At 34.8% G+C, this 72089-nt stretch overlaps 1 pseudogene; it reads right to left on the bottom strand.

Annotated features, from left to right (window-relative positions):
• Positions 1–52462: 52462 nt before the first annotated feature.
• On the bottom strand, positions 52463–53116 carry LOC103254891 (annotated as a pseudogene).
• Between the last annotated feature and the right edge of the window lie 18973 nt (positions 53117–72089).

Here is a 72089-nt window from a genome sequence, read left to right as displayed (position 1 = left end):
AAATCAACTATCAGATTTCTCAAAAAATTAGTGCAGGCAGACTGTGTAGGAAAATAAAAATGTGTGCAACTGTGAGAGAATGAGTTACCTGTGTTTTCTTACTTATTTTTTTCCTTCTCATTTTAAACTTCTTCTTTTAGACTATTGTATCTCCCAAATGACAAACAGAAATGGACAGAAAAAATCACCAAGGAAAACACTCTGCAATACTTGATTTTGTTTTTTTATTGCTAAGAAGAGCTACTGAAAAGATTGTAATATTGCAGTTCAGAAGAAATAACAGAGATAAGTAATCAAGAAGATACCTTCTCTTGAAATGAATATAGCAGTAGAAATAGATAATATAGAAAGGATTGAGAATTATTTAATACAAGAGCTTACAGACCTCTCACATGATAAAGAGGGTAATGTCAGAGTACTTGGAAATTATCAGGGAGTTGACAGTAAACAGAAATATGCAAGCTGAATTGACCATAAAAGCAGTGTGGTGATTCCTAAAAGCCCTAAACATCAACCTCCCATATGACCCTGCAATCCCCCTACTGGGAATATACCCTGAAGAACTCAAATCACTCTATAAAAAAGATACCTGCACACGTATATTTATCGCAGCATTGTTCACAATAGCAAGAACCTGAAAGCAACCGTGCTGCCCATCAAAAGAGGACTGGATTTAAAAAATGTGGTACATATACACGATGGAATACTAATCAGCCATAAAAAAGAACAAAATCATGAATTTTGCAGCAACCTGGATGGAACTGGAGTCTATAATACTAAGTGACCTCTCACAGAAACAAAGATCCAAGTATCACACGTTCTCATTCATATAATGGACCTTGAACATCCAATGTAATACTATAAGAAAATGACTGACGGTACTGGGAAACTATGGGGTGGGAGGGAGATGGAATTAGCAGTAGCAAATATCTGTCTGGGGACAGGGAAACACCTCTTATCAACAGGGTGCCTGAATGAAACGTAATTGTATACCTAACCCTTAACTGTACCCCACAACATGATAATAAAAAAATATTTTTAAAAAATCAAATTATTGAAGTAAATGTAAAACAAGACAAATACAGAATGCAGAGGAAGGGGTAAAAGAACTCAAGATAAGAAAGAAGAAGATGGAGGACAAGTCCAAGAGATATAACCTATACATAGTAGGAATATCTGAAACAGAGGACAAAGGAAATGGAACTAAAATAATAATTAAATAACTAATCGGAGAAAATTTTCCAGATTTGAAAAATTAACTAGATTTGCAATGGGTAAAACTCACAGGGTACCTTTAAAATTTAATAAAAAGAAGCAAGACATATATTGGTGACTTTTTGAATCTCAAGAATAAAGATAAAAATTTACAAGTATCCGGGCAGAGAAAGAATGTTACCTATAACGGGCAAAAATCAACCTGACCTCAGATTTTTCTTTTACAGCCCTAAATGCCAGAAGACACTGGAGCAGTATCTACAGAGTTTTAAGGGAAAAAATTTGGGGCCCAAAATTATATAAACTGCCATGTTATTATCTCTGTATAAAGGCAACTAAAATATATTCTCAAATATACAGGGGTTAAGAAAGTATATAGTAAACAAGAACCTTCCATAAACATTTTTTCTATAGAGAATCTAACTAAAATAACTCAAATGTAGGGAGGAAAATGTATTTAAAAAATGGCAAGCAACAAAGCTAATTAAAGAGCATTAAGTTTAAAGTATTATCAATAAAATATTGAAACTAAATACAAAAATAGAAATGTTAACTGAGTCTAAGATTCCAGTTAGATAGTTTTAAATTGTGAAAAGAATGCCAAATGTTCAACATGTTGGGCAAATAAATATTGTCTTACTTTTAGCATGTACTATTGTAGATAAAGATAATTATGTTCTTAAGCTAAACATGAGTAAAATAAAAGGGCTTTGTCACAGTAGACAGAAAGCAGAAAGAAATTCTAAATATTAGTCTGACAAAAATGGAAAAAAAAATCAGTACAGTTTTGTTTCCCTTATTTATAACTGTAGGGTGAACAAGTAGCAAGTCTGTCCATAATGTTAATACTGATTGTGTAAAAAGAAAACTTTCAAATCACTAATTGGGGAGGATAACTGATTAAACATTGTTTTAATGTAAACGTTGCATGGGGAAAAACAGTAGTTACTGCATAATATAATAGTCCATATTGAAATAAATGTTAAAGATAAAAACATAGAATATATACATTACATTTTTTTGATTGGAAAAGTAGCAAAAAAAGCTATGAAAATGTAACAAACAAAAAAAGCAAGGAATCATTATCATGAGATAGATCAACATAGAAAAAAATGAGTTATCATACTCATAAACTGGTTAAAAATTATTACTAAAAAGATTGAAATTTGGTCAAAAATCGGTCTCTAATCAGGTATACTAACATTTTTTAAAAGTTTTTATTTTAAAGATGTAGGATATAATTTGGGGTTAAGTGTACAAATGGTCATTCTACAGGAAAAGTTTGGGCCACACTTTGGTCCCCACTTCACCTGGTTTGAGATAAGGTATGCTTATTGAAGAAGTGTCCTCGCCCCCCCCACCTGGCAGTTTCTCACTACTGACAATCTCTTTCTTGTGGTGTTATGATAATTGTTCAGGACCTGCTTACAAATGAGAACATGTGGTACTCAGTTCTTTGTTTCTGTGATAGATCACTGAATATTATAGACTCAAAATCCATCAAAATAACTGTGAAACTCATAATTTTGTCTTTCTTTAAGACTGCGTAATATTCCATCATATATATATATACATATATACACTACAACTTTTTTTCAGTTGGATTCTCACTCTGTTGTCCAGTTGGAGTGCAGTGTCATGCTCACAGCCACCACAGACTCAACCTGCTGGACTCAGGCAATCCTTTCCCTTCAACCTTCCAAGTATCTGAAACTACTGGCACAAACCACTACGTCTGGTTAATTTTTTTGTTGTTTTATTATGGAGTTGAGGTATCACCAAATTGTCCAGGCTGACCTCGAACCTCTGGTCTCAGTCAATCTTCTCACCTCGGCCTCCCAAAGTGCTGAGATTACAGACTTGAGCCACCATGCCCAGTCTACCACATTTAAAAAAATCCAGTCCACTTTTGAAGGGCAGCATAGTTGGTTCCATGTTTTTGCTATCGCGAATAATGCTGCAATAAACATGTGTGTGCAGGTATCTTTTTCATAAAGTGATATGAGTTCCTCTGAATATATTTCCAGAAGGGAGATAACTGGGTTGTATGAAAGATCAATTTTTAGGTCTTTTAGGAATCACCACTCTGTTTTCCACAGAGGTTGTATTAGTTTGCACTTCCATCAACGGTGCAGAAGTGTTCCCTTTTGCCCACATCCTCTCCAGTGTCTGTTGTTTTTTGAGTTATTGTTGATGGCCATCCTGACTGGAGTTAGGTGGTATCTTAAGGGTAGTCTTAATTTGCATTTCTTTGATGATTAGAAGGGATGAGCATTTTTTCATGTATCTGATGGCTGCTTGTATGTCATCTTTTGAGAAGTGTCTATTCATATCTGTTATCCACTTTTTAATAGGCCTTTTTTTTAATTTTCAGTATGTCTGAATATCTTGTAGATCCTAGATGTTAGACCTTAGTCAAATATACAGTTGGCAATTTTTTTTTTCCTTTCTGTGAATTGTCTTCCCACTCTCTTGTTTCTTTTGCTTTGCAGAAGTTTGTCAGTTTAATAAGATCCCACTTGTTTATGGCATGGGCATTTGGAGTTTTGATCAGGAATTGGCTACCAGTTCCAATATCCATAAGTGTGTCTCCTGCATATTCTAAGGTTCTTATAGTATGTGGTTTTACATTTAGGTATTTGATTCATTTAGAGTTGATTTTCGTGAATGGTGATAGGTAGGAGTCTTGTTTTAATCTTTTGCATACGGTCATCCAGTTTTCCCAGCACCATTTACTGAATAAGTTCTCCTCTCTCCTATGGTTGTTGTTGGAAGCTTTGTCAAAGATGAGTTGGTTGAGAAACTGAGGTTTTGCTTCCAGAATCTTTATCTTGATCAATTGCTCTATCTGTCTGTTTTTATACCAATACCAGGCTGTTTTGATTATTGTAGACTTATAATAAAGTTTAATGTATGGAGTGTGATACCTCTCACTTTGTTTCTTTTGCTGAGTATTGTTTTAGCTATTCATGGTTGTTTATGTTTCCATAAAATTTCTATATTGTTGTTTCCAGGTCAGAGAGAATGATGCTGGTAATTTAATAGGCATTGTGTTAAATCTATAGATTGCTTTGGATAGGTTGGACATCTTAGCAATATTGATTCTTCCAATCCATGAACATGGAATATTGTTTGTGTCATCTTTGCTTACTTTGAGCAGTGTTTTTAGTTTTCTTTTTTTTTTTTTTTTTTTTGAGTTGGAGTCTCACTCCGTCGCCCAGACTGAAGTGCAGTGGCCGCTTCCAGCCATCGCAGCCTTGACCTGCTGGGCTCCAGCGATCCTTCCACCTCAGCCTTCCAAGTAACATAACTACAGGCGCACACTATCACACATGGCTAGTTTTTGATTTATTGTAGAGATGAGGTCTCTCCAAGTTGCCCAGGTGGGTCTCGAACCCGCGGGCTCAGGCAATCCACTCACCTCAGCCTCCCAAATTGCGGGATTACAGGCTGAGCCACGGAGCCTGGCTTGTAGTTTTCATTGTAAAGGTCTTTCACTTCTCTGGTTAGGTAGATTCCAAGGTATTTCATTTTTTTTCATTTCTATGGTGAATGGAATTGTGCTTTTTTAATGTGTTCTCTACCTGCTTGTTGTGGGTGTATAAAAACGCAAGTGTCTTTTTCATGTTGATTTTGTACCCTGAGACTTTGCCAAGGTTCTTTATCAGTGCAAGGTTTGTTTGTTTTTTTTTAACAGATTCTCTTGGATTTCCAAAATATAGAATCATATTGTCAGCAAAGCAGGATAACTTGATTTCCTCTTTTCCTATTTGGATACCCCTGATTTCCTTTTCCTGTCTGATTGTTCTAGCTAGGACCTCCAACACTATGTTGAACAGGAAGGGTGAATATGGGCAGCCTTGTCTTGTTCTGGTTTTCAGGGGAAATGCTTCCAATTTTTGCCTGTTTAACAATATGTAGGCTGTGGGTTTATCGTAGATGGCTCTATGATATTTTGAGGTATGCTACCTCTATGCGTAGATATTCTAAGGTTTTTATCAAGAAGGAATGCTGGATTTTATCTAAAATATTTTCTGTGTCTATTTTAAAAAATTTTTAATTTTAAAGATGTGGGGTACAATTCAGTGTTAGGTATACAAATATTCAATATGCAGCTACACTTGCTGATGAGGTTTGCCCTCCTTCCCTTGCAGTTTCCCTCAACTACCAATCCCACCACCACTCTTCTGTCAGTTTCCCACTACTGCCAATCCCTTTCTTATAGCTTTATGATAATTATTCACAGTCCACTTATGAATGAGAACCTATGGTATTCTGTTCTTTGTTTCTATGATAGATCACTGAGTATGATCAACTCCAAATCCATCCAAGTTGCAGCAAAGTTGGATGGATTATGTTTGTCCTTTGTTATGGCTCCATAATATTCCATTGTGTATATGTACCACATTTTTTTTATCCAGTCCAGTTTTGATGGGCAGCACAGTTGGTTCCATGTTTTTGCTATTATGAATAGAGCTGCAATAAATATGCATGGGCAGATATCCTTTCTGTAGAATGATTTGAGTTCCTTCGAGTATATTCCCAACAGGGGAAATGATGAGTCATATGGAAGGTCAATTTGGAGTTCTTTCAGAAATTGACAAACAGTTTTCCAAAGAGGTTGCACTAGTTTGCATTCCCACCAGCAGTGTAGAAGCATTCCCTTTTCTCCACATCTTTGCCAGCATCTGTTGTTGTTTGTTTTATTAATGAAGGCCATTCTTCCTGGGGTTAGGTGGTATCTCAGTGTGGTTTTTATTTGCATTTCTCTGATGATGAGCGAGGCTGAGCACTTTTTCATGTGTCTGTTGACTGGCTATATATCTTATTTTGAAAGGTGTCTATTCATGTCTTTTGCCCACCTTTTAATGGGGTTGTTTATTTATTTATTTATTTATTTATTTATTTATTTATTTATTTATTTTGAGTTGGAGTCTCACTCTGTTGCCCAGACTGGAGTGCAGTGGCCGCTCCCGGCCACTGCAACCTCGACCTGCTGGGCTCCGCTATCACGCCCGGCTGATTTTTTTTTAATTTATTGTAGAGATGAGGTCTTGCTGCCCAGGTGGGTCTCGAACCCGTGGGCTCAGGCAATCCACTCACCTCAGCCTTCCAAAGGCACGGGATTACAGGCTGAGCCACCGAACCTGGCTGTTTATTTTTTTTTACATTCAGCATGCTTGGGTTCCATGTAGACCCTTGATGTTAGGCCTTTGTCAGAAATACAGTTGGCAAATATTTTTCTTATTCTATGGGCTGTCTCCCTGCTCTTTTTATGTGTTTTTTTTTTCTTTTCAGAAGCTTGTCAGTTTGATGAGGTACCATTTGTCTATCTTATCTCTTGTGGCATGGTCGCTTGGGGCTTTGATCAGGAATTGGTTGTCAGTTCCAATTTCCACTAGGGTGTCTTCTGCATTTTCTAAGATTCTTATAGTTTGAGGTTTTACATTTAGTCCTTTGATCCATTCAGAGTTAATTTTTATGTATGGTGATAGGCAGGGGTTTTGTTTGAATCTTCTGCATGCGATCAGTCACTTTTTCCAGTACCATTTCCTGAATAGGTAATGTTCTCACCAGTGGTTGTTGTTGGAGGCTTTGTCAAAGATGAGTTGGTTGAGAAATTAAACGTCTTTGCTTCTGGAATCTCTAACCTTCTCCATTGGTTTGTATGCCTGTAGGCTGTTTTGATTATTGTAGCTATAAGGTCTGGAAGTGATACCTCTTGCTTTGTTTCTTTTGTTAAGGATTGTTTTGTCTATTTATGATAGTTTATGTTTTCATATAAATTTCTGTAATGTCATTTCCAGGTCTGAGAAGAATGATGTTGGTAATTTAATGGGTATTGCATTGAATCTGTAGATTGCCTTTGGGAGGATGGATATTTTAACAATGTTGATTCTTCCTATCAATGAGCAGGGAATATTTTCCCATTTGTTTGTGTCTTCTTGGATTTCTTTGAGCAGTGTTTTGTAGTTCTCATTGTAAAGGTCTTTCACTTCTCTGGTTAGGACAATGCCAAGGTATTTCATTTTTGGGGGTGTTTGTGTGGCTATTGTTAATGGGATTGTGCTTTTTAATTGGTTCTCCACCTGCTCGTTGTTGGTATATAAGAATGCAACTGTCTTTTGCACATTTATTTTGTACTCTGAGAATTTGCCAAAGTCCTTTATCAGTGCAAGCAGGTTTCTGACAGATTCTCTTGGATTTTCGAGATATAGCATCATATCATCAGGAAAGAGGGATAACTTAACTTCCTCTTTTCCTATCTGGCTGCCCCTGATTTCCTTCTCTTGCCTATTTGCTCTAGCTAAGATTTCCAACACAATGCTGAACAAAAGGGGTGAGAGTGGGCAGCCATGTCTTGTTCCAGTTTTCAGTGGAAATATTTCCTTTTCTGTCCATTTATCAATATGATAACTGTGAGTTTATCATAGATGGCACTTACTACTTTGAGGTATGTTCCTTCTATACCTAGATGCTTGAGGGTTTTTATCAAGCATCTAGGTATAGAAGGATTTTATCGAGAGCTTTTTCTGCATTTTATGATATGATCATATGGTTCTTGTTTTTACATCTGTTGATGTATTTAATTACATTTATGATCCTGGAGATATTGAACCAGTTCTGTATCCTGGGGGTGAAGCCTACTTCATCATGGTAATTAATTTTTAGATGTGGTGTTGGATCCAGTTTGCTAGAATCTTGGTGAGGATTTTTGCTTCCATTTTCTCTTTTTTTTCTTTTTCTTTATATTCATTTTTTAAAATCTTTACCTGGTTTGGGTATAAGTGTGATGCTAGCTTTGTAAAATGATTTGAGGAGTACTCCAGCTTTCTCAATTGTTTGGAATGCTTTCATTAGAATTGGTATTACCTCCTTCTTGTACGTTTTCAAGAATTCTGTTGGAAAGCTGCCTGGTCCAGAGCTTTGATTTGTAGGTAGTTTTCTTATTACACAGTCAAATTCCTGTGTTTTTATTCATCTATTTAGTGTCTCACTGTCTTCTTGTTTCAACCTCGGTAGGCTGTGTTATGTCAGAAATTCCTCCATTTCATTTAGGTTATCAAGTTTCCATACAGGTGTGCATAGTAATCACTGATAACCTGTATTTCTTTGGAGTCAGTTGTGATTTGATCTTTTGTATTTCTGATTGTATTTATTTGGACTTTCTTTTTCTCTTTTTCTTTGTCATTCTGGTTATGGGTTCATATATTTTGTTAATTATTTCCAATAACTGTTTTTTTGTTTGTTTTGTTGATATTTTCTATGGTATTTTTGTCTTTTGTGTCCCGTATTAGGTTCTTTCTTTGGTGATCAGGATTCTTCTGGTAAAGTTAGGGTTTTAGTGGTCTTTCTTGCTCTCTTAGGTGATTTCTTAGACTCTCAACTGGCCATCTTTCCATTTTCTTGATGTGTGTTTGTAGAGATATAAATTCACCTCTTATAGCTGATTTCATGGCATCTCAGAGGTTTTGGTAAGATGTTCTTTTTCATTTTAATTTGTTTCCAGGAATCCTTTAATTTCTATTTTTATTTCAGTGTTGACCCAGGAGTTTCTCACCATCATGTTGTTTAGTATCTATGATTTTGTGGGCTTTGGGGAAATTTTGTTGGTGTTGTTATTAATTTTTATTTCACTGTGGTCTGAGAAAGTCCATGGCAATATTTTAACCTTATGAAATTTGTTTATGCTTGATTTATGGCCAAGGATGTGACTGATCTTGGCATACATTCCATGTGGTGATGAGTAGAATGTTTATTCTGTGGCTGTTGGGTGGATTATTCTTTAGGTATCTTTTAAGTCCATTTGGTCAAGTATCAAGTTTTAGGTTTTGAATCTCTTTGTTGATTTTTTTGCCTCAATGATCTATCGAAGGTTGTCAGTGGGGTATTCAAGTTCTCTACTATAATAGTGCTAAAGTCAATATCTTTTTTAGTTTACCTAGGATTTGCTTTATAAATGCTGATGTTCCTGTGTTGGATGCATATATGTTTAGGATAGATATTTCTTGTTGATAGATTGAACCTTTTATCATTATGTAATATACTTTTGCATCTTTTTAATTTTTTGATAACTTAAAAGTTGTCTTGTCTGATATTAAGATCATGACTCCTGCCTTCTTTTGTGATTTATTTGCCTGAAAACTTGTTTTCTATAACCTAACTTTGAGTCTTTGTGCATCCCTTGTGATGAGATGAGTTTCCTAGATGCAGCAAATAATTGGATCATGTTTTCTTATCCAGTTTGCTATTCTGTTTCTTTTCAGTGGTGCATTTAGTCCATTCAGATTCAGACTGATTATTGAAATGTGATTGTTTATCCTCATTGAAGTTCTTATAAAGTTTTTCTTTGCTTGCTTGTTTTCTTTTAGCTTTCTGGTTGATATGTGTGTGTCTTTTCAAGTTTGCTGTTGTGATATATTCTATGTTGATTCTGTGCTCTACTGTTCTCTTTGAAAGTGTGTGGTCATTTCTTTTTTTCTTTTTTCTTTTTCCTTTCTTTCTTGTGTGCTTAATATGTTTTTATGCATCTCCTGTAGAGGTGATCTGGAAGCTGACTAATCTCTCAGGGATTGGATGTCTGAGAAAGATTTTAATTCTCCATCACTGTTGAAGCTGAGCTTGTCTGGGTAGAAAATTCTTGGTTGAAATTGTTTCTTTGAGGGCTTTGAATATTGGACTCTAATTCCTTCTTGCTTGTAGTGTTTCTGCCAATAGGTCTGCTGCTATTCTGATTGGCTTTTCTTGCTAGGTAGTCTGACCTTTCTCTCTTGCTGCCTATAGGATTTTTCTTTTGTGCCTCCTTTGTTTAGGCAAATTACTATGTGTATAGGGGTTTGTCTTTTCATTTCATGTCCTGTGAGGGTTCTCTGTGTCTCTTGTGTTTGGCTGGTCACATCTCTTAAGAGCTGGGGAGAATTTTTTTGACTAATCTCCTGGAATAATTGTTCCAAGGTATTCTTCATTTCCCTTTCTTCTTCTGGAATATTAATCAGGCATAGGTTCAGCCTCTTAATGCAATTGCCCATCTCTTATAAGTTTTGTTCTTTCTTTCTATGTTTTCTTTCTGTGCTTTTTACAGATCGGGTTAATTTATTTTCTGGTCTTCAAGTTCTGAGATTCTTTCTTCTACTTTATTAATTTTGCTTTCCATGCTTGTCATCTTGTTATTTATTTCCTGGATTAAGTGTTTTTGCAGTCAAAATGTCTGTTACAAGTTCTTTCAGTGTTGTATCTTGTCTTTCTTGAATCTTTTTCACTCTTTCCATCCATTCCCTAATCCCTGTCATAATCTGGGGTCAGTCATTGGTGACTTCCATTATTTGACTGACTTGCTAATTTCCTTTCTCTGTGTCTTTTGATATAATCATCTGATTCCTGTCTTTACATCTGTTGATGTATTTATTTGCATTTATGGTCTTGTGGATGTTAAACCAGTCCTGTGTCCCAGGGACAAAGCCTACTTAGTCATGGTGGATAATTTTGTAGATGTGTTGTTGGATCTGGTTGACTAGAAACTTGTTGAGCATTTTTGCATCTATTTCCACTAGGAATATTGGCCTGTAGCTCTTTCTTTTTTGGATCTTTATCCAGATTGGGTATCAGTGTGATGTTAACTCATAAAATGATTTTAGGAGAGTGTTGTTTTTCTCAATTGCTTGGAATATTTTCAGTAATATTGGTATCAACTCCTCCTTGTATCTTTTGTAGAACTTCCCTAGAAAACAGTCTGGTCCAGGACTTTTTTGTGGGAAGTTTACATATGACAGAGTTTATTTCCTGGGTTGTTATTGGTCTATTTAGTGTCTCTATCTCTTCTATTTCTTCTTGTTTCCACCTGGAGAGAGTGTGTGATGTCAGAAAGTCCTCCATCTCATTTAGGTTTTTGAGTTTGTGTCCATAAGGTGCGCATAATAATTTCTGATAATCTTTTTTTCATTTCCTAAGGTCCATTTTGATTTGAACTTTTGCATTTTTGACTGTGTTTAATTGGGCTTTTTTTCTCTTTTTCTTGGTCAGTCCTGACTAGGAATCTGTCAATCTTGTTTATCATTTTGAAGAACGAGCTTTTTGTTTCATTGATTTTTTTCCTATGATAATTTTGTCTTCTATGTCTTTTATTTGGGCTTTTACTTTGATGATCTGGATCATTCTACTGAAGGTAGGGTTTTGAAAACCTTGTCTTTCCAGCTGCCTTAAGTAATTTGTTAGTCTGTTAAATTGATACTCACATTTTTATAAAACAAAGTTCAAGAAGGTTTAAAGATAAGGGATACTATGATGGAGAAATAGAAATCAAAATTTTTAGTAGATGGAATCATGCATATAAAAATACATTTATATAAAACATACAATACACAATGTAACATTAAATAGATTCTATGCAGTAGATAAAATGATGTTCAAATGTAAAATTAACATTCCACATGTTAAAGAAGACAAAACAAAACATTGTCTCTAGTCAAAAGACTATGAAGGATGCTCCATGTGAGAGGTGTTTCTGTGTTTTGTTTTTGTTTTACCACTCCAGATCAATCTCAAGGGAATTCCAGTAATGAAGGTATAGTGCCAGTGAGGTGGCAGCGGGAGTGACAGCACTAGAGATTTGATCACTTGCTGCTGTTTCCACAAATGTACATATTTCTAGAAAATGTGTGACAGCTGAGAGAGGATAAGCTGTGGCATTTTGATCAGATAATAAAACAATAGTATCCTTGAGAACTGGATAGTATGAGAAAAATCATTGAGAAAAAGGAATAAGAGAGAGATTTTAAATATGTGTATGATCCCAAGATTGTTTTCTTAGTTTTAGAATTGTGGGGTACATGTGACAATTTTCTACATAAGTAAATTGTGTACAGGTGAGACTTAGGCTTCTAACAGGCCCTCCTTCCTCATGATAGTAGAACTGGTACACAGTGTATTGTTTGTGCCCCCATCCCTCCTCCTTCCCTCCCACTTTTATTAATGTCCAGTGTTTGCAGTTCCCATATTTGTGCTCACATGACCAGTGATCAGGGCCCACTTCTGAGTGGAAACATGCAGTGCTCAATTTTTGGTTTCTGTGAAAGTTTCTTTTGTATGATGGTCTCCTTCCGCATCCATGTTACCAAAAAGGACACAACTTTATTCTTCTTTATGGCTATGTAATACCCCTTATGTATAAAAATGGAAAGAAGATCAAGATAACAGAATGGACTGCCACTTAATAGACTTAGTGAACTTGAAGACAGATCCATAGAAATTATTCACGATAAAAAACCAAGAGAAAATAAGATTAATTTAAAAGAAATATGAACAGAGAGACTCAAAGAAAGATAACTGACATGAGGCAACTAGAGAAGAACTGGGCCAGCAGCATGCCCCATGACTTTCAAAAAAAGTGTTTGGTGGTTCAACTTGTAATCCCAGTACTTTGGGAGGCTGAGGAGAGTGGATTGCCTAAGCCTGCAGGTTTGAGACCAGCCTGCACAACTTGGTGAGACTTGGTGAGTAAAAAATTAGCCAGCCATGGTAGCACATGCCTATAGTTCCAGCTACTTGGAAGGCTGAGATAAAAGGATCACCGGAGATTAGCAAGCTGATGCTGGGGTGGCCATGAGTGTGCTTGCCACCACACTCCAGCATGGGTGACGGAATGAAACTCCAACCAAAAATAAAAATAAAGTGATATTAAACACATACTGCAGAGAATATAAAAATCTATCAACTTGGGGTGGAACTACCTAGATTCTCACCTGAACTACTGCAAATGACTGGCAATTTCCAGATGCTGTGGCAAAGGTAAGTGAGGGGAATTCAGAAGTTCTGTGCTTCTGCTGTGGTCTTGAAGGGCTCTCTACACCTGCAAGACTCCATTCCCACACAAGAAACTGCTTTACCCACAACTGTACTCTGCTGAAACTCAGAGTGGTGTAGCACCAACTGTTGCCATAGCCCAGGAAATAAACCCTTGTGTATATCCTTTTTAGCTACCCTTGGAGAGGTGGGGTTAAAAGGACAAATTTCACAGGAGATCTGTTCTCCTGCTGTGAACTTGGGGGGCCTTCTGAGCCTTACACTGTTGGGAACCAACATGTATAGCTACATGGCTGAGGCCTGTAAAGGCCCATCTGGAAGATCGCCTCTGACATAGGATATCAGTTATACCTATAATATTGGCATGTGATTAGTGACCAGTGTGCATACATGGCAGTAAAACTTATAAGTAAATATCAATATGCCTGATGGAAAGTTGCACAGCAGAATTATTTTATATGACCTTGTCCCTTCTAAGTCATACTTCTTTCTAGATATTTTAAAACTTCTATTTCCTGGTAGACTGGTTAGTCAGCTCTTGTTCCCGTAGGCAGTTTCCCCTAGGGCTAAGATTAGAAACTAAATTACCATAATAGTTTTATCGCCCTGCCTCTAGCCAGGCAGAAAGTTTTTTTTTTTTTGTTACTTACTGAAACTCTGTTTGCTTCAGCCCATGGCCACCATCATGACGGCCATGCATTTCCTTGTTCAAGAGTGTGACAGCTACTATTTGATTTTTAGAGTAGACTTGTTAGGATAAAATATATACATATACACTTATAGTTGCGTAAATTTATGCTTGCTGTTTTGTTTCCTTTTGCTGCATTATTCAAATATAATAGTTACTATACGATTTATAAAAGAATTAATGATGAGGTATTAGCTTAATAAGATATAGCATAGTATTAAAGTCCAATCACTAGATCATATAAGAATTAAAGTTTAAACATATGAAATCCATATGAATTATAGTAAAATTTGGTAGTTTAAGAATAAGTTTTAACTGAGTTATAAGGCATTATGCTAAATCATAATAGGTTAATAGTATAACTAACAGTTAAGTCATTTAAGTAAACTTATAGATTGTAGTATAGTGTTAAGTTGATAATATTAATTGTTAAAAAATATTAGGAGTCAATGAACTTGGATTGAACCTAGAGTTAACTTAGAAAGTTTTTGTATTGATCAGGGTTTAGAAGAAAGAGTATAATATGAATGATTTATTGAACATTATGGAAAACACTTTGAACGATCTGTATTGAAATTGTGCACCTGTGACCTTAATGTGGGTTTTGTGAAGCACGACAGGCATCATGGAATTTGAATTGTTTGCTTGGAACTTGCAAATCTCGTGGTGGTCTTGTGATGCATAGTTTGTAAAGCGCAATATGCATGGAATCTGTACGCCCCCAGCAAGTGATTATCACACTGCTGGAGGGTACAGAAAATGGTATATAAGTTGGAGAAGGTCTGAATAAAATTTGACTTCAGTCCTGATCAGACTGTTCCCAGAAGAACTGCCTCCGAGTGGTATCTTCTTGCCATCCAGATTCTCTGGTACGGGTCCTAACCCACCCTCGGTCAGAGCGAGTCTCCGACATTACACAATCCCAGTCCCTTGCAGGAAACTTCCTTATCCACATCCATGTTCTGCTGAAGCCCATGTGGAGTGGTGCTGGAAAAAAGAAAGCTCCAAGCAGTTCCAATCAACATAACTCAGGAATACAACCCTTGCTGATGTCTTCTTTTTAGCCTGTCTGGGAAGTGAGGGGCCCCAAGGGCCAACCCAAAGAAGTTCTGTGATCCTTTCAAGGACCTAGAGGGTCTCCTGAACCTTGAAGGACTCCAGTCTCTCAAGGGAAATTGGCTTGTTCACACCCATGCTTCACTGAAATCAACATGGAAGGGTGCAGTACCACCTGCCATACCCCAGGAACTCAGCCCTTGTATGGCTTTCTAGCCAGCCTGGGAGGGGACAGGGCCCCAGGGCAAACTCTATGCAGTAGTCAGTTTCTGGCTGGAAGCAGGCTATATGAGACACCTGAGCCCCTGAAACCAGGTGTATGTTGACATTTGCATCATAAACTGCTTGAGGACTTGCTGCCACAGTAACCTTTGATTCCCCATGTAAATTCTTCTGTGTCTGCCTTGCATGACAGTGTTGTCTTAGTAACCTAGGAATCCCTCCTAGTCTCCATTTGGGTAGCCAGAAGCATGCACTTGTGGGATGCTTTGGCCCCTTTCCCCCTGCACTTCCCTCAAAGGCTTAAAACAGACAGAGAATTTGGTAAATTCTAGAGCCTCACCATCTGTCTAGGTTAGCTGGTCATTTCCTTGGAGCAACACACACCAAGGAGACACCTTGCAGCCACCAGAGTAGCTGACTTTCTCTAGTATTTGCCACCTCCTTACTGAAGGTCAGACCCCAGCGCATACTATTTTCTAAGCCATTCCAGCCACTCAGGACATAATGAGCTAGTGCAGGTACCCAGCACAGGACTATCACAGCTACCAATTAAGAAACTCACCACAACAAGGCAATATATCACCAAGAGAACCCTACGGTGCCTAAGTCACCCCCCTACCATCCTCAAATAAGAATAATTAGTCTACCAAAATGAGAAGGAAACAAGAAAGTAATTCTGACAATAAGGAAAAATTAATTCTTCAACATTCACAAAAGACCACACTAAATCTTCAGCAATGAACCACAACAAAAATGAAATATTTGAAATTCCAGACATAGAATTTAAAAAGTTGATTATAAAATTGTTCAATCAGTTTCAGGAATGAGTTGAAAACCAATATAAAATAAATAAACTATTCAAGGTATGACTATAAAATCCTCCGAAGAGATAGACACTTACAAAAACACCAAAAAACTGAAACTCTGGAAGTGAAAATCATTCAACAAATTACAAAATACAGTGGAAAGTTTCAACAATAGACTAGAACAAGTAGAAAAAATAATCACAGAACTTGAAGACAAGTCTTTTGAATTAGCTCAAGCAGATATCAATAAAGAAAAAATAATCAAGAGAATAGAGCCAAATCTCCAAGAAATCTGGGATTATGTATAATGTCCAAACCTAAGAAACATAGGTGTTCCTGAGGAAGAGAAAGCAACAGGTTTGAAAAACCTGTTTGAGAGAATAATAGAGGGAAACTTCTCAGGCCTTTCCAGAGGTTGACATCCGGATACAAGAAGCCCAAAGAACCCCAGAAGATTAACTGTTTAATAGTCACCCTCAAAGCACATAATCATCTGGCTTTACAAAATTAATCTGAAGAAAAGGATTTTATGAGTAATGAGACAAGCTGGGTTTGTGGCTCAGCCTGTAATCTCATGCTTTGGGAGGCTGAGGTGAGTGGATTCCCTGAGCTTGCAGATTTGAGGCCCACCTGGGCAACTTGGCTAGACCTCATCTCTACAATACATCAAAAAATTAGCCGGGTGTGGTAGTGCGCATCTATAGTTCCAGCTACTTGGAAGGCTGAGGTAGAAGGATCACCAGAGCCCAGCAGGTCAAGGCTGTAGTGGCCAGGAGCAGCCATTGCACTCCAGTCTGGGCAACAGAGTAAGATTCCAACTCAAAAAAAAAAAAAAAGAGTAATGAGACAAATGACTCAAATAACTTGCAAAGGTAAACCCATCAGACTAACAGTGAACTTCTCAAAAGAAACTCTATAAGTCAGAAGGGATTGAGGCCCCATCTTCAATATCCCCAAACAGAATAACAGTCAAGGATTTTGTATCCTGCAGAACTAAGTTTTATATATAAAGGAGAAAAGAGGTCTTTGTCAGACAAGCAAAACTGAAAAAATTTACTAGTCTGGCTCTACAACAACTACTCAAATGAGTTCTAAATACTGAAATGAAAGGTTGAAATGCAGCAATAGAAGAGCACTGGAAATAATGAATCTCACAGGTCTCATGGAACACCAACACAATAGAGAAAATAAATGAATAAGTAAAACAACCTGCTAAAAGCCAGTATTATGCATAAAATAGTACCGTACATATCATTATTAACTCTGAACATAGATGGTCTCAATGCCCCTTTAAAAAGATGTAGACTGACAGAATGGATAATTTAAAAAATCTGCATTAAATCTAAATATCTGCTGCCTCCAAAAGACTCACTTAAGACAAAAAGACTTCTGTAGACTCAAGATAAAACGTGAGGAAGATATGTCATGCAAATGGAAAGCAAACAGGAGCAGAAATAACCCTTCTCATATCAGATGAAACAGATTTTAAATTAACATAAGCACAAAAAACACAAATATGGTTATTATATACTGATAAAGGGATCAAGCAATGTGAAGAAACAGCATATATTTGCCTAACACCAGAGCTCCAAGTTTCATAAAACAAATTCTACTAGACCAAAAAGAGAGAGAGAGAGAGAGAGAGAGAGAGAGATAGAAATATAATAAGAGTGGGAGACTTAAATACTTCACTGAAAGGAATAGATCATCAAGGCAGAAAGTCAGCAAAGAAACATTAGAAATACACATCATAAGAGACAACTATGAAAAATTATACACCACCACAGTGTACAGCCTAGAAGTAATGAACAAATTTCTAGATACGTAAACCTACCAAGACCATGACAACCTAATAGTAAGAAAAGAGACAACCTATTTGTTTAAATGTAAAAGAATAGACATTTTAAAAAAGAAGATATACAAATGACCAACAGATATATGAAAAAAAAGTCTAATATCACTAATCGCTAGGAAAATGCAAAGTAAAGACACAATGAGTTACCACCTCACATCTGTGAGAATGGCTATTAATAACGTGTCGGCAAAAATGCAGGAAAAAAGGAAACTGTTGCTGAAAATATAAATTGGTAAAGTTATGTAAAACAGTATGGAGTTTTCTTTAAAACAATTAAAAATAGGACTATTATATGATTCAACAATTCCACCTCTGAGTATTTGTCTAAAGAAAATAATACTATCTCAAAGCAATATCTGCTTATTACAGCATTATGCACAATGCCTAAGGTGTGGAATCAGCCTAAGTGCACATCAATGGATGAATAAATAAAGATAATGTGGTATATATGCATAATGGAATTCTATCAACCTTCAGAAAGAAATCTTGTCATTTGTGAAAACACAGATGAATCCAGCAAACATTTTAAGTAAAATAAGCCAGGCAGAGAAAAAGAAACTTGTATTATCTCAATTATATGTAGAAACTAAAAAAATCAAATTCATATCAACTGAGTAAAACAGTGCTTACCAGAGGATGGAGGGTAAAGTGATTGAAAAGATATTCGTCAAAAGACAAAAAATTTGACTTAGGATAAAGATTTGTAAGTTCAAGAAATCTATTGTATAGCATGGTAACTATAGTTACTACTAATATAATGTATACTCAAAAATTTATTAGAGAGTATATATTGTGTTCTCACATGCCAAAAGTGATAAGTATGTAATATATTACCTATGTTAGTTAGCTTGATTTACCCACTCTATAATGTATACATATATCAAAACATCATGTTGTATATCACAAATATATAAAACTTTGCATCAATTAAAAAGTAAGTTTAAAATTGTTTTTCAGACTTAAAGCAAAATAAAGTCATCCTCAGATGAAATAAAACTAAAAGACTTTGTTGAGAGTAGATCTGATTAAAATAAATGTTAATAGTAGTTCTTGTAATGAAATAATAACATAGGAGAAGAAAACCAGAAACTTAGAAAAGAAGCAATATCAATAACTTTGGTAAATATAATGTATTATTTTTACTTATGTTCTTTAAAATATGTATGGAAATTTAAAATAAAAAATATATTATTTTATGTTGAGTTGATCAATGTATGCAGATATAATGCCTAAGACAAATACGATATAAAGTTGGGAAGGTGAAGGGATCGTTAAGGTGGCAAGATTTCCAGAATTTATTTATATGGCAAAATACTAACTTTAAGTTGACTGAGAAATGTTTTACATATATATCTAAAATATAAAACCTTTACATATATATGATTGGTCTTCAAAAATTCATGGAAAATATGTATTAGAAAAAATGTGCATGGATTTCATTGTTTAGCACCAAAATAAATCCATTCAAATTTGTTATAATATGTCTGAACAGGGTTCTAGTTTGAGGAACTAATAAAAATAAGACATCAGTTTGGAAACAGCCCCTATAAGAGCAACATTAATTCTGCTAAAATTGAAGCCAGAACAGAAATGCTTGGGTGAAAAAATAGTGAAATAACTGATACAATACAAAAAGCTTATGGGAGAAATGCTCCAAAGAAATCAATAGTTTACAAATGTGCTACTCATTTTAAGAAGAGACAAAATGATGTTGAAGATGAAGCTTACAGCATAGATCATTCACATCAGTTTGCCAAAATAAAAAGTAATAATAAAATAAAAATTTTATCTTGTTTGCACCCTAATTGGAGGAAATCAATGATTAACAGCAGAAACAATAGTCAACAGCATAGGTGAGCAAACTTTCTACTCAATGGTTACCAAAACTATTGTGTTCAGATCATCTGCAGACAAGAGCAGAGCTTTCAGTACAAATTTTAAATAAGTGGGATCAACATTCTGAAGCATTTCTTCAAGGAATTATAACAGAAGATGAGACATAGCTTTACCAATATTATCCTGAAGACAATGTAGAATCAAAGCAATGGCTACCAGTGGGTAGAAGCAGTCCAGTCAAAGTAAAAGTGGACAGGTTGAACAAAACTCACAGCAATACATTTTTTTTAATGCTCAGAGCATTTTGCTTGTTGAATTTCTAGAGGGCCAAAGAATGATCACACCTGCTTATTATGAGAGTGCTTTGAGAAAGCTAGCCAAAGCTTTAGCAGAAAAATGCCTAAGAAAGCTTTACCAGAGAGTCCTTCTCCACCACAATACTCCTGCTCATTTTTCTCATCAAACTAGGGAAATTTTGCAAGAGTTTCAAAGGGATATCATTAGAGATCCACATTTCAGTTCCAATTTGGCTCTTTGACTTCTTTTTGTTTTCTAATCTTAAAAATATATATATTTAAAGAGCACTTATTTTCTTTATTTAATAATGTAAAAAAACATTGACATGGCTAAATTTCCAGAACCCTCAGTTCTTTAAGGATGAATAAAATGACTGGTATCATTGCTTTCAAAAGTATCTTGAAATTGATAGAGTTTATATTCATACATAAAGGTTGCATTTTATTTTTATCTTTTAATTCCATTTTCTACAATTTTTTGAAATCCTTTCATATGTATGTTTACATACTCATATGTGTATATATGGATCCTGGAGCAACTACTAAACAAAATATGCAAAGATATAAAATCACAAAGCCAATTGATAACTAATCTAAAATATGGAAGGAAAGAAGAAACAGGGAAACAGAAAGTGAAATATTAAAGTAAATAATATAACCAGAAACATAAGTACAAACATATTGATAATTACATGAAATGTAAGTAATCTAAGATCACCATTTGAAAGACAGAGATTATGAGGATTAGATTTTAAAAAAAAATATTAACTATGTACTACCTGAAGAAAATTAACATGAAATACAATGAATTAGATATAGAAAATTAAAAGGATGAAAAAATATATACTATGCAAACACTAATTATAACTATAACTTGAGGCAGCTATGTTAATAACAAGCAAGGTAGAATTCAGCACAAATAATATTACTAAAAATGGGATACTATTCATTAATAAAAGCATTGTACTCAGATATATCCATCCTTTACATATATATGATTGGTCTTCAAAAATTCATGGAAAATATGTTTTAGAAAAAATATGCATGGATTTCATTGTTTAGCACCAAAATAAATGCATTCAAATTTGTTATAATATGTCTCAACAGTGTTCTAGTTTGAGGCACTAATAAAAATAAGACATCAGTTTGGAAACAGCACCAAAATGTGTTTGCACCTAACAGTAGAGTTTCAAAATCCATGACGTGAAAACTGATAGAACCAAAGGAGAATAGACAAATATAAAATTAGGAAATTTAACAATCACTTCTTAGTAATCACACAGACAGAAAATCTACCGGTAGATAGACTATCAACAAGGGTATATAATGCCTGGACAACATTACCAGCCAGCATTGCCTAATTGACGTTTGTGGAGCACTCTGCTCAAAAGGAACAGAATATCTTCTTTTCAAGTTCATATAGAACATACACAAAGATAGACTATACTTTGAGTCACAGAACAAAACTTATAAAATTTAAAAGAATTAAAATCACACCTAATGTATTTCCTAAACACAGTGGAGTCGATTCAGAAATAAATTTTTAAAAATTGTTATTTGGAGAATACACATTTGCAGATTAGACACAACAATTCTAAATGAACTAATCCATTGCTCAAAATGTAAATCTTTTAATGAGTACAGTATTTTATTTTGGAGTAATAAAAATATTTTGAAATAAGACAATCAATAGTTGCACTTTACTGTGATAGTAATAAATACCACTGATAGGTTCATTTTAAAATTGTTAATTTTATATTATTTTTCACTTTAAATTTTAAGTTTATTAATTTAAATAGAATTCAAAATATTGGAAGACATTTTCAAATGAATTAAAATATAAATGAAAGTAGCATTTATTGCTAATAATAGAAAATGATAAAGATCTCAAATCAACAGTTTAAAATTTCAACCTTAACAAATGAGAAAAAGAAGAGTAAACTGTGTCCAAGCTAAGAAGAAAGAAGAAGATAATAAACATAAGATTGGAACTCAATGGAATTCAAAAGAGAAGAGCAATAGAGAAAAAACCAATAAAACAAAAGTTGATTCTTTTGAAACATCCATAAAAATAAAAATCTCTATCAAGAGTAACTTAAAAGAAAAATAATGTAATTAATTATGAATAAAAATGAAATGTAACAACAGAACCCCACATATATTAAAATAATAAGGAATACTATGACTAACATTGTCAACAAATTATAAAATTTATGAGAAGAAAAAAAAAATTGTTGAATCACACAAACTACCAAAGCACATGCAAGGAGAAATAAAATATATGATAGTCAATCTACTGACGAAATAAATTCATTCTTAAAAACTTTTAGAACATTAATCTTCAGGCCCAGATTGTCTCCCTGACAAATTCTACCAACTCTTTTGGAAAGAAACAGCATGAATTCTACACAGTCTTTTCTGGAAAACAAGAGAGTAAATACTTCCCAACTCATTTTAAGAAACAATAATTACATTTATTGCATATCCTGATTAAAAAAAACGTTACAATTAAATAAAATACAAATGAATAAACCTCATGAACACAAGCACAAAAGTTTTCAAAAGACAGAAAGTCAAATTCAGGAAAATATGAAGAAAACAACACAACAAATCAAAGTGATATTTATCTCAGGAATGCAAGTCTTTTTCAATGTTTGACATTCAATCAATGTAATATCAACAAGCCAAATATGGAAAATTATGTAATTTTCTTAATTGATGCAGAAAAAGCATTTAGTAAAATGTAAGATTTATCCATGCTAAAAATGCAGCAAGTTAGGAATACAGTAAAGTGTCTTCAATGTCATTAAGACATCCTTATGTGAAAGACTGAATGCTTCCTAAGATTCAGAGTAAAGAAAGGATACCCACTCTCATAATTCCTATTCAACATAATTCCTATTCTAGCCACTGTAAGAAAACACCAAAGAGAAGCCAAAGGCTTACATCTTGAAAAAAAAGGAAGTAAAACTTTTCCTAATTTGCTCCTGCAACTAATATGTACATTTGGCAAGACCACAGAATACAAAGTCAATGTATGAAAATCAATTCTATTTCTCTATAGTAGCAACAAAAACTTAGATATCCAAATTTAAAACATGCTGCCATTTAACATCATGCCACACCAAAAAAAAAAATAAAAACAACCCACAGTCTTAGCTTTACAAAACATTCTAAATCTATATGAATAAAACTATAAAATGATAATAAAATAAATCAAATTATACCTAAATAAATTGACATATTCATGGAAAGGAATATTCAATATAGCTAAGGTATCAATTCTTCCCAAATTGATCTATAGATGTATCAGAATCTCACTCAAAATTCTAGAAGGCGATTTTGTAGATATAGATAAACTGATTCTAAAATTATATGGAAAGGCAAAGAAAATAGAATATGATTACAATGAAAAGTAAATCAGAAAAACAAATATTGGAGGACTCACAGTACGTGATTTAAGACTTACTATCAAATTACAGTAACCAAGATTGCTCTGTCTGGCCAAAAGTTAGAAATATGGATCAATGAAACAGAATAGAGAAACAAGAAATTAATTCACACAAATATGCTAAATTGAGCTTAGCAAAAGAGTAAAGGTAGGTTAATGAAACAACTGCATTATTTTTTAAAAAATGGTTCCAGAACAACTGGATGTCTAATTTACACCTTATAAAAATTATCTGACTGTAGACTTCAAAATATAAAATTATACAAGTGATAGAAGAAAACAGAAAAAATATTCTTGAACTTGAGACAGGCAAAAAGTTCTTAGATGTGACATTTAAAAATATAAACTATAAAAAAAATAATTTGAACCTAATAAAATTAAAATTTTTACTCTGCAAAAGACACTGTTAGGAGAATGAAAAGACAATTCACAGAATGGAAAAAGATATTTGCAAATCACATAGCCTTCCAAAAAACAAGAATATTTTTAAAACTCTCAATATGAAATCATAAAAACAAAAAACCTCAACTAAAATATAGGCAAAATATATAAGACATTTAACCAAAAAAAGAAAAAAAATACAAATGGCAAGTAAACACATGACAAGATTCTCAATGGCATAAATCATTAGAGAACTACAAATTAAACCCCTATGAGACACTACTACATGACTATTAAAATAGGCAAAATTAAAAAAACAAACAATAACAAGTGCTGACAAAAATACAAAGCAACAGGAATGTTTATACATTGCTGGTCAGAATGTAAAAGGATGCAGCCATTCTGATAGAGTTTGAAAATTTTCTATATATTCAAAAATGCACTTATCATATAATCAAGCAACCTCTCTTCTAAGTTTCTACCCTAGAAAAGTTAAAACTTATATGTACACAAATGTCTCTATATGAACGTTTGTAGCAGCATTTTTATAACTATTCCAAACTAGAAACAATCTAAATATTATATACACAAATGTATATTTGTATATGTATAGCAATTTTATTCATAACTCCTAAAAATTGATAATAGTAAGAAATCCTTGAACAGTTGAATTCATAAGCAAATTGGTATATTCATGAACTAGAATACTATTTAGTCATAAAAAAGAAATTATTGATACATTCAGTGACATGGAGGAACTATGCATTACAAATGAAATAAGCTCCTGTCAAAATTTTGCATAATTTATTATTTTATTTCTAGAATATTCTAGAAAAGATTTTAAAAATATAAAATTAGAAAACATGCCAGTGCTTGTTAGATGTTAGGGATGGGGGATGACTCTGGCAAAAGAGGGATAGCGTAAGCATATTTTTGTTTTAGGGTTGATGGAATTTTTCTGTATCATTTTTTATCAGCTATGATTATATGTATGTATGCAGATGCTAAAGCTCACAGAGCTTCACATAAAAATGTACAACTTATTGTATATAAATGTTTTTTAAAAATTGAAAAATATATGTGTAAAAAATCCACTATATACTGTATTTGCTCTATTGGTGTTGGCTGCCTAGGATATTTGGACAAACCATTCAACTGTGTACAACTAAAAATATTGTAGATAATATAAAAACTACCACTTAAAATCTGACAAGGCAGTGAGAAATTACAATGGGAAGATCTGGTAGAAGAAAACAGAAAAAGTGAAACAAGTTTCTAGAGCCTGTTAAATTTTCTTATTTTTTTCCCTATGAGAGTAACTACTGATTCTTATGAGACTGTAAAGAAACCAAAATGCTGACCAGTACTTTTAATAATTTCAACATTGATTTGGATTGGGAATCAGAAGAGCTATATTGTAAGAGAGGAGTGAACTGGAATTTTATTAGATATTTATGTAGCTAAAGCTCATCTGTGAATCTTTTTTTATCTCTAAAATTATATTAGAATACCCTGAATTGCTGGTGTCCCTAGTCTCTTGCATTAATTATAACCAGTCATATGAAAAGAGAAGATGGCATGGCCAAAAACTAAGTGAAATAGCAATTAATAGAAACAGTCTCAGAGGGAATCTAAGTAATAAAGTTATGAGACAATAACTTTAAAATGATTCTGTTCAATGTGCTAAAGGAAACTAAAAACAAACTTCAAATATTAGCAAAGAACTAGAATATATAAAAATAATTGGCTGAGCTCGGTGGCTCAACCTGTAAACCCGTGCCTTGGGAGGCCGAGGTTAGTGAATTGCCTGAGCCCGAGGGTTTAAGACCCCCTTGGGCAACTTGGTGAGACCTCATCTCTACAATAAAAATTAAAAAATTAGCCGGGTGTGGTAGCGTGCGCCTGTAGTTCCAGCTACTTGGAAGGCTGAGGCGAAAGGATCACTGGAGTCCAGCAGGTCGAGGCTGCGGTGGCCGGGAGTGGCCACTGCACTCCAGACTGGGTGACAGAGTGAGACTCCAACTCAACATAAATAAATAAATAAATAAATAAAGTAAAAATAAAAATAATTTTTTAAAAAAAACTAAAAACAAATATGTCTTCAAAGACTATCCCTCAAAAATAAAGTTTACAAGAGAAATTCTGTAAAATAAAAAAGGAAAGAATTTTTCATCTATAGATCTGAATGACAGAACATAATAAAAAAATATTCATGTTAATAAAGAGAAATAAATATTATTTCAGATGGGTACTCAGAAATGCATTGAGGACAAGTAGAAACCAAAAGACTACCACATGGCTAAATCTAGAGAAAAACTGTATAGAAAAATGATAATGCTATATGGGGTTTAAAATTGTACTTATTTAATTATTCTTTTTTTTTTAATTTCAGGAGGAGAGTACATGGATAATTCTAAGTTCTTATATTATTCAGAAAAAAGAAAGAACATCAGTTAGCATTAAACTTAACAAGCCTTTTTTGTGTTAAGATGCCTAGAGTAAACATTAAAATACTAAAAATATTGCTCAGTCACCAAGCTAATAGATGAAAAATGGAATAATAATAATAAAAATAATAATCTAAGAGAAGGCAAGAAATAAGAAATGAAAGCACATAAACTGGGCACGGTGATTTATGCCTGTAATACCAGCACTTTGGGTGGCAGAGGCAAGAGGATTGCCTGAATCTATGGGTTCAAGACTTCGGCTCTAGAATAAATAAAAAAATTAGCTTAGCATGGTGGCACAGGCCTGTAATTCTAGCTTCTTGGAAGGCCAAAGCAGAAGAACCTCCTGAGCCTAGCAGGTTGAAGCTGTGGTGGCTGTTAGTGTGCCACTGCACTCCAGCCAGACGACAGAATGCAACACCAACTCAAACAAAAGATAAATAAATAAATAAATAAATAAATAAATAAATAAATAAATAAATAAATAAATGGACATAAGTCACGCAGGGCAAATTGAAAGCAAAGTGTAAGATGTACTATACAGTACTCAATTGTGTTTATATTGTCTACGATTTCAGTTACCTAAGTCAACTGCAGCCCAAAACATTAAACAAAAATTTTCAGAAATAAAAAAGTTTTAAATAATGCACCATGCTAAATCTCATGTAGCTCTACTTTTTTACACTCAGGGAATAAATCATTCCTTTATTCAGCATACTCATGCTGTGTAAGCTACTAGCTATTAGTCACTTAGTAGCCATCTTCATTATCAGATCGACTGTTGCAGTAAGGCAGTGTTTATGTTCATGCAATAAGTATTGAACTTAATAATGGGCTCAAAGCATAAAAGTAATTATACTGGTAATTTGGATATACCAAAGAGAAAACATAAATTGCGTCTTTTAGGTGAAAAGATGAAAGTTCTTGATGTTGGAAATAAATAAATAAATAACATATGCCAAGGTTGCTAAGATTTACAGTAAGAATTAATTGCAAAGATGGAAAATTAAGTTGATGCTAGGTGTGCTGTTGCACCTCAAACTGCAAAAGTTACAGAAACAACGCTGAACAGAAGCATGCTCCAACTGACAGCAATCATGTTCAGCACCATTTGCACTTTTAGGCCACCCATTGGAGGTGTTGAAAAATATTCCCTGTGGATAAGGAGGGACCACTGTATGATAATTATTTCATTAAAGTACGATAAAATAAAAGAACAAATATTAGCCCGGCTCAGTGGCTCAACCTGTAATCCCGCGCCTTTGGGAGGCTGAGGTGAGTGGATTGCCTGAGCCCGCGGGTTCGAGACCCGCTTGGGCAGTGAGACCTCATCTCTACAATAAATCTAAAAATCAGCCGGGCGTGGTAGCACATGCCTGTAATTCTGGCTACTCGGAAGGCTGAGGCAGAAGGATCGCTGGAGCCCATCAGGTGAGGCTGCGATGGCCGGAAGCGGCCACTGCACTCCAGTCTGGGCGACCAGGTGAGACTCCAACTCAAAAAAAAAAAAAAAAGAACAAATATTGTCATACTAGACTAAAAAGCAGAATCTACTATTGTTTAAAAGAGAAACATTTAAAATATAGAAAGGTCGAAACTGAGAAAAAATATATAATACAAACTGAAAAAAAAAATGATGGCCTGGCTATATTAGTGTTAGTCAAAATAAGTTTTATAGTCAGAAGCATTGATAGAAACAAATAACAATATTTTATAATGATAAAAATAGATTCATCAGGAAAATATAACATTTCTAAATATGCATGGACCTAATAAACACAGTCTTGAGATATACAAGGCAAAACTTGTCAGAATATAAAGGATAACTGTACAAATAGATAACTACAATGATATATTAAAACTTACTACTCATAGCAAATAACATTAGAGAAAAACTAAATTAGTAAAGATGCAGTGAATTAAAAAAATAACTTTTATTGAATTGATGCATAATGTATTGCACACAACACCTGAAAACTATGTGCATGCATGCATGTTTTCAATAAATGAAAGTATGACAATTGATCTTTTGTTGTGATACTAAACATGTAGCATCATGTTTAAAAGACTTAAATCATACAGCATATACTCTGATCACAATACAATTAAACAAACAATCAATAACAAAATGATAACAAATAATCTTTATTTTTATATTATAAAAATAATTTGCTAAATAATTCATAGGTCAAAGAAGAAATTATAACAGAAATTTTATAATATTTTAAACTTAATTTTACTGAAAATACTATATACCAGAGTTGTAAAATGCAGCTAAATTTATATGTAAAGTATAATTTACAGTGTTAATATAAGAGACAGACTGAAATTCAATCAGATAAGGATAAATTTCAAGAAGTAGATGAAGAATAGCAAATTAAACCTAAGAAAGCAGAAGGCAAGAATTTCAAAGGTAATAACAGAAACTAATGTAATAAAAAATAAGTCTATAGAAAATGTCTAACTCAAATTTTGTTTTTGGTTTTTTTTTTTTTGCATTATATTTTTAAATTTTGTTTTTTGAAAAGACTGTTAATGTTGATAAATATCCCAACAAATTTGTAAGAACAGGAAAATTTCATAAATAAAAATGTCAGAAAACAGATACGTCACTAAAGGTCCAACAGATATTTAAATGTATCACAAGATAATATTATGAGAAATATTTGTCAGTAAATTTGAAAATTTATGGAAAAGAAAATTCATAAAGAAGAGTACCTTACCAAAATTGACACAGGAAAGAAAACTTGAATATTTCTACATCTAATAAAGAAATTAAATATTTAAGAATGCTTTTCTACAAAAAAAGACCCCCAAAATTTTAGTTCCATCTTGTTTTCGAGGTATAGAATCATGTCATCTGCAGAGAGGGATAGCTTGATTTCCTGTTTTCCTATTTAGATTCCCCTGATCACCTTCTCTTCTCTGATTGCTCTAGCTAGGACTTTCAAAACTATGTTGAGCAGGTGGGATGAGAGTGCACATCCTTGTCTTGTTCCGGTTTTCAGGGAGAATGGTTCCAATTTCTGTCTGTTTAGCAGTATGCTGGCTGTGGGTTTCTCATAGATGACTCTTACTATTTTGAGGTATGTTCCATATATGACCAGATGTTCAAGGGTTTTTATCAAGAAAGGGTCCTAGATTTTATCAAAAACTTTTTCTGTGTCTAATGATATAATCGTGTGGTGTTGTTTTTACATCTGTTGATGTATTAAATTATGTTTATGGTCTTACGAATGTTGAACCAGACTTGCATTGCAAGGATGAAGCCAACTTGGATGTGGTGGATGATTTTTGATATGTGTTGTTGAATCCATTTTGCTAGGATCTTGTTGAGAAATTTAGCATCTATGTTCATCAAGGATATTGGCCCATAGTTCTCTTTCTTTGCTGGATCTTTACCTGACATGGATGTCAATGTGATGTTAGCTTCATAAAATGATTAGGGGAGATTTCCATCTTTCTCAATTGCCTGGAGAAAAAATATTATTAATATGATAAATTATATTTACAAAATTCTACAGCAAAATCACACAAATTGATGATCCACTGAATGCTTTCTTTTGATGCTGAACAAGACAAGGATGTTTACCTTACATCAACATTTACAAAAAATTTTAGCCAGGACAATAAGACTAATCAATGGAATGGAAGTTAAGAACATTCGTATAGAATAAATAAAATTACAAAAGTTAAAATATCCCATAATTTAATATGGAAAAAAGGAATCTACAGTTAAATCATGAAAAGTTATGTGAGTAACAAAGTTGCTGAATGTAAGACCAATATAAAAACATTGTTTCTATGTATAAATGACAAGAATTTTTTTAAGTGTAAATGACACCATTTACAATAGAGTCAAAAGGCACAAAATATATAGACATTACTAAAACAAAAGGGGTTTAACACTTTTGCCTTAAACACATAAAAATTTTGAAAGAAATTTAAGATCACATAAATAATGAAGAACTGTACCATGTTTATTAATTGTAAATGAAATGATAATGTCACTCCGCAAATTAAGAACTAAACTGGAGGATTACCCATAGATATGAAAATGTATTAAACAACTACAGAAACTATTATAAATATGTCAATGGAAAATAATAGAGTCCTGTATGGTGTACTCGATCTGCTATAACAAATCACCATAGACTCGGTGACTTAAACAACAGAAATTTATTTTCTCGCAGTTCCAGAGACTGGAATTCCAAGATCAGGATGTCAGCAGGTTTGTTTTTCTCTGAGTTCTCTCTGACTTTCAGATAGCCTCATTCTTGCTGTATCCTTACTTGGTCTTTTTCTGTGTGTGTGTGTATGTGTGTGTGTGTGTGTGTGTGTGTGTGTGTGTGTGTGTGTGTGTGTGCGTGTGTGTGTATTACTCCTGGTGTGCCTCCCTCTTCTTATAAGGTTACCTTATAATATACAAAACATTTGTAATCAAGTAAACAAATAGTTAAATTACAATAGATGCATAACAAAGAATAAAACTTAACAATGAGAAAAAATGAACTACTGATACACGTAACAAAATGGATGCATCTTACAACCATAAAGGTGAAAGAAACAAGCTGGACACCAAACAGTGCATAGTGCATGATTTCATGTATATGAAAAACTACTCCCTATTGAAAACAATCAAAATATTGATTGCTTCTGTATAAGGTGCAGATACTTAAATGGGGCACAGGAAACTTTCTTGTGTGTTGAATATTATAAACTTTTCATTTCAATGATATACTTTGTATTTGGCTTATTTGCTTTTAGTGTATTATATTTGTCATATACATTTGTCAATATTTTAGTGCATACATGTTTTTATGTATGTGTTTTGTTGTGTGCAAATTATCCCTCAATGAGATCCTCATACGTTTATAAAAAATGACTTGAGCAATGTGCTGGTGATGGCCTAGATATGTCACTTTCACATACATAATGATGATGATGACAATTTTAATTTCTTATCATGTTTATTAATTACCATGTGTCAGACACTGTTTTAGGCACTTTATATGTATAACTTAAATTTAGTCTCACATTTGACCTATGAAATACATACTATTATCAACATTTTACATATTAGAAAATAAAGGCACAAGTTTAAGAAACTTGTTCAGACTCACATAAGTAAATGAATGAGCTAAATACAAATTCAAAGCAACTGACTCCAAAGTCCCTATTTCTAATAATTACCTTATGTTACATTTATCAAGTAGAACTATCATATATCATATATGAAGTTTTAAAGCTTCCTACTTATGTAACTATATTTTAAAAAGCAATCAAACTATTTATGCTAACATTATAAAATATTAATGTGCCATTTTCTATAACAATTTCAACAGCAATTTTTGGCATCAATATTATGAAGTCCCAATCAACTTCCATTTGGAGGCACATTCATACTATTTCTTGAAATAAAATAATTTATTTTTAACATCTTAAATCAAATCAAATTCACTGAAGACAGACGCAAAGAAAAAACCCCACACATCAAGGAAATCACAAAGTTCATCAGTGAAACAATCTTCAAGTTTCCCAGTGAAGGAGCAAATATCTTAAGCAGTCATTGCATAAACTTCTTACACTTATATCACTTTTATACATTAATTGGTGTTATCAAATACAAAAGTAAATTTTTTCTTATGTTTATAGTTTGGCAATAATTCTACTGTAACTAATATTAGAAAACAATTATGAATACTTTAAAATGTTAAATTAACTCAAATTTAATTAATATGTTAAGATACTCATCAAGTAAAATGACACAGGAAAGACAGTATACTTATTTACTGAGTGAAATTTTCAATTTTTGTCTTGTAGATTCAACTTTAGACAAAGTTTTTGAGACTATGTACATAATAATTTTTCTTTATATTTGGATTCATGCAGTCATTCAACAAATGTTTTTAAATTATTAACTATTAGTTGGCAATAAATGAAACTGGCAATTTCATAGATTAAAAATATTCAGATTTCAGCAATTTTTATGGTGCAAGTTAATACATAGTATTGTGATAGATGCTAAATATGATTCAGAACGTAAAATATAGTACATCATTTCTGGCCTAATAAGAAGATCTGAGACTTTTATCACTAACTGAGTGAGATAACAAAGCACAGTATTTGTACTCAAGAGTCAAAATACTAAAAGATTTTTAAAAACAAGAAAATTTATATGGTCTGGATGGCATTATAGTCAGATGAACTTAAACATTTCAATACATTTACATTGATACAGTTAAATAATCATTTGAAAATATTATGCATCTGTGAAATATTTGAAAATTACTCTGCATGATTTTATTCATCTCTAACATTGGAAACATCTGGAGATTTAAGATCCTTTTCTCCAGTGATCATTTAGCTATTTGATACTGTTATTCAAGTGAATGTGTACTTTTCCTTCAATTAATTTTTTTCAACAACTTCAAAATCAATTATCAAATACCAAAGTGTTTATGACCACCTTTTGTACAAAAAAAAAAAAAAGACACACACAAAAACATACAAAAACTTTTGTATCACAGCACCTGGTAAAGTTTTGGTTACTCAGTAAGAGGATATCAATCTCAAATAAAATTCTGTGAGCACATAACTATACAAAAAATTCTTCAAGACTTCAATAATAATATCTCATTTTGTAAATAAAAGAAGATATATCAAATTGGTAAATCAAGAAAATGTACAATAGTTTCTTTATAATGTAATTTTTCACTATTTATACAGTATTCCTAAAGCTCAATTTAAAAATTATAACCAAGATGTAATAAACTATAATACTATTAATAATTAAGTTCTGACAAAAAAAAATGAAGGTTCTTATTTCATGAGAAAAATAATTTGAAACTTTTAAAAAAATTTCTTTTTTATTGATGAACATTATAGAGTGGTATATTTCTGGAGAAAATGTAAAGATTTAAAATTAGCTTCTGCCATCCTGAGAAACAAGTATGCATTGTCATGTTAGTGACCCCAACTTGGAAGGAAGAAATAGTTGTCGAATTCCACAAGATCATTGAACTGTTGATGCTAGTGGCTCAAGATATATTACAATTATTATTCGTTTTCACGGTTGTATATTTCTGAAATATACAACAGATTAAAAATAGATTTAAGGAGTACAGGTGCCATTTTGTTACATGGATATATTGTGTAGTGGTGAAATCTGGGCTTTAAGTGAAACATAACTCAAGTAGTGTTATGTTGTATTCATTAGGTAATTTATCATCATTCAGCTCCACCCACTCTCCCACATTTTTCAGTTGCCAATGTCTCTCATTCCCTACTCTATGTCCATGTGTACACGTCATTTAGCTCCTACTTGGTATTGGGCTTTTTGGCTCTAAGTTATTTCACTTAATAAAATAAAATGGCCTTCAGTTCCATCCATGTTCCTGCAAAAGTCATAATTTTATTTTTTATGGCTATGTAGCATTCCATTATATATTATATATAATGTATATATAAATGAAAACATATACATTTTCTTCATGCAATCATCCACTGATGGATATTTAGGTTGATACTACATCTTTGCTATTGTGAATAGCGCTGTGGTAAACACACAGGCTCAGGTATCTTTGTGATAAAATGGTTTATTTGGGGGAGGGACGTAAATATTCAGTAGTGGGATTTGTAAATTGAATGATAGATAAGTTTTCAGTTATTTGAAAAATCTTCATACTGTTCCCATAAAAGTTGTACTAATTTACCTCCCCGACAACAGGGTATAAGCATTTCCTTTTCCTTGCCAACATCTGACGTTTTTTTTAACTTTTTATTAATAGCCATTCTGACTTGTCTAAGATGGTATCTCAGTGTGTTTTTAATTTGCATTTCCCTGATTGTTAGTGATGCTGAACATTTTTTCTTATGCTTTTGGGCCACATGTATGTCTTATTTTGCACAAATTATGCTCATGTTCTTTGCCCATTCTTTAATGGGGTTATTTGTTGTTTTTTTTCTTGAGGTTTTTTTAATTCTCTCTAGATTCTAGAAATTAGTGTTTTGTCAAATGTATAGTTTGCAAACATTCCTGAAATACAATTTTTTAAAGTTCTGAAAATAATTTTCTTTTTAGCCATCAAGGTGATATCTAATCTGCAAATTCACTCAAATTTGGTAATGGATAGAAAATTAATTAAACTTTCTCCAAATAAATTGTATATAGAGAAGAATACATCAAATTTACTATTTCATTGTAGCCCAAGAGTTATCCCTTCATATGTTAGGAATAGATAATTCTTAATAAATTAAAATATATTTTTGCTATTCAATGCAACTAGTTTTCTATAGATATTGCTAGTTTTGCCTGTCATTGTTTTTACTTTTAATTTTCTCAATTACATTGAGACCATAACATTATCTTGGACTCAGTAAAAGACTATAAAGACAATTCTGCTTATAAATCATCTAGATAGATGTGTATCATCTGTTCTAGTTTTAAAGGCATACAAAAAATAAAACAGAGCAATCGCCTTTGGAACCCCATTTCAGTGTCTAATCTCACTTTACAGGCACATTTTTCATGACTCCCTACACCCAATGTCAAAATAGGGTTTTAGTATTTACCTGCACCATAAAATAAATCCTAGGACAGTTTTCTGCCAACAATTTCTATTATTAAATCCACAAATACCTGAATAACATGTCAATTATATTCATTTCAAAACTAGATTAATTAGGCCTGTAACATCAGAGCTCTCAAGATTTTTTTGTATGACCTATAGATAAAAAATATTCTGGTGCATTCACTCTTCCACTATAGAGATGATAAAACATTTGGTCTACTCTATAGTTGCTGTATACTACTGAATGTTTTAATCTACTTCATAATTCATATACAACACTAAACATTTAGCTAAAGGTCTCTATAAATCTGACTTAAAACAGACTAGTGCTTTCTTACCATCCTAAGGACCAACCCTTAAGACACTCAGTAGTTAAAGGGAAATCTTACATTGTTGAATAGTTCTAACAGTTGTGTATTTCAGAAATATGCAACTGTGAAAACTAATAACAATTGTAATATAACTTGAGCCTCTAGCATCAAAATTCCAATGATCTTGTGGATTTTGACAACTATTTCTTTCTTCCAAGTTGGGGGTTGCTAACATGAGAATACATATTTGTTTCTCAGGATGGCAGTAGCTTATTATTTTTTTTTTTGAGTTGGAGTCTCACTCTGTCACCCAGACTGGAGTGCAGTGGCTGCTCCCAGCCACCGCAGCCTTGACGTGCTGGGCTCCGGCAATCCTTCCGCCTCAGTCTTCCAAGTAGCTGGAATTACAGGCATGCGCTACCACGCCCGGCTGATTTTTTGATTTATTGTAGAGATGAGGTCTCGCCAAGTTGCCCAGGAGGGTCTCGAACCCATGGACTCAGGCAATCCACTCACCTTAGCCTCCCAAAGTGCATGATTACAGGCTGAGCCACTGAGCCTGGCGGCAGTAGCTTATTTTAAGTCTTTACATTTTCTCCAGAAATATACCACTTTATAATGTTCATCAATACAAAAACAACTCTTTTAAAGTTTCAAATTATTTTTCTCATGAAATAAAAATCTTCATTTTTTTGTCAGAACTTAATTATTAATCGTGTTATAGTTTATTACTATTGGTTATAATGTTTAAATTGAGTTTTAGGAGTACTGTATAAATAACAAAATAATTGCATGAGAAAGAAAATTTTGGCTACTCTGAAAAAGCTCATTTGAGGGTTTGTGCCAGTGCTAAAGAAATTTAAATTTCTGTAAAGCACTGCCATCTACCAAAAATAAAAAAATATATTTAAATTCTCAAATAAGACTTTGGAACTAATTCATCCAATTGGAATATCCTTGCATACGATCTGAGCAGACATTTAGAAAAGCTTTCAGCCTAAATAATTGCTTGAAGTCCAGTTCATCTTCTGACCCACAGCCTCCAGAGCTTATATTCAGATTTGGCATGGATTGATGAAAGCTCAGGATAAAATTCAGTAACTGGTAAGAAGCTTAAGATATACCTTTAGTATTTTACTTTTACATTATGTAACTAATTTTCTCAACAGCCCTGAATTCTAGAAAATAACCAGAGTTGTCAATGGAACAATAAATGCCTTGACAAAGGAATGATCAAATACCTCTTCTTTTTCATCACTTTATAAGCTTTACATTTTTATCTGTTTTAACATTTTTAGGACAAGGTCAGGCACAATGACTCATGCCTGTAATCCTAGTACTTTTGAAGGCAAAGGCAAGAGGATTGCTTGAGTTCAGGAGTTCAAAACCAGCCTAGGCAATAAAGCAAGACCTTGTCTCTACAATTTTTTTAAAAATAGCTTGGTGTGGTTGTGCATGCCTGTAGTCCCAACTATTGAGGAAGCTGAGGCAGAAGGATCTTCTGAGCCCAGGAGGTTGAGGTTGTGGTGAGTCATGATTGTGCCGCTGCATTTCAGCATGGGTAACAGAGTGAGACCTCGACTCAAAAACAAAAACAACAAAAATTTTATGACAGTGCTAAGATAAAATACCTCAACTGAAATGTGTCCTCCTCTTGGTAACTTATTCAGTATTTCACAATCAATTTAACTAAACTATTTAATTGAGCTTTTTTAAACTGTGAGTTAAATTAATACACATGTGACAGTCAGTTATAAATCTAGAAATACAAGCAAAGTTTTAGTATACTTTCCCCCAGAAGTTAATTGGATAAAACTCTTTAATGAATCAACTCTTTCTTTTTTCATCCTAAGTAAATGAATATTTGTATCTATGAATTAAACTCAAAATTTAACTGAAGTTTCTGTTGAAACCGCATTCAACAGAAGTAAGTAATATCAATATTGATGTCTTCTATTTCCAAACTACATTTATATACTGATAGACTTCCTTCACATATAATTTTGTTACTTGACCAGTATACTATAAAATATTATTTATGAAGAAAAGTCTCTAAATAAAATATGGAGGTTATTGCAGCAGTTCTGCCCCTGCAGGGATTGGGGGCCTCTAGCGGTGTGATGGCGTCAGCGATTTAAACTTGAAGGATAGATATAAAGAGAAAGAAAGTGCGGAGAAAGAGAGCAACTGGACTCCTGTCTAGTGCAGATGCCATTTAATGGGTGTAATCCCAGGGCTTTTATTCCCAAACTCTGCAAAGTTATTATCACAGGAACTCCTGCTGCTACAGTTACACAAAAGTAGCATGTGCCTTTCACATGACCAGGTCCAGGTGCACACAGGACACCCCCCACTCTCAAGCAGATGTATTTTTCAAACATGAAGAAAAACATGAAGTTCTTATCCAGTTTCTATGTACCCTTAATTGTTTATAGCTACATAACATCGTTCAATGCTTACACCCAAAATCAACATAATGATATATTACCTTTTACTATTCTATGCTAATTCAAACTAGTTTCTATGAAACAGTTGCTGCTATAGTTACACTCTCCTAGCACCAGCAAACCTAATTCAAACTTCACTGGCTCCCCTGAATCAAACTAAATTAACCACACTTCTATAACAAAATGGTTACTTAAATTTTCTTAATCTATATAAACTATTTTCTAAAACCTATATCTATAAATTTCTAAACTCACATCAAGAGAACCTGTGTGACTTGCACCAAGGCTCCTCAATGTGACTGAAAGTTAAATTTAAATTGTTTAAAAGCAAAAACCATAAACTGTGGAAGATGGGAACAATAGACTCCCAAGTTAACTGTGTTCATTCTGGTTTCAGAGTCCTCTGTTAGAACCAGCTGGAGCCTTTCCTAGCTGCTTGGGTCAATGGAAAAGGAGGGAGGGAATGGGGTCAACAGCTCCCAAATGTATCCTAGTGGTCTCAGGATCAACGGCCCTTCCTGATCCCTAACTCTCAGTGGGCCTCTGTGGCCAGCTCCCAATATTTCCCCCTTTTTTATTTTTAAGCATGAAACCATGGAACTCTGTGTTGAGCTGAGATATGCTCTTCTTCAACACTTTGATGATGATAGGAAGTAGACACAGCAACAAAGGATCACTGCTCCACAAGTCCCCACATTAATGAATATAGACATTAACAATTTTTGATCAATTAATGAAGAAAAATTGTTAAATATAGAACTGGTCAATTCGGTAGACCAGAACTGCTTTTCAGCAAATGTCGTGTCTTGAGTTTCCTGATGCAATTTAGTAAGGTCCATGCTCAAGTCTGAATTATTCCAAATTCCAAGAATATGATATTTAATTTTGTCCCATGTGTGGACAGATGTATTTACCTCTAAAGGAGTGAGGCAAATCCATTTAAACTCAGAGTAACATCAAAGCGCCAACCTAATTTTTAAAGTCACAAGTTCTTGTCCTATAGCTAGAACTGCTTCTTCCAAAGCATTAACTTTGCTCTCTAGCTTGTGATCAATAATCTCTTGGGTAGCTAAGACTATAGAAACATTCTTAGATAACTAATCAGCAAAAGTAGTCATGTGAATTCCCTGAGCTAGAGCCACAACTGAAACTGTTACTGAAGTAGCAATAGCTATTAGGGCTGTAATTCCCAAGATAAAAGTAACTAGAGTTTGTTTGTTTGTTTGTTTTCTCCAAAAGAGAATTAACCTCATACAATGTTTGTAGACCATATTCATCATATCAGCGAGATGACAGTTGTACTGGAACCATTAAATAAGGAGGTTGTTTTAAGATTACAAAACCTTCATAAAAGGTATCAGTTAAACAATTTGTGAGAATACAATTTTGACAAGATATTGAATACACATCATTGTGGTGATTAATTTTTACAGTGTGATATTCATACCATACAAGAAAAGCATATGGAGATTGTAAACAAGCTCTTATTTTATAGGTATGAAATCCCCCCAAGTGGTTGGGCTAAAACAGTGGGCTTCAGGGCAGCAAGGGCCCTCCATAAGTAAGGTTGAACAATTTATTTCTGATAGTAGTTGTTATAGTTTTTCACTAGGTATGGAATAGTCCACTTTAGATCCATAAACGCACTCTCTCCACTTTGGATACCCAGTGTCTTGCTGGATGAGGAACCAGTCCTTCTCAGTGTTATTAGGAGAGCAGATGGGTATACTAGATGGTGACAAAGTTTTTGTGGCTAAACTGAGATCAACTCCTCCAGTCATCAGCATTTCAAATCCACCAATCTTCTCTATGATTGCTCTGAGTTGGACTGTTAGTGGTAAAAAAACTTGAGAGAAGACACTAAACAGGAAGCTTTATAGTTGTTAAAGGCTGAATTATCATAAAAGCAAATGGGAGATGAGTAACAATGTTCTTCATAGGAAAAATTATTGTTAATAACATGTTTGGTTTGAGCATAAAATAAAGCAGGTTCCCTGTAATCAGTTAATGTTACTTGCCAATCACAACAAAGTTTGAAATTAAAACTTATCATAAGAAACAATTATATTGTGCACATCATATCCAAATAATTTAACACTTCTATGCCTCCCTTTGGTTATAAGTAATGCTACTAAATAAGGATAGGAAGTCAATATTTTCTTAGATGACACTGGTAGATGGAGCCGTTCCATCAGTCCTTCTTGCCACAGACATTCTATGGGAGTATGGAGAGTGGCCAGAATAATTAAGTCTCAAGGTAGGCAGTAATCTACTCTTTTAACCTTTTGAGACTCAATAGCCTTTTTTACAAGGGACAAGGCTTCCTTGGCCTCTGATGTGAGAATTCTCTTAGAATTGGGAGAAGAATCCCCCTGTAACATATTGAACAAAGGTTTTAAGTCTGCTTTGGTGATATGTAAATAAGGCCTAATCCAATTAATATCTCCCAACAATTTTTGGAAATCATTTAATGTCACCAAGTGGTCTTTTCATAATTGTAAAGGTTGGTGACTTACCATTTGTGTGTTTAACACACGGCCAAGATATGTGAAAGGAGGACTGGTTTGAATTTTTTTTGGGGGGAGGGGGTTTCAGACCACAATTAGTTAAAGCAGTCACAGTTTCATTAAGAATATTATGTAAAAGGTCACGATTCTTGTGAGCCAGCAAAATGTCATCCATATAATGGATTAAATAGAGATTAGGATATTGGCTTCTAATACCTTGTAAGGCTGCAACCACATACTTTTGCCACAAGGTGAGGCTGGTTTTTCATTCCTTGTGGCAGGACTTTCCATTGAAATCTTTGAAATGGTTGCTTTAAATTCTCTAAGGGCAAACCGAGTGTAAATTGTTTACAATCCTCTGGGCTTAAAGGTATAGTAAAGAAAAAATCCTGTAAATCAATAACTATAATATTAAAGTTAACAGGTATAGTGGCTGGGGATAGCAATCCAGGCTGTAAAACTCCCATGGCTTCCATAGTAGCGTTAATAGCTCTTAAATCCTGCAAAAGTCTTCATATACCAGATTTTTTCTTAATTACAAAAATAGGAGTGTTTCAGGGGCTAGTGGTTGCCATTCAGGGGGCTAGTAGAAGGCTCTATATGACCAGCCTCTAATTGTTGTTAAACTAGTTTTTTGGCTGCCTTAAGCTTTTCCAAGGGCATGGGCCATTGTTCCACCCAAACCAGTTCATTGGCTTTCCAGGTAATAGGGTCTTGGGAACAATGGCCCATAGGATAAATTTGAATAGCCGATGCCAGCTCAATTTGTCTTTTCATTAACTTGGACAGGTTCCTACATTCCCTGTCAGTTTTTGCAAAGTCCCTTAAAGGGATCATAGCCCATTTGTAATATTTGTGCTGAAACTTTGTCATTAGGGCTATATAAAAGCATGCCCATTTGAGCAAAAATATCTCATCCCCATAATATAAAGGGAATAGATGGAATAACATATGTCAAAAAGTTTCTGAAGCCTCATTATCTGTCCAATTTAAAATTTTAGAGCTTTTGGCTACTGAGGGTGCTCAGCCAATGCCTATGAGTCCCAAAGGAGCTATTTGAGTAGGCCAGGAAGCAGGCCAATCTTTCCTGGCAATAGAGGAAACATCAGCTCCAGTGTCCAACAAGCCTTTAATTTTAACTCCTTGTATATATAAGTCTTTTAGAAGTCTAGAGTCAGTAACCTCCTGAACCCAAAAAGCAACATTGCTAGAACCAAATCCAGAGTCACCTCTAGGCAGGTCAGTTAAAGTTTTACCTGTTTTACAATAAAGCAGGAGTACCAACTGGGCTATTCTCTGACCTTTGTTAAAATGCACAGTTTTGTTAGGGGGAGCAACAAGCACCTGGATTTCCCCTGTGTAATCCAAATCCACCACTCCAGGAATAATGGAAACTCCTTGCAAAGACAAGGAACTTCTGCCTAGTATTATTCCCACTATTCCTTCCAGGAGAGGACCCTACTCCCATAGGAATTAGGGTTACCAGGACATACAGGGTTAATATTATTGCAGTGGAGGAACAGAGGTCCAGTCCTGCACTCCCTGGGGTGGCTTGGATGAGCTCTGTGATGGAACAAAAGGAATGAATGGGTTCATGGTGGAAGCTGCCCCTATTGTTATCTGGGGCTGGGACTGGCCCCTCTGGCCATTTCCCTGAACTGGGATAACTTGTTGCTGAATTAAGGGACACTCTTAGACTGACACTCTTTTGCCCAATGATAGCCTTTTTGACATTTAGGACACAGTGTTTTTTGGTCAAGTAGCCCCAATAGGTGGCGATGGTGTGTTTTGTGAAATAGCCATACCTTGCTTAACCAGACAATTCCTATTAATATGTCTGAATGGACCGTAACTAAAGCAAGACTATAATGAGATATTCTTTTGCTTATTACTTATATACTTTTGTTTATATTACTTATATATTGCTCATATTGCTTATATATATTGTTTATATTACTTATTTTACTTATATTACTTATATCACATATATTACTTATATACTTTTGCTTATTACTGCTCGAGCTCTCTGCATTCCTATAAGAAAAAGAAAAGTGTAACTAAATCCAGGTTTTATTTCAGTATTCTCAACCTTTAAAAGAAAACCTTAGAAAGAGGTGCAGTAACAGTGGCAAAAAGGAAGTTCTCCTCCTCATCATCATCATCATCAGCATTGTCTGATATAATCAATTATATTGCCAGTCTTTTTTATCAGTTTTATTAAAGCCTGACAAGTGTTATTAGCATTTTCAAAAGCCAATTGTTTAACTAAAATTTCTGCTGCCTCTTCGCTAGTAATTACCCATTTGATGGTGGTGGTTAGTCTGGAGATGAAGTCCTCATAATTTTTATCTGCCTTTTGCTTTATCTCAGACAAGGAAGGAGTTTAAGTGGAATCAGCAGGCAAGTTTCTCCAAGCCGTAGAAGCACAGTGGTTTATTTGTGTATACACTTCGCTAGGGAAAACTATTTGAGTGTTGTATGTGGTGTACTGCCCAGTACCTGTTGGCATATTTTTAACAATAACAAATGTATCTGGTGGCCGATTTTGATTTTGTGGCATTTGATTTTGTACCTGATCTTCATACTCTGTTCTCCATAATAAATAGACTCCTCTGGATAAGCAGCTTTTAGCCAATTGTTGCCAATCAGAAGCAGTCATCCAGTGAGAAGTGAATTGAACTAAAATAGTAAGAGTATAGGAAGCCAAAGGACCATATTGTGAACTGGTCTCTTTTAATTCTCTTATCAACTTGTAAGGTAAAGACTCCCATTGCACTTGGCCCAGTCCATCAATGTCAGTAATAGCCACTGGAAAACATGCTGATAAACTGAAATCTCCTTCCTTCTCTGCCTCTGCTCGAGCAGCCTGTATTCCAAAAAGAAAAGGAGGGGCAGGGGCACTGCCGGGTGTACGGTTTAGAAAGGTGGATTCGTGTTATTAATGTAATTGTTACCATGGTAATTTGTGGCTTCATTCTTCAAACCTGCCATGTCCTGTGGGGATAATTTATCGTTATAATTTGGAGGCACAGAGGCAGCAGCAAAAAGAAAATTTCTTCATCATCCTCATCGTTAATGGCCTTTTTGGAAGGAAATTTCTCATAATCCTGCTGTGGATTTAAAGCATCTTTGATTATATTCTATAAAAAAAAAGCATTAGGTAGCACCTTTTCAGGCCCATGTTGAGTATAATACGATCTTAGTTCTTCCCCCACTCTTACCCAGATATCCAAATTCACTGTACCTTCTTCAGGAAACCACATTGTTCCTGCACAAACTGCAAAAAGTGGGCTAGATTGTTAGAAGAAAACTTAGTTCCATGTTTAGACAAAGTATTCAGTAGTATACTGATGAACATTTTTCACTCCTTAGACTTGCTCTGGCCCATGATTATGTCATGGCTCTGGCATCACAAAAAGAAATCCTTACCCATCCTCACTCTACCTGTCTCTACAGAGGGGTCTGCAGCACCCTGGGTAAGATCCTAGCCATCCTGAAATGAGAAAAAGCTTACTTTTTAAGAGCCCCACAGTTGAGCACCAGTTGTGGGGGTCCTGCTCCTGCAGGGATTGGGGGTCTCTGGCAGTGTGACAGCATCAGCGATTTAAACTGGAGGGATAGATATAAAGAGAAAGAAAGGGGGGGAGAAAGAAAGAGACTGGACTCCTGTCTAGTGCAGAAGCCATTTAATGGATGTAATCCCAGGGCTTTTATCCCCAAACTCTGCAAAGTTATTATCACAGGAATTCCTGCTGCTATGGTTACACAAAAGGTAGCATGTGCCTTTCACACAACCAGGTCCAGGTGCACACAGGACACCCCCCACTCTCAAGCAGATGTATTTTTCAAACATGAAGAAAAACATGAAGTTCTTATCCAGTTTCTATGTACCCTTAATTGTTTATAGCTATATAACATCATTCAATGCTTACACCCCAAATCAACATAATGATATATTACTTTTTACTATTCTATGCTAATTCAAACTAGATTCTATGAAACAGTTGCTGCTATAGTTACACTCTCCTAGCACCAGCAAACCTAATTCAAACTTCACGGGCCCTGCAGAATCAAACTAAACTAACCACACTTCTATAACAAAATGGTTACTTAAATTTTCTTAATCTATATAAACTATTTTCTAAAACCTCTACCTATAAATATCTAAAATCACATCAAGAGAACCTGTGTGACTTGCACTAAGGCTCCTCAATGTGACTCAAAGTTAAACTTAAATTATTTAAAAGCAAAAACTATAAACGGTGGAAAATGGGAATAATAGACTCCCAAATTTGCTGTGTTCATTCTGGTTTCTGAGTCCTCTGTTAGAGCCAGCTGGAGCCTTTTTTGGTTGCTTGTGCCAATGGAAAAGGAGGGAGGGAATAGGGTCAACAGCTCCTGAATACATCCTAGTCATCTTGGGGTCAATGGCCCTTCCTGATCTCTAATGCTCAGTGGGTCTTCGTGGCCAGCTCCCAACAGTCTATTTATTAAAATTGCCTTATATAAACCAATAAGCATTCATTTTTAGACAACAAATTTATTGAATATCAAGCATTCTGAATGATTAAATGCCAGCAGTGACATTCTTATGCAGGCAGGAAATACACTAGCAAAAAAAATTCATCCTCAAGCATTTGACAGCAGGTACCTTTTCCTGAGGAGGAGGAAAAAGAAAAAAAGGCATTTGGCACAAACTGCAGGTGGCTGCTGAGGGGGAGGTGTCATTTCGCAAGCACAATAGGTGTCCAAGACTCTTGAGAAGAAGGTGACAGTTGAAGACAGCAGCAGGTGTTTTCTATGAGGAAGAAGGACCTCTCACCAGAGTTGTCAAACATTGTTTTCATGCATGTTTCCTGCAATAATCTGGTTTGGTATTTTAACTGACAGCATCACATATGCCTAAAAAGAATTCTGAAGTCTGTTTTTGCAGGCTAGTTGTGCCAAAACTTGTCAATCATCTAAAAGAAAAATTCATAAAGAAGAGGCCTTAATGCAATAAAACCACAAAAGAGAATGAATAATCATAAGTTTGTATATAAGAATTATTAAGAACTCAAGCAGCTTCCATGAGCAATGCTGGAAGATTTGGGAGAACTAAAGATTGAAATGCTCCCAAGAAACCATTATAAAAGTGTTCTATTTTCAAGTGCCACAATTCATTATAAAATATTTGTAGAATGATCACAAAGCACTCAAAAGTCCATAAAATACTGTGGGTATGCTCCTCAAAATATGGGAACTTGTTTCTGGATCATTATTAATTCCACCAAGATTGTACTCCTTTTGTAGCTCTGGTCTGCATGTGGAAAATGGCAATGGGGTTTAGATAATGCAGTATCCAACAGGAGAAGCCTTGCCAATTAGTCACTTTGCTACTCTCCATAATCAAAGACTTTGTTCAGAAATTTCAGCATGTAGAGGTAGAGGTTAGGCTGCATTGTGTACAAACTTTTATTTTATAATAACTAAATATAAGGTGGTGCTTTCTTGAAACTTTTGTTGGACAAACCAATAGCATTTCTGGGTAACAATTCACACCAGAGAATTGCTCATTAGTTCATGTAAAATAAAAACAGCAATTGAAGAAGCAGAAATAAAAGGGAGTCACAGATAAGGAGTAAGATGAAAATTAATAATTTTGGATGTTTTCATTGCTCATTTTATCTAAATAAATTGTGTTTAAAAGGGTGCTTCAATCAGGCAAGTTTAGGTTTAAACAGTCTAAATAGTCAAATATGATTAAATAAAATGTGAGTAGCAAAGATAACACATGCTTATAACTGTGATGTGGAAATAAAGGCTATGTGTTTCATGTTTGTGGTTTTAAAAGAGGAAAAAATAAATGTATCACGTGTGATGATTCTAAAACCTTACTATTTATAAAAGTTCTTACAATTTTTGCTCAGAAGGCAGACACTTACAATGAAAAAAGTGCAAACCTTTCAGTAGCCTTTCTTAGAAAATTAAAGATGACTTGCAAAGAAACAAAATACATTTCATCTGCTGGGAGATTGCTTAAAGCAATAGGAAGAAAAACTGTTCCAGAGGTTCTGCTCTTAGAAGATGAAGAGCTTTAAGTGAACTTTTCATTGGTTTAGAGGGCTTCTCCTCCTATGTATGATTAATATTTTCCACACTTAAGTTGAGATTTTCTTGGAAAAAGCCTTTGATAACTGTGGTTTGTAAATGTGCCATCCACAAAATGGAATATGTCTTATCTAACTTTAATTGAGTATACTTGTAAGCATACTAAGTCCTTTCTTTTCACCAAAACCAGATGATCACATCAGCATAGCAAGGTATATTCCAGAGAAGTTAGTGTCTCTATACTATAGAAAGTACTGCAATCAATACATGATATGCTAACGAGTTACTTATGGTTTCAAATAGAGAAACAACCCTTTCTAATTGCTATGTTTTCAAGAACAAAGCTCTTATTAATAAAAGTAACTAATTAGGTTATAGGAAAGTCAAGTTAACTATTTCAGGCATGTCATCACTCACTAAGAGATTATTTACCAATAAGAAGGTACAGTATAGAAGATCAGTGTCTCTGAGACAATAGGAATAGCAAGGAATCTAGGAAATTTTGGTATATAAAGCAAGCAACAACAACAACAACAACAAACCCACAGCAATCTCAAACTTTAAATGCAATGATTTTGGAAGTATTACTAAAATTCATATGTTGAAAAAGTGGAAGAGAAAGTTTTCACACTTCAAAAAAGGAAAAAAAAAGTAAATTAATTTGTGCCAAAATACATGGTTCTAGTTTAAATATGTATCTTAACTCTCCAAACAATTTTCTTGCACTGTAACCTTCAAACCTCCCTTACATATACACTAGCTGATTAATCTTGGTTAAATTACTTTTTTTTTTGCATTTCAGTTTGCTCACCTGTGAAATGGGGATACTATTTTAGTGTCTGAAGCATAAAGTTGCTGTGAGGCTGAAGTGAGGAACTTACATACAAACCAGGTAGTGCCTGTGACAGGATAAGTACTTGACATATATTAACTATTATTTTGTACAAGATGGGGTTATTGCTAAAAACTGTATGTGAAAAAAGTAGCATGTCTCAAAGTACAATCGTATTTAGTAATAGAACATTTCATTTTATGCATGATAAATTGACATGCTAATATATAAAAAGATCTTACATACTTTGATTTTTATATAAACTCAAAGTTGTTCTACAATTGCACAATAATTGTCTTTAACCATGTAATTTTTTAAAAGAGTAGTTGAAAGGAAAAATACTTGCCTCTCCTTAGAAGATAGAAAAATTGAATTCCACTTAGATGTTCAGCTAAGACAGCTTCAGATATACAGCCAACTAATTTATGTTCATATATTTTTACCTATCTTTTCCTCATTTTTGGTTCAAAAGTTTTTCACTGTACATAACAGGGTATATACTCTGTAGCTTATGAATTAGAGATGAATTATCACAAATGAGTAAATCTGTGTTTTGGAGTTACTTTTCCATTTCAAGTTTATATGGTTAGCTGTTGGTAGTGCCACTAGTCTAATTTTACCAATGAAAACTCAAATTGCATTAGGTAGATAAATGGTCATCATATAAGTAAAGTTTGGACCTCCCTTTGGCCCTGTTTCATCAGGTGTGAGATCAGGTACCCTCACGGATGTTATGTGCACCCGCTCCTTCCCCTGGCAGTGTCCTGCTACTGCCAACCCCTTTCTTATAGTGTTATGATAAATGTTCAGGGTCTGCTTATAAGTGAGAACATGTGGTACTCAGTTTTTTGTTTTTGTGATAGATCAGAGTATGATAGACTCTAAATCCATTCAAGTTGCTGCAAAGTCCATAATTTTGTACCTTATTTATAATATTCCATTATATATATGTAACACAATTTTTTAATCCAGTCCACTTTCAATGTGAAGCATGATTGGTTCCATGTTTTTGCTATTGTGAATAATGCTGCAATAAACATGTGTGTGCAGGTATCTTTTTTACAGAATTACTTGAGTTCCTCCAGGCATATTCCTGAGAGGGAGACGGCTGGGTCGTGTGGAATGTCAATTTTTAGATCTTTTAGGAATTGCCACACTCTTTTTCACAGAGGCTGTGTTAGTTTATACTCCCCAAAACAGTACAACCTATTTGAAAGGATGTTCCCATTTCACCACATTCTCTCCAGCATCTGTTGTTTTTTGTTTTATTGATGATGGCCATCCTGACTGAAATGAGGCAGTATCGCAGTGTGGTTTTAATTTGCTTTTCTTTGATGATTAGTGTTGGCTGCTTATATGTCTTCCTTTGAGAACTGTCTATTCAACTCCTTTACCGACTTTATTTTTTTTAAGCTCAGCAAACTTTCAGCACAAGGGCTTACTCTCAAAGCAAGGTTAACACAACAGAAACCATAATACATAAGCATTTTTTACTGTCTATGCTGAGATATGATGGAGTTTAAATTATGAGCAACAGCAAATCAAAATTATGACAGAGATCTTGGGAGTTTTTTTTTCTTTTTTTTCTGAGTTGGAGTCTTACTTTGTCACCCAGGCTGGAGTGCAGTGGCATGCTCACTGACACCCCAGCATTGACCTGCTGGGCTCAGGCAATCCTTCCACCTCAGCCTTCCAAGTAACCGGACTACAGATGCGCACTACCGCAGTTGTCTAATTTTTATCTACTGTAGAGAAGAGGTTTTGGCAAATTGCATGGGCTTGTCTTGAACACACAGGATTAGGCAATCCACTTGCCTTGGCATCCCAAAGTGCAGGAATTACAGGTTGAGTCACTGAGTCCAGCCCCCTCTTTTTAACATATTTTTTATTTTAAAATTGTGGGGTACAGTTAAGGGTTAGGTATACAAATATGTATTGTGCAGGTACCTTTGTTGATGAGGTGTGACCCCCGTCCCCACACAGATATTGATTACCATTAATCCCACTTCCCTTTCCCTCCCTGCCCCCCCATAGTTTCCTGCCACCATCAATCATTTTCTTATAGTATTATGATTGTTGTTCAAGGTCCAATTATTAGTGAGAGCATATGATACTCAGCTCTCTGTTTCTGTGAGAGATCACTCAGTATTATAAACTTCAATTCCATCCAGGTTGCTGCGAAATTCATGATTTTGTTCTTTTTTATGGCTGCATAATATTCCATGGTGTATATGTACCACACTTTTTAAATCCAATCCTCTTTTGATGGACAGCATGGTTGGTTCCATGATCTTGCCATTGTGAACAATGCTGTGATAAACATATGTGTGCTGGTATCTTTTTTATAGAGTGATTTGAGTTCTTAAGGGTATATTCCCAGTAGGGGGATTGCGGGCTCATATGGAAGGTCAATTTTTAGAACTTTTAGGAATCGCCACACTGATTTCCACAGAAGTTGTACTAGTTTACACTCCCACCAACAGTATAGAAGTGTTCCCTTTTCACCACATCTTCTCCAGCATCTGTTATTTTTTGAGTGATTGATGATGGCTATTCTACCTGGAGTTAGGTGGTATCTCAGTGTAGTTTTAATTTGCATCTCCTTGATGACTAGTGAGGTTGAACATTTCTTCATGTATCTGTTGGCCACTTGTATGTCTTCTTTTGAAAAGTGTCTGTTCATATCCTTTGCTCACTTTGTAATGGAGTTGTTTGTTTTTTTCTTTTCAGTACATTTGAGTTCCTTGTAGGTCCTAAATGTTAGGCCTTTGTCAGAGATGGAGTTGGCAACTACTTTTTCCCAGTCTGTGGGCTGTCTTTCGGCTCTCTTGATGGTTTCATGGCTTTGCAGAAGCTTATCAGTTTAATGAGGTCCCATTTGTCTATCTTATCTCTTATACCCTGTGGGTTTCAGGTTTTGTTCAGGAATTGAATGCCAGTTCCAATTTCCATAAGGGTGTATCCTGAATTTTCTATGGTTCTTATGGTTTGAGGTTTTACATTTAGGTCTCTGATCCATTTAGAGTTAATTTTTTTGTATGGGGATAGATAGGGGTCTTGTTTGAATCTTATGCATGTGGTCAGCCAGTTTTCCCAGCACCATTTACAGAATAGGTTCTCCTCTACTCAGTGGTAGGTGGTGGAGGCTTTGTCGAAGATGAGTTGGTTGAGAAATTGGGGTTTTGCTTCTGGAATCTCAATTCTATTCCATTGGTCTATATGCCTGTTCTTGTACCAATATCAAGGTGTTTTGATTATTGTAGGTTTATAGTAAAGTTTAAAGTCTGGTATTGTAATACCTCCTGCTTTGTTTTTTTTTGTTTGTTTTTTGTTTGTTTTTGTTTTTGTTTTTTTGCTGAGGATTGTTCTGGCTATTCTTGGTTGGTCATTTGTGTTTCCATATGAATTCCTGTATTGTTTTTTCTAGATCTTCAAAGAATGTTGCTGGTAATTTGACGGGTATTACATTACATCTGTACATTGCCTTAGGTAAGAGGAATATCTTCACAATGTTGATTCTTCCAATCCATGAGCATGGGATATTTTTCCACTTGTTTGTGTCATCTTGGATTTCTTTGAGCAGCATTTTGTAGTTCTCATTGTAAAGGTCTTTCACGTCTCTGGTTAGGAAGATGTCAATGTATTTAATTTTGTGTGTGTGTGGCTACTGTGAAAGGGATTGTGCTTTTTATTTGGGTTTCTGTTTCTTTATTATTGGTGTAAAGAAATGCAATTGTCTTTTGCACATTTATTTTATACCCTGAGATTTTGCCAAAGTCATTTATCAGTGCAAGGAGGCTTTTGACAGATTCCTCTTGGGTTTTCAAGGTATACAATCATGTCGTCTGCAAAGAGAGATAACTTGACTTCCTATTTTCCTATTTGGATACCCCTGATCGCCTTCTCTTTTGTGATTGCTCTAGCTAGGACTTCCAATACTATGTTGAACAGGAGGGGTGAGAGTGGGCATCCTTGTCTCATTCCAGTTTTCAAGGGAAATGGTTCCAATTTTTGTCCATTTAAGAGTATGCTGGCTGTGGGTTTCTTGTAGATGGTTTTTACTATTTTGAGGTATTCTCCATGTATGCCTAGATGTTTGAGGGTTTTTTTAATCAAGAAGAAGTGTTGTATTTTATCAAAAGCTTTTTCTGCATCTAATTATATAATCATGTGGTTTTTGCTTTGACATCTGTCAATGTATTTTATTACATTTATGGTCTTGTGAATGTTGAACAAGTCTTGCATCCCAGGGATGAAGTCTACTTGGTCATGTTGGATGATTTTTGAAAAGTGTTGTTGAATCCGGTTTGCTAGGATCTTGTTGAGAATTTTAGCTTCTATGTTCATCAAAGATATTAGCTTGTAGTTCTCTTTCTTTGTTGAGTCTTTACCTGGCTTGGGTATCAATGTAATGTTGCCTTCATAAAATGATTTGGGGAGGTTCCATCTTTATTTATTGCCCAAAATACTTTCAGTAGGATTGGTCAGTTCCTCCTTAAATGTCTTATAGAATTCTGCTGGAAAGCCAGAACTTTTTTTTGTAGGTAGTTTTCTTATTACATAGTCAATTTTCTTGATTGTTATTGGTCTATTTAGGGTTCCAATTTCTTCTTTTTTTCTGTCTCTCATTTTATTACAATGAAGTTTAACAGTACAGAAAAGTCACATGACCTTGAAGGGTCAGATTTCTTAAACCCTGCAACATGAGGAACTCAATACATTAAATATTGTTACACATTCAGACTTCCAATATACAGGTACTTGAAAACAGTTATAGCCCTTACCAAGCTAGGTTGGGGACATGAAGTCTAACAGCATCTGAAATGCTGTGAAGGCATAACTTTACAAATAGCAATTTAAGCTTACAGAACTTGCCTTTATTAAGGTGGTATGTTCATGTAATTCACAATTTAATGAACTAAATTTACTATACTTCACTTCTAAAAACCTAGATGAAACATGAAAAAGAAGTCATACAGTATAAGTTGGAACTTCAGGAAAAGTTCCTGCTTTATTATTCCAAATAAATTTTCCCATGTAAAATTAATGTCCAATAGTTCCTGGTATGTGGGAAGGTAATGTTTGTTAAAGTCACAATGAAGCCTTATTGACAGAAGCTTAGCTATATAAACAGCATAAGTTGAGAAAAGGTTTCATCTCCAAACCTATTAGACTGGATGAAGTAAGATCAGTAACAGCCACCTTGCAACATAACAGGAGGTCTCATTCCCATCAGAGGTCGAGGAGTCCCACCTTGGTAAGGGGGCACCATTGGCAGTCCCTGCCCATACGGTGGCATAGCACCAGGAAGATATCCTGGCATGCCTTGATGATGACCACCATACTGACCATGAGGTGGCATTGGGAGTCTCTTTCCTTGCCGGGCTCAGTGGCTCAGCCTGTAATCCTGCGCCTTTGGGAGCCTGAGGTGAGTGGATTGCCTGAACCCGTGGGTTCAAGACCTGCCTGGGCAGCAAGACCTCATCTCTACAATAAATCCAAAAATCAGCCGGGCATGGTAGTGCATACCTGTAATTTCAGCTACTTGGAAGGCTGAGGTAGAAGGATCACTGGAGCCCAGCAGGTCGAGGCCGCGGTGCCCGGGAGCATCCACTGCACTCCAGTTTGGGCGACAGAGTGAGACTCCAACTCAAAAAAAAAAAAAAAAGAATACCTGGAGCTGAAACAGCCTGTGCTTGAGTCATTGGAGGAATTCTGGGATGTGGAATGGAGAGGGGGCACACCTGGTGGCATACCAGGCATAAAAGGTGGTATTCCTGGTCCAGGTGGCATCATTCCACCCATTGGCATCATTCCAGGTGGCATGCCTGATATAACTGGTGGTATTCCTGGCATCAGAGGAAGAACACCTGGCATTAATGGAGGTATGCCTGGAAGCATTCCTGGTGCTCCTGGTACTGGTGGCAGTCCTGACTGTGCCATTGGGGGAATATAACCTTGTTGAGGCTGAATAGGCTGTGGCTGAAATGGAGTTGAGGCTGCAGAGTCATCAACATCATATTCCTCAGAATCATCTTGTTGCTTCTTTTTTTGACTTTCTTATGTTTTTTGTTTAAGAAGTCATCTTCTTTCATCCATATCTTTCTCTGGAATACTTTCCATACCATATATTTCCAACTCTATGTTTGTTCTTCCAGGTACTGCATTTGGTACAGCATCTATTGTTTCTATATGCACCTGCATGCAGTGAATAGCTAAGCCAGGTCCTGCATACAATTTCTTATGACATATTGGCATTTAAAATGCTTTGCTTTTTGGTGCTGTATAAGAATCTTCTCATCATCAAAATCTCTATTACAAGCTGGGCTTGGTGGCTTAGCCTGTAATCCCGTGTCTTTGGGAGGCTGAGGTGAGTGGATTGCCTGAGCCCGCGGGTTCGAGACTCGCCTGGGCAGCAAGACCTCATCTCTACAATAAATAAAAAAATCAGCTGGGTGTGGTAGCGCATGCCTGTAATTCCGGCTACTCAGAAGGCTGAGGCGGAAGGATCGCCGGAGCCCAGCAGGTGGAGGCTGCAGTGGCCGGGAGTGGCCATTGCACTCCAGTCTGGGTGACAGAGTGAGACTCCAACTCAAAAAAAAAAAAAAATCTCTATTACAATACCAGCACCAAGACTGCAGCTACCTCTTCTTGTGGCCCATAACTGCGCACCACCAGCAAAATAAAAGGGAAAAGAAGCAGGAAAACACAAAGCGAAACCATTCACTTTCTAGACCCAAAGGATACCAACTGCATCCCACAGGAAGCAGACACAAAATCCCAATTTCTTCCAACTTTCAACCAAAGCAGGTTGTGTGATATCAGAAAGTATTCCATTTCCTTAAGGTTTTCAAGTTTGTTTGCATACAATTGTGCATAGTAATCTCTAATGATCTTTTGTATTTCTTCAGGGACAGATGTGACTTCATATTTTGTGTTTCTGATTGTGTTTATTAGGGCTTTTTCTCTTTTTTTCTTGGTCAGCCTAGCTAGGGGACTATTGATCTTGTTTTTCCTTTTGAAGAACCAGCTTTTTGCTTCATTGATTTTTCATATTATCTTTTTGTCTTCTATGTTCCAGATTTGGGCTTTTATTTTGATGATCTGGATTCTTCTGCTGAATTTAGGGTTTTGGTGGTCTTGCTTTTCAAGCTTCCTTAGGTGATTTGTTAGGCTGTTAATTTGTGATCCTTCCATTTTCTTCATATGTGTTTGTAGATATGAATTCCCCTCTTACTACAGCTTTCATGGCATCCCAGAGATGTTGGTAAGATGTTTCTTCATTTTCACTTGTTTCCAGGTATCTTTTAATCTCTGTTTTGATTTCATCATTGATCCAGGAGTTGTTTAGCATCATGCTATTTAGTATCCATGTCTTTGTGGGTTTTGGGGGAACCTCATTGGTGTTGAGGTTTATTTTTATTCCACTGTGGTCTGAGAAGGTGCATGGCAGAATTTCACTCTTATGAAATTTGTTTATGCTTGATTTATGGCCAAGGATGTGGTTGATATTAGAGTATATTCCATGTGGTGATGAGTAGTATATATATTCTGTGGTCGTTGAGTGGAGTGTTCTGTAGGTATCAATTAAGTCCATTTGGTCAACAGTCACATTGAGGTTCTGGATCTTGTTGCTGATTTTTTTCCTGATGATCTGTCTAGGGTTGTGAGTGGACTATTAAAGTCCCCAGTTATGATAGTGTTAGAGTCAATATCTTTTTTGAGTTTACCTAGAAGTTGCTTTATGAAAGTTGGTGCTCCTATATTGGGCGCATATATGTTTAGGATAGATATTGCTTATTGATGAATTGAACCTTTTAGCATTATGTAGTGGCCTTCTGTATCTTTTTTAATTTTTGATAACTTGAAGGATATTTTGTCTGAGATTAAGATCACAACTCCTCCTTTCTTTTGTGTTCTGTTCACCTGAATATTTGTTTCCCATCCTCTTACTTTGATTCTATGAGTGTCCTTTCTAGTGAGATGAGTCTCTTGAAGGCAATATGTTGTTGTCTGGTGATATTTTATCCATTTTGCCATTCTATGCCTTTTCAGTGGTGCATTTAGTCCATTCACATTCAGGCTATTTATTGAAATGTGAGAGTTTATCCTTATCATAAGTTTCTTATAGAGTTGTTGTTGTTGTTCCTGTTTGTTTGTTGTTTTTCTTTTGGTTTTGGGATTGGTTAGTGTGTGTTTTTAATCTTGTTCCTGTAGTCTTGTGAAAAACATTGTTGTTCTTTTTTTCTTGTCTTCCATGTTTAATACTTTCTTAAGTATTTCTTATAGAGGTAGTCTGGTGGCAGCATAAGTTCTTGGGGATAGAATATCTGGGAAAGATTTAATTCTCCCTCACTGATGAAGCTTAGCTTGGCTGGGTAGGTTATTCTTGGTTGAAATTGTTTATCTTTTAGAACATTTTTTTTTTTTGAGTTGGAGTCTCACTCTGTCTCCCAGACTGGAGTTCAGTGGCCACTTCTGGCCACTGCAGCCTCGACCTGCTGGGCTCCAGTGATCCTTCCACCTCAGCCTTCCAAGTAACCAGAATTACAGGCATGCGCTACCATGCCTGGTTGATTTTTTTATTTATTTATTGTAGAGATGAGGTCTCGCTGCCCAGGTGGGTCTCGAACCCGTGGGCTCAGGCAATCACCTCAGCCTCCCAAAGGCCCGGGATTACAGGCTGAGCCACCGAGCCTGGCTCTTTTAGAACTTTTAAGATAGGGTTGCAAGCTCTCCTAGCCTGCAGGGTTTCTGTAGACAAATCTGTTAGTATTCTAATTGGTCTTTCATGGTAGGTAATCTGATCTTTTTCTCTTGCTACCTTTTGGATCTTTTCTTTTACACCTACTTTTTTTAGGCAAATTATTATGTATCTGGGAGTTGATCTTCTCATTTGTTGTCTTGCAGGGTTTCTCTGAATCTCTTGTGTTTGAATTTTAGCATCACTGATGAGATGGGGGATGTTTTCTTGAATAATCTCATGGAATGTTTGTTCTGGGGTGGGCTCTGTCTCTCTTTCTGTCTCAGGAAGTCAAATTATTCTTAGGTTCGGTCTCTTGAAGTAATCACTCATCTGTTGAAGGTATTGTTCTGTCTTTTTAAACTTCTTTTCTATGTTTTTGACAGTTTGGGTTAGTTCTATATTTTGGTTCTCAAGCTCTGAGATTCTTCTGCTTGGCTAATTCTGCTTTCCATGCTTATCAGTTTGTTATTTATTTCATTCACAGTATTCTTTACTACTGTTATCTCAGTTATCAACTCCTTCCTAGTTTCCTCTTGTTTCTCCTCCATTATTTTCAATTTCTCCATTAATGTCTTGATATCTGGGTTTGTAGTTTGAGACTAGTCATTCTGGGAGCTCTTCATTGTTTGCATTCTGAAGTCAGTTTTCTCAGTGTCTGACCTCTCAGGGGTCTGTGAGAGACTCATATTCTTCTTTTGGTTTTTCTTTTGTAGATTTTTCTCTCCTCCTTTTCCTCCCCTTCTTTAATTCTGTTTTTCAGGGAATGTGGTGCTGCTTTTACTTCTTTTTGTTCAATCTCCTGTTCTTCCTTATGAGCATTCTCTGGCTTTCTTCACTTTTGAGCCTGGACTGTAGATTGAGGCTGTACTTTTTGAGATTTTGAGATATAATTGAGGGTGAAGCTGTGATTCAGAATCTATCTGCAGTTCCCAGTATCCACCAACAGGTGTATGGGCACACTGGAATCCATTTCCTTACAATCTGTCCATGCAGTGGGGTTTAGGTTTGCTCCCTGCAACCAAAGGAGGTAAGAAAAAGGAAAATATTGGAAGTAGGGGGGGTGAAGAGGAAGTTGGAGAGAGAGAAGAGTAAGAGGGAAAATGGACATACATACCAACTAATAAATGAAAAGAGACACAGGGCCAGAAAAGAGTAAAACCCAAACAAACAAACAAGATTTCCTAAAGCATACTGGTAATCACACAAAGACAGTCCAATAAATTCATGGCTTTTGATGTGCTTTTTCCCAACACAAACAAGTAGTCTAACTCACAAAACAAACAAAAGTGAGCAAAACAGTCAAAACAATAAAATAAAAAATCAAAATAAGAAACAAGACTAGCTCTGTGTCTTTCCTGAGTGTCTAAAGTTTCTTCAACTCTGATCTCTAGTCTCTCCCCTTTGCAGGCAGATAGACTTTCTCTAGCTTGGGTTGGTTCCCTTGGCTTGCTGCCTGAGAGGTCTGCCACAGGACTGAATTTCCTGTGTCTGATTCAGCATAGGGGAGGGTCTTTTGTCTCCTGTTTTGAGAGGTTACCTTAGAAACCAAGGTAGAGGCTGCTCATAGATGAGCAGGGCAATGCAAATCTCTGCCTGGAAAATAGCCTCAGTGGGTGGCTCCTCTTTCGCTCATCCTTTCTCTCCCCTCGTCTTTTCTCTCCACTTGTCTGGTCTGTGAATGATCCACTATGATGGTCTATAGCGGTGTGTGTCTGGCGTCAAACACTGGGAATCAGCTATATAGCTGAGCACTGCATTTGATGTGCCACAGAGGCTTGGGGTGGGGGAAGGAGCCCACAATTTCCTGGGGCCAGAGCTGAGAGCTGAGAGCAGCTTTTCAGCACTTCTTTAAGATATACTGTTCCCTTACACAACCATGCGGTCTTAGCTCCCAATTTGGAGGTTAGGCAGAGCTGGGTGGGTGAGTCACTGCAGGTCTCTGCTTGGTCACAGCCAGTCCACTTTTTAATAGCACTTTGCTTTTTTCATTTTGGCATCTTTGAGTTCCTTGTAGATCCTGAATGTTAGGCCTTTGTCAGATACACAGTTGGCACATATTTTTTCCCATTCTATGGGCTCTCTCCCTACTCTCTTGTTTTTGTTGTTGTTGTTGTTTGTTTGTTTGCTTTGCAGAAGCTTCTCAGTTTGATGAGGTCCCATTTGTCTATCTTATCTCTTACTGCTTTTGCTTTTGGGTATTTGATCAAGCATTGGTTACCTGCTCCAATGTGCATAAGAGTGTTTCCTGCACTTTCTTCTAAGATTCTTATAGTTTGAGGTTTTGCATTTATGTCTTAGATACCATCTAGAGTTGGTTTTTATGTATGGTGATAGGGAAGGGTCTTGTTTCAATATTCTGCATGTGGTCATACAGTTTTCCCAGTACCATTTACTGAATAAGTTCTTCCCTCCCCAGTGGTTTTTGGTGGAGTCTTTGTTGAAGATGAACTAGTTAAGAAATTGAAGTTTTGCTTCTGTAATTTATAACCTATTCCATTGGTCTACATGCCAGTTCTTATGCAAGTCCAAAACTGTTTTGGTTATCGTAGCCTTATAGTAAAGTTTAAAGACTGGAAGTGTGATATCACTTTCTTTGTATCTTTTGCTAAGACTTGCTTCGGCCATTTGTGTTTTTTTATGTTTCCACATGAATTTCTATATTGCTATTTCCATGTCTGAGAAGAATGATGTTAGTAATTTAATATGTATTGCATTGAATCTATAAATTTTCTTGGGTAGGATGGACATCTTAACAATGTTGAATCCTCTAATCCATGAACATGGAATGTTTTTTCACTTGCTTGTGTCTTCCTTGATTCATTTGTTCAGTGTTTTGTAGTTTTCATTGGAAAGATCTTTTACTTCTCTGGTTAGGGAGATGCCAAAGTGTTTCATTTTATTTGTGGCTATTGTGAATGGAATTGTGCTTTTTATTTGCTTCTCTGCTTGTTTGTTGTTAGCATATATGAATGTGACTGTCTTTTGCACATTTATTTTGTGCCCTGAGACTTTGCCAAAGACCTTTATCAGTATGTTTTTACAAATTTCCAGATTTTCAGGATATAGGATCACATTGTCAGCAAAGAGGGATAAATTAACTTCCTCTTTTCCTATTTAGATACACTTGACTTCCTTCTCTTATCTGATTGCTCTAGCTAGGGCTTTCAACACTATGTTGAACAACAGGAGGGATGCATAAATATTCATCAAGGAAATTGGTCTGCAGTTCTCTTTCATTGTTGGATATTTGCCAGATTTAGGTATCAGTGTGATGTTAGCTTCATAAAATGATTTGAGGAGAGTCCCATCTTTCTCAATTGCCTGGAATACTTTTGGTAGTATTGGTGTCAGCTCCTCTTAGCATGTTTTGTAGAACTCCATTGGAAAGTTGTCTGATTCAGGGCTCTTTTTTTGTAGGTAGTCTGTATTCTCGGGTAAAATCTTTCCAGGGGTCTAGGGAGTTCCTGTGTTCTTCCATTAAATCTTCTCCATTTATGATGACTTTTTTCCACTTTCCACCCATTAATTCCATTGTTCAGTGATGGGGGATAGCTTTTGCTTCAAACTCCTCTTCTTCCGTATGTACTTCTGCTGAATTGATTCAATTTTGAATCCAAACTGATGGTGGGGGGTTCTGCTGTCTTTTTGCAGTTTTGAGATTTGATTAAGGAGTAATGGGGGAAGTGTGGCTCAGAAGCTATCTCAAGATCCCAATATTCACTCACTGGTGTGTAGACATCAGGAATCCACTTTCCACCACCTTACAATCTGTCTATGTGATGGGGCTGTATCAATGCCTCCAAAACCAAAATGAGATAAGGAAAAGGAAAGAAATGGAGAAAGGAAGAAGGAAGGCAAAAGGAAGATGAAGAGAAAAAAAGAGTAGAAAGAAAACAGGCAGACTCACACAAACAGAAAAACAAACAAAACAAAAAATTGAAGACACATTCTCCCTCAAATAAACCCAAATGAAGGAAAGAGAGAGAGAGAGAGAGAGAGAGAGAGAGAGAGAGAGAGAGAGACTATGAAAAAGAAAATCCTAAAGACAACAAGGTCAGACTTCCTACTGGAGAAGATCAGTTAGGATTGTTCCAGACTTATCTGCAGAAATACTACAAGCCAGAAGAAATTATAGTGATAGTGATGCCTATACATTTGTATGCTCCTGATGGACTGATACTTCAGCTGCTACATATCAAAGCTGTCAATGCACAGATCTTACCTTCCATGAAAGGTATTTTCCAACTTCCTATTCATTGAAAATATTTTGTGTGAAACCAAATTCTGTACAACCCTGAAAATTTCTTCAAACATTCATCATTTAATTTTGTTTTCTGGGTTAAAGCAATTCACTGTCTACATCATATAAGTCTCATTTTTCAAGAAAAGTATGCCTTTTTCTTTCAGAATAAAAGATGCAAATTCAAATCTAGGTTTTTAAGGATTTCAAGACTATACAAGGATGTTATATATGAGTTAAATGAAAAACAAAATATAATACTTGCAACAAATAGTAATATTATGTATGTAGATATATATGTGTGTGTAATACATATTTAACTTTAGATTGTTATATAGGAAAAAAAAGTTATGGTATAAATACTGGAAAAGAAAAGAGCTGGGAGGCATTTCAGGTGTTCTCTCTTCATTTTTATTCACATGATAGCCTTTCTGCTTAGAGAACAGTGAGGATATGCTTTCAGATAATTGTCAATATCTCCCTAATTGGTTATTTAGATTTTGTTAGTGTCATTGTTGTCTTATAGAATAATAATACATAAAGGATCTTGAATGCTTTTATTTTTTATTTTTTTAATTTAATTTTATTTTAAAGATGTAAGGTACAATTCAGGATTAGGCAGATAAGTGGTCTCATACAGGTAAAGTTTGGGTCTCCCTTTGGTCCCCACTTCACCTGGTTTGAGATTAGGAACCCTTATTGATGTTATGTGTGCCCCTCCCTTTCCTGGCAGTGTCTCACCACTGCCAATCTGTTTCTTATAGTATTATGATCAATGTTCAGGGTCTGCTTATGAGTGAGAACATGTGGTATTCTGTTTTTGTTTCTGTGATAGATCATTGACTATTATAGAATCTAAATCCATCGAAGTTGCTACAAAATCCATAATTTTGTCCTTCTTTATGGGTGTATAATACTCCATTGTGTATATATACCATGTTTTTTTTTAAAAATCCAGTCTACTTTTGATGGGCAGCATGATTGGGTCTATGTTTTTGTTATTGTGAATAATGTTACCATTAACGTGTGTGCAGGTATCTGATCTTGAATACTTTTACGTATTACTGATGAAAAGAAAATAAACTTGTTATTCTGCTTTGGGAATTTATGCCTTATAACTAATTAATTAAGTATGGCACTATTAGGAAGTCACAGGCAAGCAGTAAGAAATGATCTTGACCAAGGTCTAGTCAGTAACTGTATGGTAAACGAACTATAAGATGCATTTGTTGGCTTTTTATTTGTCTGGATTAATATGAAAAGTTTCTATTAGGAGATTCATTTGCAGTCTGCCCATCTATGTAGATAGATATTGGCAAACTGATTTGAAAACATTCTGGAAATGTAGATTAATTTACTTATTGTTTGCACACTTGGTCTTATAACTGAGCCAATTACTCTTATTCCTAAAACTATTTGTTTCTCTGAGCTGGAGAAGTGTATTTTCAAAGAAAGCTTCACATAGTGAACATTTCATAAATATCAACTCACCCTGACAAAAATAAAAGACTTTGCCTACTTCACTTCATTCTTTATGATATTATTCTTAAAACATCCCAGAATGACCCTTACTTACATTTATTTGCTTCATACAGTATTCTTCCTTAGTTACTTAAAAACCTGCCTGCAGAGATTGTTCTGTTTGGGATTTTTCTAAGTCCCCAAGTAAGAGAAAAGATGAAACTTTCTGTAATAAATTTATGTAAGAGAAAAGATGAAACTTTCTGTAATATTCTTAATGACTTATTTAAGATGAAAGATACTTGGAGAAATTACCTTGAAAAGGGAAATTTTCTAAAGAATTTATCCTTCTTTTTTTGAGTTGGAGTCTCACTCTGTCACCCAGACTGGGAGCAGCCACTGCAGCCTTGACCTGCTGGGCTCTGGCGATCCTTCCGCCTCAGCCTTTCAAGTAGCTGGATCTACAGGCGCGCGCTACCACAAGCGGCTAATTTTTTATTTATTGTAGAAATGAGGTCTCACCAAGTTGCCCAGGTGGGTCTCAAACCCTCGGGTTCAGGCAATCCACTCACCTCGGCCTCCTAAAGTGCTGGGATTACAGGCTGAGCCACTGAGCCCAGCCTATCCTTCTTTTCAATTTACCTCCCATATGCAAAAGCATGATGGGATGAAATAGCTAACACGTGAAGAAAAAACACATTTTGAAAAATAAGAAAAACCCTATCGTTTTATTTCAGCAGGGAATAATAGGCCCATGTTGATGAAACATGATTTTTGAGAAGTAGATGCATTTCACAGTGTAATGAAAAAGACCCAATAGGTTCAAGACCAGCCCGGGCAACTTGGCAAGACCTCGTCTATACAATAAATAAAAAATTAGCCGGGCATGGTAGAGCAGGTCTATAGTTCTGACTACTTGGAAGACTGAAGCAGAAGGATCACCAGAGCCCAGCAGGTTGACACTGGGATGGCCGTGAGTGTGCCACTGCACACCAGCCTGGCTGACAGAGTTAGATTACAACTTCCCTCCCAAAAAAAGAAAAAAAAAAGAAAGAAAATGACGAAACACAAATTAAAGAAATCAAAGAGCTAAATAAATGAAGATGGAGAGATAATTCATGCTCATGGGTTAAAAGTTGAATCATGGTTAAGGTGTCATTCTCTCTCATTTGATATATGCACTCAAAAAATCTCAATCATAATTCTGGCAAGCTTTCATTCATATATTAGAAATTGATTATAAAATGTGTGATAAATCAAACTAGAATAACTAAACAACTCAGAACAGAAGAAAAAAGCTAAAGGACTTTCATCATTCAGTGTCAGGACTTACTACAAAGCTGTAGTAATCAAGATAATGTGGTGTTGGAAGAAAGATAAATATACACAGCATTAGTACAGAATAGACAACTGAGAAATAAGCCTACACAAATATGGTTAATTGCTTGCTTTTTATTAACAAAAATGAAACAATTCCATGGAAAAAGATAACTTTTTCAATAAGTATTTCTTGATCAATTGTAAATCCATATGCAAAGTAATAAACATCAGCATATACCTGACACAGTATCCAAAATTTAGCTCAAAATATGTAAAACTTTTAAGATAAAAGACAGAAGACAATTGACATAATCTTGAGTTTAACAATGAGATTTAAATATAAAATGCAAAGCAGATATATAAAAATGATAAATTAGACTTTATCAAAATTAAAACACTTTGCTCTGTGAAAAACACTGCTAGGAAAATAATAAGACAACACACTAAGATAAAATATTTGCAAATCACATGTCCAATGAACATCTTACATCCAGAATATATAAATAACATTTAAAACCCAACGATAAAGAAAAAAACAACATCATTAATAAAATTTTTCAAAGACATTTCACTAAAAGAGATACGTGAAAGTATATGGAAAGGTGTTCAACATTATCAATATTTAGTGAAATATAAATTAAGACCACAATGAGAAAGCACTATACAAGTATTAGGATGGCAGCAAAACAAAACAAAACAAACAAAAACCCCACACACCTGACAAGACCAAATTCTGGTAATGAATGCATAGCAACAGATACTTTAATGCATTTCTGAAGGGTATGTTAAAAAAAAAAGGTACCAACTTCAGTAACTTTCACACCAGTGTTTTGACTGCACACAACAACATAAAAGAAAAGCAAAGATAAACTCTGTGGTTCATAACTATTTACCTTACTACATTTACAAATAAATAAATGCAGGAATAACTATAGACATGAGTGTATATATGAGTTAGTATACATGCATATATTTTCTAGCTTAGTACTTTGACAGGGTTTAGAAGCAGTAAAATTCTGCTGCTTTTGAGTAAGGTACAAAATTGGAATTCTTACAGAATAATTTCATAAAGTATGATGAGAATAGGAATAATGGGAATAAAAAAATCATCAGAGGAACATCATAGTAGTATTTGCTACAAGCAAGAGTCGTTAATGACAGTTAAAAATTGTGGAAGCAGTTTTAAAAAGAAACAGTATATTTGGATAGCCTCAAATTATCTTCCCAGGCATATTCACTAATTATTGTGATGTCCAACATTTATTTGATACTTTTCCCTCAAGAAGGTGGAGCTTAATTCTTTGTCCTCTGAGTGTGGGCTAGAGATAGTAACTCACTTCCAGAAAATAGAGAATAATAGGAAAAAAAATAGTAACTTTACAGTGGAGAAAACTAGAAAACGTAATTTTAGCCAAGTTTAACATTCCCAGCAATAACTAATGTAGATGTTCTTTTCCTTCAAATCGATATGATGAGAAATGTACCTCACCTCTGTGGTATTCCTTTCAAAAATACATTTCCTATTTACTCACTCTAATTATAAGTAAATACCAGACAAACAAAATTGAGAAACATTCTGAAATATTTGACCAGTACTCTTTAAAAGTGGTAATGCCATGAGAACAAGGAAGCAGTATGGTATGACAGAGAGAACTTCACTCTTGTATTTTAGCATCCACTGTACCAAAGTAATCCCTGAGCACTGTATGGGTCACAGTCTTTTTGTCTCTCAGTTTTGTATCTACAACCTGGAGTTAAATTTGGTCTCTTAGTAAGTTAAAAATAAAATAAAATAATTTGTCAGACATTTCTGTAAAATATCAGTTATGTATATACTGTAGTTTGTATATAAGCACATATTTTCACTCTACCTGTAAAATGTGAATAGTTATATGGTCTGTAAAACAGTTTTAATTGTAAAATGCTATTATCCAAATGCACTTCCATGCGGATTTGCTGACTGCTATATTAGCATATCAAAATGCTATTTTTATTTTTTCTAGTCTACCAATAGAGAATCATAGAGATCCCTTAAATCTTCTATTACTGATTTTGAAAATAAAGTAAAAGCTTTCAAACTCAGTGTATTAAGATAATGATTAATTGCAAGTTAAGTTACAATGCCCTTAAACTTATCTTTGATCAATTGCTATCTCTGAAAACCTGTAAGAAAATGAAAAACATTAGTCCTCACTACATGGCTAAAAATAATAGGATAAAGGACTTGTATTGGGAAAGATAGCATAAATGTTGGTGTTTATGTGTAGCTGATAATGAAGGTACTAGATAAGAATAACCAATAACTACCTTTTATCAAGCTTTTTATCTGTTCCTTACAAAACTTCTCATTTTGACCTCAGAACAACTTTACAGATGACAAAAGTAGGACTCATAAAGATGCCATAAATTTTTCAGTCACGTAACTAGTTAGTAGCAAAACTAGATTTTGAATTCAGTTCTTTCTAACTGTGAATCCTATAGCTTTAGCCATTATGCAATACTAACTCGATTTTTAATGCCCCACAACAATAAATTTGTCTAAATTTTTTTAAATCCTAATAATTATGTATATATATATCTGCTAGAACTTGATTGGGGGTAAAACATTAAAATGCGTTGCCTGTCCTTTGAGAAATTTTATCTTGAGAATAAATTTATAATTGATTATTTCTGCATTATTTTGGTTTATTTTGTGTCTGTTACACACCAGCATTTTATGGCACCTACAAAATTGAAATATATGAACATTTGGACTTTTAAAAGGACTACATAATGAATGACACACTGATATTTAATTTAATACTTTACAATCATCTTTATTCAATTAGTAGCAAGATGGAAACTAGATTTATGAAAACCAATAGACTATAAAAATAGTAAAGACACAACCTAATTGTCCAAACTATCATTTACTTATGGATGCCAGGTCAAACTTCATGCTTGCAGTAAATATAAAAAATTATAGAATACTTCATCTTAAAAATCATTGTTGTGAAAGCAATTATGATAATCAGGAATTAATATTTTCCTACTCCACACTCATGTAAATCCTTTCCTAATTAGAACCCTCCGAGAAAAGATAGAAAACTACCAACAAAACCAACTAGTGACTTTGTCATACTATGAAAAATGAGAAATAAGACAAACCGTTGGTGAGAAGAACCCAGACACATTCAATATAGGCATGCAGAGCCTTTGTAGCAGGGATGCGGGTAAGTTATCATGGGAAAATCTCCACAGGCCTTAGTTCTCTAAAATTAGTGACGATTTGACTTCCTTTCATTTGTTTAAGTTTCTATATGCTGAATTGAGTCAAACTCTTCTGAGAAAATGATTTTGAATTCCACAATTTTTCTAAGATATTTTGTCAGAGTAGAATCTGATTAAATTTACATATCAGTACTGAGAATATTCTTTCAAATTTCTAACATTTAATTTTAGACTTCAGAATTGAATCTAAATAGTTGAGGCTCTTATTACTTAATCCTGCATCACTGTTTTGGCATTAAGTCATTCACTTGAAATAAGCAAACTGAATCATTTTGCCCTTATGTGATCTCTTCAACATGCTCTTATTTCCCAAAATAGAAACAATCTGTAGAATTAAGATTTTTAGTGCCATCAAAGAAGAACATAGACTTTAGGAGGCAAAATAAAATGATTGAATGTATTTGTTTCATAAAGGATATTGTTTGATGTTGTGAAATTATTAAGAATTGAGAATTCTTTGCAGAATGAAGCAAATTAAAAATGGAAATAAATATACATGCAAATAAATTAAAATTGACATTTTGGTGAGACTTGGAGTTATCTAACTAGACAGAGTAGAGAAAAATGAGGGTAGAGAAGTCAATTGTAAAGAACAAAATATAACAATCTGCAAAAGTGGTTGGGAAAGTGAATAACTCATTTACACTCCATATTTTATTGTAATTATCTCAAATCAGTATATGATGAACATTCAGAACGATACCACTTATTATTTGTATATACTACCCGGAATTCATCTGAGTGCTATAATTAATACCTTTGGATTATGAAATCTGAGTATTGTTCATTCACGCATACATTCTAAAATGGTTTCTAGAGATGCACTGATATTATAATATGGCTCTTTTAATATCACAAGGGATACACAAAATATATTTTGCTTAGTTGAAGCTACCATGACTAGACTATAAAGATTTTAATGTTTTTGCCATTACTCTATTTTATTTTTAATGCCAATGGCGTAAAAGGTAATTTTATACCTTACTTGTACTCTGGAAGGTGTAGTTAGCAAATCAGTAAGTAGGAAGAATTTCTAGGAAATCTTACTGTGATTAAATCCTGTCTCTGCTGTATTTTTAGCAGTATTACTTGAATAAATGACTTAACCAGTATGTGTTAAATGAAGATAGTAATCATACACATCTCATAGGATTTCAGTGATAATGTAACGTGATAATCTATGTAAATGGCTTAATATACTCTCTGGCATTTAAATGTTAATATTGGGAGCTGATTATAATTCTAAAAGATACAATCCCAAAAGCCATAATCTCCAAAGCTGAAATTCTGACAGAACAAAGTCTTGAAAATATAATTCTAAAAATAATAATTTAAAAACTCCTTTAAAAGATATTTGCATTTTAACACATTTTTTTATTTGAGAAACATACAAAACAGAACAGAACATTTTACAGCTTACTTTGCATACACATTTTTGCAAGCATAAGCACTACCCACTAACAGTCACACCGGCACGACATTATGAGCAGATGAACCATACTCATAAATATGTCAAAAAGGGAAATGTATAAATGCATATCACTATGATTGGTAATCGTGTGCATTCAGTTTTATAATGTGACTGTGCAAAATACTGTACCAATAAACACTCCAAGTCTTTTAATCAGATAGATCAAAAACTGCGGTGGGTCACCACCCCATATGCAGTCACCCAAAAGAGCTGAGATCTTTCTCTCACAATTGCAGATGTATAAAAAGGACATATAATTTATTGAAGAAAATTAAACATGTTTTATGCATACACATGATGCTTACCCACAGTCAACATTGTGATAATGCACTTTTGTGGAGTCAAATTTCTGTGTCCTTTATCAAATATATAGTTTGCAAATATCAAATGTCTTCTCCCATTCTATAGGTTACCTATTTACTCTTGATTATTTATTTTCTTTTCTTTTCTTTTTTTTTTTTTTTTTTGAATTGGAATCTCACTCTGTTGTCCAGGCTGGAGTGCAATGGCATGTGCATGGCCACCCCAGCGTCGACCCATTGGGCTTTGGCGATTCTTCTGCCTCAGCCTTCCAAGTAGCCAGAACTACAGGCATGTGCTACCACGCCTGGCTAACTCTTGATTATTTCCATTGGTGTGCAGAAGCTTTTTAATTTACTTAAGTCTCATTCATTTATTTTTGATTTTGTTGCATTTGCTTTCGAGGTCTTAGTCAAAAATTGTTGATTCGTCCTGTCCATGAGCATGGAATCTTTTTTTTTTCATTTGTTTCTATCATGTATGCCTCTTTCACCTGTGTTTTATAGTTCTCCTTATAGATGTCTTTCACCTCCTTGATTAATGTATTTCTAGCTATTTTATTTTATTTTTTGTGACTATTGCAAATGGGATTGAGTTCTTAATTGGGTTCTCAGCTTGGACATTATTGGTGTATAGAAATGTTACAGATTTTTGTACATTGATTTTATATCTTGAAACCTTACAGAAGTCACTTATCTTGAAACTTTACTGAAAATCTAGGCATCTTTTGGAGGAATCTTTAAAGTTTTCCAGGTATAGAATCAAGATTTTAGAAAACATCAATAATTTGACTTTGTCTTTTCCTATTTGGAGGCCTTTTATCTAGTTCTTTGTTGGATATGAGTAGTAAAAGTGAACATACTTGTCTTGTTACAGTGTTAGAGAAAATGCTTTCAACTGTTGCCCATTTAGTATTATGTTGTTTGTGTGTTTGCCATATATAACATATTATTTTGAATTACTTCCTTCAGTAATTAGGTGGTAGTCTGTTTTTGTAATGAAAAGATGTTGAATATTATCAAATGCTTTTTCTGACTGTATTGAGATGGTCATATTGTTTTTGTTTTTAATTATCTTTATGTGGTGAATCATATTTATTGATTTGCATATGTTGAACAATCCTTGCATTCCAGGAATCTAACATACTTGATAGTGGTGAATTATATTTTTGAGGTGCTACTGGAATTGGTCTGCTATTATTTTGCTGAGAATTTTTCGGTCTGTATTTATCAGGATATTGGTCTGTAGCTTTTTGTTATTGTTGTGGTGGTCTGGCTAGATTTTGATACTAGGATGATATTGGTTTTGTAGAATGAGTTAAGGAGGAATCCTTCCTCATCATTTTTTGGGAACAGTTTCAGTAAGATGGATACTAGCTCTTCTTGTGTGTCTGGTATAATTTGGCTGTGAATCCATTTGGTCCAGCTGGTAGATTTTGTATTACTAATTCAGTTTCATGACTTGTTATTCGTCTGTTTAGGATTTCAATTTCTTAATGGTTTAACCTTGGAAGATCATAGGTTTCCAGAAACTTATCTATTTTCTCTATATTTTCTAGTTGGTGTGCATAGAGGTATTTACAGTAGTCTCAGGGGATTTTTGTTACTTTGTGCTTATTTAAATTTTTTTTATTAATCTGACTAGTAGTCTGTAAATTATGTTTATCCTTTTAAATTACTAATTTTTTGATTCATTGATCCATTTTATGTTTTGTTAAGTCTCAATTTTCTTCAATTCTGCTCTTGTCTTATTTATTTTCTTCTGCTAACTTTGAATATAATTTGTTCTTGTTTTCTACTTTTTTAAAGTGCACCATTAGATTATTAATGTAATACTTTCAATCTTTTTGATGCAGATATTTAGTGCTAGAAACTTTCCTCTTAACATTGTTTTTCCTGTATTATGGAGGATTTTTTGTATGTTGTGTCTTTATATTCATTTGTTTCTAATTTTTTAATTTCCATCTTAATTTTGTTATTTTCCCAAAGGTAATTCAGGGCCAGTTGTTTAGTTTCCATATATTTGTGTGGTTTTATTTCCATGTATTTGTGTGGTTTTCATCATTTCTCTCAGTATTTATTTCTAATTTTATTCCACTGTGGTGCAAAGAGATGCTTACTATAATTTCAATTTTTTTCAACTTATTTTGATGTGTTTTTATGTGGTCAATAAAGATAATTTCTGGTGTATAGATAAGAAAAGTGTATATTCTGAAATTGTTGGGTGGAGTATTTTGTAGATTTTGATTAGGTCTTTTTGGTTAAAAGTCCAGTTTAAGTTCAGAATTTCTTTGGTAGTTTTCTGCCTTGATGATCTGTCTAGTGCTGTTAGTGGCACATTAAATTACTTCACTATTCTTGTATGACTATTTGTCAAAGTCTGGTAGAAGGGTCTTATAAATCTGAGTGCTCTAATGTTGGGTGTGTCTGTATTTAGGATAGTTATTTCTTGTTGAATTAAACTCATTATAATTATATGACATATTATTATTATTTTTTTACCATTTTTGGTTTAAGGTCTATTTTATCTGATACAAGAATAGCAATTCCTGCTATATTTTGTTTTTCATTTTTTGATAGATCTTTCTTTATCCTTCCACTTTGAGCATTGCATGTGAGACAGATATTATGAAGTTCAGCCTTTTTTTTAGTCAATTTACCATTTCATGTCTTTTAAATGGAACATTTAGACTGCTTACAAATAGGATTAATATTAATATGTGAAGTTTGTTCCTGTCATCGTGTCATTAGCTAGTTTTTTGTAGTCTCAATTGTGTAGTTGCTTTATAGGGTCTGTGATATTTGTACTAATGTGTGCTTTTATAGTAGCAAGTATTTTTTATTTTCCTTCCATGTTTAGAACTCTTTGCACATTTCTTATAGAACTGGTCTGGTAGTTATAAATTCTCTTAGCATCTGCTTGTCTAGGAAATACTTTATTTCTCCATTTATGAAGCTCAGTTTGATTGGCTATGAAGTTGCTTACTTTTTCTTCTTTCTTAGGAAGGCTGATTCGTCATAGATTTGGTTAATTAACATAATCCTATATTTCTCAAAGGCTTTGTTTATTTTTAAAATTATATTTTCTTTATTTTTGTCATATTGTGTTAATTGAAAAGACTGGTCTTCAAACACTAAAATTATTTTGTCTGCTTGGTCTAGTGTTTTGTTAAAGTTTCCAACAGAAATTTGAAATTACTTTAGTGAACCGGGCTTGGTGGCTCAGCCTGTAATCCCGCGCCTTTGGGAGGCTGAGGTGAGTGGATTGCCTGAACCCGTGGGTTCGAGACCCACCTGGGCAGCAAGACCTCATCTCTACAATAAATAAAAAAAAATCAGCCAGACGTGGTAGCGCGTGCCTGTAATTCCGGCTATTTGGAAGGCTGAGGTGGAAGGATCACCAGAGCCCAGTGGGTCGAGGCTACGGTGGCCGGGAGCAGCCACTGCACTCTAGTCTGGGCAATGAATGAAACTCCAATTCAAAAAAAAAAAAAAGCAATTTATTTAGTGAACTTCTCATTTCCAAAATTTCCATTTAGTTGTTTTAGTTAATATAACTAAGTTGTACTGCATAACCTGATTTTTTTCTCTTTCTTTTTTTTTTTGTATTTGGTTTCAATTTTCTCTAAGATTTTGTTTTATCTTCTTGCAATTCAAATTTTGAATACTTTATTATTTGAGATCACAGTGCTGGAATTCTTGTGGTGCATTCTTCCCATCTACAGAAGCTGTCACTTATTATTTTTGAATGTACTTTCTTTTAGGGTGAGATTTTTGATCTCCTTGAAGTTATAACTATTGTGCATGTTGGATAGGGTCCTTTGTCATTACTTCTATGTGCTTTGTGCTATTTTTAGGGGACGTAGGCTCTATATGAATTCCTTGATTACAGTTAGCCTTAGTACAGTGGTTTTCTCAAATGCTACTTGTTTTTAGGATGTAGCTTTGCATGTGGTCAGGATCACTGTCTTCTACAGGGGTAGAGTAGGGTGGGGTGGAGTAGAGTGATTGAGGTCTTGGGTGGCTTATATAATTCTTCAGTGCTGTTCACTTCCGTCAGCAGTGATTATATTGGGTTGTGCAGTTCACACTACAGGCTAGTAGGTGACATTTTGGGGTATGATCAGCTGATCACTGTACTGTGATGTCCACTGAAGTCGTGACGGACCATGAAGGTTGGCCTCAGGGCAAATAAGTGACACTTGCAGATGTGACGGCAGTGGAATCTACTTAGCCTTTGTTGATCAGCAATAGTACCAGGGTATCCCTGGTGATGGGAGGGGTATGTGGCTCCCAGAGGAATCAGTAACACTCTGCCCCTAGGGAGCTACTGGGACATAGCTAGACAAGTTGGGTTGGGTAAGCCTGAGATTAGATTCCCTCCAAAGGTAAGAGTGCTGACCTTCATGGGGGTCTAGGGACAGCTCTCAGGCTGCAGGGGCAACCCTCCAGAGAGGGTTGGAGGCACCC

Source organism: Carlito syrichta, unplaced genomic scaffold, assembly GCF_000164805.1.
Source record: "Carlito syrichta isolate Samal-C Ts95f unplaced genomic scaffold, Tarsius_syrichta-2.0.1 Scaffold287613, whole genome shotgun sequence".
Lineage (NCBI taxonomy): Eukaryota > Metazoa > Chordata > Mammalia > Primates > Tarsiidae > Carlito > Carlito syrichta.
The sequence above is the reverse complement of the archived record's forward strand: the minus strand, read 5'-3'. Positions and strand labels throughout refer to the sequence as shown.